Raw genomic sequence first — 65,690 nt, 5'->3', positions numbered from 1 at the left:
AGGGTCCAGTGCCTGGCATGTAATTATTCAGTGAGTGAAATAAATGAATGAACAAGCCTTAAAGAACAAACTAATAGTGAAGTAATCCCATGTTATGAGACACTATATAGGCAATGGAAAAAAAAAAAGAATAAAATAGTTCCATAGGCTCTTAGGCTCTTAGAAAACTCTGTGTTAAGTGAAAAATATGAGCTGATGAGAAATACATTCACACCTACACAATTTTTATGAATCAAACATAACTTCCGGGTACTTCCCTGGTGGCGCAGTGGTTAAGAATCCTCCTGCCAATGCAGGGGACACAGGTTCGATCCCTGAACCAGGAAGATCCCACATGCCACAGAGCAACTAAGACTGTGCGCCACAACTACTGAGCCCACGTGCCACAACTATTGAAGCCTGCGCACCTAGAGCCTGAGCTTCGCAACAAGAGAAACCACCGCAATGAGAAGCCCACGCACCACACGAATAGTAGCCCCCACTCGCCGCAACTAGAGAAAGCCCACGCACAGCAGCGAAGACCCAATGCAGCCAAAAATAAAAAACAAAAAAACAAAAAAAACCCCATAACTTCCCAGGGCTTCCCTTGTGGTGCGGTGGTTAAGAATCCGCCTGCCAGTGGAGGGGACACGGGTTCAAGCCCTGCCAGGAAGATCCCACATGCTGTGGAGCAGCTAAGCCCATGCGCCACAACTACTGAGCCTGTGCTCTAGAGCCCGTGAGCCACAACAACTGAAGCCTGCACGCCTAAAGCCCATGCTCCGCAACAAGAAAAGCCACCGCAATGAGAAGCCCGCACACTGCAACGAAGAGCAGCCCCCTCTGGCCGCAACTAGAAGAAAGCCCACACACAGCAACTAAGACCCAACGCAGCCAAAACATTTTTTAAAAAAGGAGGAAGACAGGTTTAAAAAAAAAAAAACAACTTCCCCCCAAAAAATCCAGAATCAAACTATGTATTACCTCTTGTAATGAGATACAGTCAGCCCTCTGTATCTGCAGGTTCTGTAGCCTCCGATTCAACCATGATCGAAAATATTCAGAAAAAAATTCCAGGAAATTCCAAAAAGCACAACTTTAATTTGCAGTGCCAGCAATTATTTAGATAGCATTTACATTGTATTAGATATTATAAGTAATCTAAAGATGATTTAAAGTATATAGGAAGGTGTGCATAGGTTATATGTAAAATCATTGCCATTTAATATAAGGGATTTGAGCATCCATGGATTTTGGTATCCACCGGGGTCCTGGAACCAATACCCTGCAGATACTGAGGGCAACTGTATAGAAGGTACGAATGTGAGGGGGAAACTAGTATTTCTGGACTATTTTTCAATGAGACATATTACTTTTGAAATCAAAAACAACGACACAAGCAATATTACAAGTGAGAAGGCGATAATACGAGTCCATGACATAAGGAAGCTTACTGTCTAGTTGGAGAGACAATAACACCCAGAACAATAGAGATTAAGGCTGATCACCCTCTGAATTTGGGGTTTCAGATATTTATTCTGTGCCAGGCCCATCCAAAGAGCAAACACCTACCATTTATTGAGTACTTATTGAATGCCGGGGACTGTGCAAATTTCTTTACCTATATTATCTCATTTAACAATTTCAGCAACAATCTGAGATAGGTACTCATAATGCCCTTCTCTACATATAACGTATCCAAAGAAAAGAGAGATTGTCATTTTCTGGAGATCACATTCAAGTAAGTAGCATCATGGGAATTCCCTGGCAGTCCAGTGGTTAGGACTCTGCACTCTCACTGCTGAGGGCCCAGGTTCAATCCCTGGTCAGGGAACTAAAACCATGCGACAAAAAAAAAAAAAAAAAAAAAAAGTAAGTGGCGTCATTGGGGCATAAAACCAGGGTCTTCTGGCCCTAAAGTTCATGCTTTTGGCCACTATTCCTTAAATTGCATCCACACTGATATAACTCTTTTGATGTAACAATACTCTTACTTTGGTTTTTAAAACATGTTTATTTTAAACTTATTTTAAAAATAAGGTAATAGTACCATATTATGCTACTATTGGAAAATGAAGAAAAAATGTAAACACTGTTGACATTTTGGTGTCCAGTCTCCTTCCCTTAGATTTCCATTGTTTAAGATAATTTCAACAATAGCATACAAATTATTCTTATTCTGATTTTTAAAAAAATTTAGCACTATATCATATGCTCTTTCCTCAAGATTATTATTTTAGTGGCTGGAAGGTGTGCCAAAATATATATACATATGCTTGTACATGTATGTGTGTGTATTGAACTTGGTCTCTCTGAAATCTGGTAGTCTAGTTCTTGATTGGGGAGCAATTTAGTTTAATGTTTTTATATTTTTCTACTAATGAAGATCCTTGGGCTATCTTTTTTAGAGTTAGTACTACTACACTATCTATACAAATGTTCTATATTAAATGAAAGCGTTTGGGGTATTCAGAAAAGTAAATGAAATGTACTATTTGCCACATTTTATTAACATTACTGTCCATGCTGTTTCTGGACTGGAGGAAAATGGGGAGGGTGTAGGGAAAGCAATAAGCAGTGTTGCCGCAGTCCGGGTGTGAAATGGCCGTGGTCTGCGTTAGGAGAGTAGCAATGGGAATGTAGAAGGTAGAGCAGATTTGAAGCATAATGGACAGAACTTGCAGATCAATTGGGTATGGGGATGGAGCCAAAGATGACTCCTACTTTTTTTGTTTACTTGAGCACTTGGGTAGATGGATGGTAGTGCCCTTTACCAGGACAAGGAATGCCAAGATAAGAACAGGTTTATGAAGGAAGATGATGAATTTTATTTAAACATGATGACTTGGAGATCTGAGATGTATAATTGGAGATGTCAAGTGGGGAGCTGATGATAGTAGTCTGGAACTCAGAAAAGAGCCAAGAACTGCAGACATAAATTTGAGAAGAGTCAGCATGTAGATAAGAAAGCCATAGGAGACCTTGGCAAAGATGGCGGAGTAGGAAGACCCTGAGCTTACCTCCTCTCACGGGCATACCAAAATTACAGATATTTAGAGAGCAACGTTTGATGAGAAAATCCAGAATCTACCAGAAAAGATCTTGTACAACTAAAGATATAAAGAAAGAAACAGCAATGAGATGGGTAGGAGGAGTGGAGTCACACACAGTACAGTCAAGACTCATACACCCAAGTGGGCAATCCACCAGTCCCGGGATCTCTGGGCCACGACCCCATCCAGAAGCAGGCACACACTGGCCCGAGGACCAATGCAGCCCTGCAGCTTGACTTGTCAGGACCCAGCCAACACACCAACCCTAGAAACCCCCAGGCCCCGGCCATGCCCACCAGCTCTGGGACACGTTGTGCCTTTTAGCCAGCAGCCCCAGGATCCAGCCCCACCCAGCAGCTGACTGAAACCAGCTTTGGAACACCCAGGGCCCTGCAGCTAGAGACCCGGGGACCCAACTCCACACACCAGTGAGCCAGCACTAGTCCTGGGAGCCCCCTGGGCCCTGGGGCCACCCACCAGCAGGCCAACACCAGGTCTGAGATACTCGGACTCCTCAGTCAGACACCCGAGGCTCCAGCCCCACTCACCAGTGGGCCAGCACCAGCTTTGGGAAACCCCAGAACCTGCAGCCAGCTGTGTCAGGAACTGGTCCTACCCACCGCCAACACTATATTTGGGAAGTCCAGCTCCACAACCACCCACTACAGAACCTAGCTCTGCCCACTGTGAGCTAGCCCCCGAGGTTCCATAGCTAGCCGACTCGTGACCTGGCCCCACCAAACAGCAGCTGGCAGCCTCTGCACAAGGCAGGGCCTGGCAGCCAACTGGACAGGGGGACCAGCCACGCCTACCAAACTGCCCACAGTAGTCAGCCCGCTACAAGAGAAGGACCTATGGAGCCCAACATAGGGAGCACCCCTAGAGCACATAGCTCTGGTAACCAGAGGGGAGCGCGCCGCTGGGATGCATAGGACTCCTCCTCCAAACGGCCACTTCTCCAAGGTCTGGAAATGTAACCAACCTACCCGATGCATAGAAGTAAAAATAGCAACTTGGAAAATGAGGTGACAATGTTCCAAATGAAGCAACAAGATAAAGCCCCAAAAGAAGAACTAAGTGAAATGGAGATAGGCAATCTACCTGATAAAGAGTTCAAGGTAATGATTGTAAAGATGATCAAAGAACTCAGGAGAAAAATGGATGGAACAGAGTGAGAAATTAGGAGTTTTTAACAAAGAGTTAGAAAATATAAAGAAGAATGAGAGATAAAGAATACAATAACTAAAATGAAAAATAAACCAGAAGGAATCAAGAGTAGATTAAATGATACAGAGGAATGTATCAGCGAGCTGGAAGATAGAGCTGTGGAAATCACTGAGGTTGAACAGAAAAAAGAATAAAAGGAAAGGAGGACAGTTTAAGAGACTTCTGGCACAACATCAAGCATACCAACATTTACATTATAGGAGTCCCAGAAAGAGGAGAGAGAGAGAAAGGGGCTGAGAACATATTTGAAGACATAATAGCTGAATTTTTAACCTGGGAAAGGAAGCAGACATCCAGGTCCAGGAAGCACAGAGAGTGCAAAACAGGATCAACCCAAGAGGAACATACCAAGACACATTGTATTTAAGATGACAAAAATTAAAGATAAAGAGAGAATATTAAAAGCAGCAAGGGAAAAGCAATAAATTACATACAAGGGAACTCCCATCAGGCTATCAGCTGACTTTTCAGCAGAAACTCTGCTGGCCAGAAGGGAATGGCATGACATATCTAAAGTGATAAAAGGGAAAAACATACAAGCAAGAATAATCCACCAAGCAAGGCTTTCTTTCTGATTGGATGGAGAGATCAAAAGTTTTACAGATAAGCGGGTGGGGGCGGTGATGAATTGGGAGATTGGGATTGACATATATAAACTAATATGTATTGAATGGATAACTAATAAGAACCTGCTGTATAAAAAAATAAATAAAATTCTAAAATTCAAAAAAAAGTTTTACAGATAAGCAAAAGATAAGAGTTCAGCACCATCAAACCAGCTTTACAAGAAATGTTAAAGGGATTTCTCTAAGTGAAAAAGAAAAGGCTACAACCAGAAACATGAAAATTACAAAAAAGAAAAACCTCATTGGTAAAGGCAAATATACAGAAAAGGTAGTAAATCAACCATGTGCAAAATTAGCAGGAAGGTTAAAAGACAAAAGTAGTAAAACCATTTATATCTGTGATAAGCAGTTAAGGGATACACAAAACAAAAAGATGTAAAATATGATGTCAAAAACAGTAATCATGGGGGGAGGAGAGTAAAAATGGAGGGTTGTTAAAATGCATTTGAAATTAAGACATCAGCAACTTAAAATAATCATGTATATATAAAGATTTCTATATATAAACCTCATGGTAACCATGAACCAAAAACCTAATATAGAGACATAAAAAATAAAGAGAAAGGAATTCAAACATAACACTAAAGAAAATCATCAAATCATGAAGAGAGCAAGAGAAAAAGAAACAGCGAAGAACTACAAAAACAACCAGAAAACAATTAACTAAATGATATTAAATACAACCTACCCATAATTACTTTAAATGTAAATGACTAAATGTCCCAATCAAAAAACTTAGGGTGACTGACTTTCAGTCTAAGTGACAGTAAGTCACCCCAACTATGGAAACGCTGGGCTGTGAAATCATGCCTGTTAGCTCAGACTGGAGTGTGTCCTATGAGCATCCCTCCTACTCCTTACAGAAGGCCAAGATGGTGCCCCAGAGCTGCTCCTCAAAGTGCACCCACCAGCTGAGTCTGGGTTTTGTCTCTCTAAATGTTAAAAAAAATAACATAAGGAGAAAAGGACATTCCCCACTAAATTTGAATACTTTGCATAAGCTTGATAGGGCAAGAGTGCAATCAACAACTATTTTAACATGAATCTTCTTTTCATCCACCTCTCATTTTTTCCTTAAATGAGGAAATACATTGGTCTAGCAAGGATAGTATTTGTGCCTTGAGGATAGCAATTATAGAATAAATCCATCTAAAATATCATATTCTGCATTTTGTTGCTTTGTTTGTTTAGAGAGGGTAATACCAAACAGTCTTCAAAGAAAATGAGGTGAAGACCAAGTGCTTCAATAATCAAGAACATCTATGTTTTGAGATGGGTGTGTGGTTAAGCATGCTTTTAGGTTTTCTGTATTTAGGAGATTCTGAGTTCTTGACTATTGGCCAACTTTCAAGCAAGTAAAAATCAGTGCGGTCTGTAAATTTTTCTAAGTTTACCCAGAAAAATGCTCTGTTCCTTCTGTGGCACATGCTTATGCTGCTGAAAGCTAAATCCTCAAAATAAAACCTAAGGAGGGGACTAATAATTCATTAAAGTAAATCAATGGTGTCACTACTAATTCCTATCCTGTAGAAGAATTTTTGGTAGTGGATAAATAACATACCCTGGGCAGATGAACTCAACCTGGTAGATAAAAGTTTGCTTTGGTCACAGTTGCCTATGAATATGGGTTTCAAAATAAACATAAAGCCTTAACTTAGAATTTCATTATGTTTTAGAATCATCACTGCCTTAATGTTCAAACATCTAATTAAGTTCTCCTAGTAAGGAGAAATGCACGTTTGTTTATGGCTTTTTGTGAATATATATGCAGTGATCTATGGCTTTAAAAAAATTCTGTGTTTCTGTGACAGTGTTTGTTAATCCAGCCAATGGAGTTATTTACAGAAAAATGGAACATGTAGTAGTTTTTCATGTACAAGTAAGAACTGTTTCCCCCCAAAACCTTAGTTACCTGAATTGTTCTAAGATTATTTGTAAAATCTGAAACACAGTGATTAAAGAGAAGTGAGAATTCTAAAAAAAAAAAAAAAAAAAAAAAAAAACTTAGGATGACTGAATGGATAAAAAAAGCAAGACCTATCTATATGCTACCTACAGGAGACTCACTTCAGATCTAAAGACACACAGAGACTGAAAGGGAAGGGATGGAAAAAGATGCAATATGCAAATGGAAATCAAAAGAAAGTCAGGGTAGCAATATTTATATCAAGACAAAATAGACTTTTAAACAAAGACTGTAACAAGAGACAAAGAAAGACATCACATAATGATCAAGGGATCAATCCAAGAAGAATATATAACAATTGTAAATGTGTATGCACCCAAGTTAGGAGCACATAAATACATAAGGCAAATATTAACAGACATAAAGGGAGAAATCAATGGCAAAACAATAATAGGAGGGGAATTTAACACCCCACTTACATCAATGGGCAGATCATCCAGACAGAAAATCAATAAGGAAACACAACATAACACATTAAAACAAATAGACATACATATATATATATATATACACACACACACATATATATATATATAAACCATTCCATCCCAAAGCAGCATAATACACATTCTTTTCAAGTGCACATGGAACATTCTCCAGGGCAGATCACATACTAGACCACAAAACAAAACAAGCCTTGGTAAATTTAAGAAAACTTAAATTATACCAAACATTTTTTCCAACCACAATGTGATGAGACTAGAAATCAACTAAAAAAAAACAAAAAAACGTAGATAACAAAAACACATGGAGGCTAAACAATATGCTACTAAACAACCAATGAATCACTGAAGGAATCAAACAAGAAATAAAAAAATACCTAGAGACAAATGAAAATGAAAACACAATAATCCTAAATCTATGGAATGCAGCAAAAGCAATTCTAATAGGGATGTTTATAGTGATACAAGCCTACCTCAGGAAACAAGAAAAATCTCAAATAAACAACCTAACCCTACACCTAAATTAATTAGAAAAAGAACAAACACAAAACAAAGATAGTGGAAGGAAAGAAATCATAGAGATCAGAGCAGAAATTAATGAAATAGAGACAAAGAAAAAAAAGAAAGAAAGAAAGAAAAGAAAAGATCAGTAAAACTAAGAGCTGGTTCTTTGAAAAGATAAATTGATAAACCTTTAGCTGGACTCATCAAGAAAAAAAGAGAGCCCAAATCAATAAAATCAGAAATGAAAAAGGAGAAATTACAATGGACACCACAGAAACACAAAGCATCATAAGAGATTACTATGAACAACTATATGCCAATAAAATGGACCACCTAGAAGAAATGGACAAATTCCTAGAAATGTACAATCTCCCAAGACTGAATCAGGAAGAAATAGACAATATGAACAGACCAATTACCAGTAATGAAATTGAATCAGTAATTTAAAAACTCCCAACAAAACAGTATGGAGGTTCCTTAATAAACTAAAAATAGAACTACACTATGACCCAGCAGGCCCACTACTGGGCATATACCCAGAGAAAACCATAATTCAAAAAGACACATGCACTCCAATGTTCATAGCAGCCCTACTTATAAAAGCCAGGACATGGAAGCAACCTAAATGTCCATCAACAGAGGAATGGATAAAGAAGATGTGGTACATACATACAATGGATTATTACTCAGCCATAAAAAGGAATGAAATTGGGTCATTTGTAGAGACGTGGATGGACCTAGAGAGTGTCATACAGAGTGAAGTAAGTCAGAAAGAGAAAAACAAATATTATATATTAACGCATATATGTGGAATCTAGAAAAATGGCATAGATGACCTTATTTGCCAAGCAGAAATAGAGACATAGAGAACAAATGTATGGATACCAAGGGGAAAAGGGGTGGGGTGGGAGGAATTGGGAGATTGGGATTGACACATATATGCTATTGATGCTATGTATTAAATAGACAACTGATGGGAACATACTGTATAGCACAGGGAACTCTACTTAATGCACTGTGGTGTCCCAAATGGGAGGGTAATCCAAAAGGGAAGGGATATATGTATATGTATGGCTGATTCATTTTGCAGTGCAGTAGAAGCTAACACAACATTGTAAAGCAACTATACTCCAATTAAACAACAAAAACAACAACAAAAAAAACTCCCAAACAAAAGTCCAAGGCTAGATGGCTTCACAGGTGAATTCTCCCAAGCATTTACAGAAGAGTTAACCCTATTTTTCTCAAACTATTCCAAACAATTGTAGAACAATTGTAGAGGAAGGAATGCATCCAAACTCATTCTACGAGACCAGCATCACCCTGATAACCAAAATCAAACAAAGATATCAAAAAAAAAGAAAGAAAGTTACAGGCCAATATCACTGATGAACATAGATGCAAAAATTCTCAACAAAATATTAGCAAACCAAGTCCAACAATACATTAAAAGGATAATACATCATGATCAAGTGGGATTTATCTCAGGGATGCAAAAATGGTTCAGTATCTGCAAATAAATCAATGTGATACACCACATTAATAAAGTTAAGAATAAAAATCATATGATCATCTCAGTAGATGCAGAAAAAACTTTTGAAAAAATTCTACATCGATTTATGATAAAAACTACATATACACACACACACATACTCTACACAAAGTGGTATATAGAGAACATAACTCAACATAATAAAGGCCATGTATGATAAGCTGAAGTTAACATGATACTTAACAGTGAAAAGCTGAAAGCTTTTCCTCTAAGAACAAGAACAAGACAAGGATGCCCACTTTCACTATTTTTATTCAACATAGTATTGGAAGTCCTAGCCACAGCAACCAGACAAAAAAAAGAAATAGAAGGAATCCAAATTGAAAATATACACACTACTATATATAAAATAGATAACCAACAAGGATCTACTGTATACACAGGGAACTATACTCATTATCTTGTAATAACTTATAATGAAAGAAAATCTAAAAAAGAGTATATATATATATATATTTTTTTTTATATATACACACACACACATATATGAATCACTTTGCTGTACACCTGAAACTAACACAACATTGTAAAATTGTAAATCAACTATGCTTCAATAAAAACTAAAAAAAAAAAATAAAGGCATTATATTAAACCATTTGAATTAAGGACATTTTTTATGCAGCAATAGCTAAGTGATACAATAATCAAAGCAAACAGCAATAAAGGAAATTGTAAATTTTTTTTTGGCTCCGTTGGGTCTTTGTTGCTGCGCATGGGCTTTCTCTAGTTGTGGCGAATGGGGGCTACTCTTCATTGCAGTACATGGACTTCTCATTGCGGTGGCTTCTCTTGTTGCAGAGCATGGGCTCTAGGCATGCGGGCTTCAGTAGCTGCAGCACACAAGCTCAGTAGTTGTGGCTCATGGGCTCAGTAGTTGTGGCACACGGGCTTAGTTGCTCCACTGCATGTGGGATCTTCCCAGACCAGGGGCTGAACCTGTGCCCCCTGCATTGGCAGGCAGATTCTCAACCACCGCACCACCAGGGAAGCCCAGGGTAACTAATTTTTTTTTTAAAAAAAGGAATCAACATTAGGAAGGAAGAAGTAAAACAATCACTGCAGATGACATGATACTATACACAGAAAATCGTCAAGATGCCACCAAAAAAACACTAGAGCTCATCAATGAATTCAGTAAAATTGTAGGATACAAAATTAATATGCAGAAATCAGTTGCATTTCTAAAACTAACAACTACAAGAAAGAGAAATTAAGGAAACAATCCCATTTACAATCTCATCAAAAAGAATAAAATACCTAGGAATAAATCTAACTGTACTTAGAAAACTTAAGATGGGACTTCCCTGGTGGTCCAGTGGTTAAGACTCCATGCTCCCAATGCAGGGGGCATGGGTTTGATCCCTAGCCAGGGAACTAAGATCCTGCATGCCATGCAGTGTGGCAAAAAAAAAAAAAAAAAACTGTAAGATACTGATGAAAGAAATTGAAGACAACACAAACAGATGGAAACATACACTGTGTTCATGGATTGGAAAAATTAATAATTGTTAAAATGACCATAGTAGCTACCCAAGGCAATCTACAGATTCATTGCAACCCCTTTCAAAATACCAATGGCATTTTTCAGAGATCTAGAAAAAATAATTTTAAAATGTGTATGGAAGCACAAAAGATCCTGAATAGCCAAAACAATCTTGAGAAAGAAGAACAGAGCTGGAGGTATCATGCTCCCTGACTTCAGACTACACTACAAAGCTACATCAATCAAAACAGTATGGTACTGGGGCTTCCCTGGTGGTGCAGTGGTTAAGAATCTGCCTGGCAGTGCAGGGGACACGGGTTCAAACCCTGGTCCGGGAAGATCCCACATGTCACAGAGCAACTAAGCCCGTGTGCCACAGCTACTGAGCCTGCACTCCAGAGCCTGTGAGCCACAACTACTGAAGCCTGTGCTATTAGAGCCCATGCTCTGCAACAAGAGAAGCCACTGCAATGAGAAGCCCGTGCACCATAACAAAGAGTAGCTCCCGCTTGCTGCAACTGAAGAAAGTCCGTGTGCAGCAGCGAAGATCTAATGCAGCCAAAAATTAAAAATAAATAAATAAAAACAAATATCGTATATTAATGCATGTATGTGGAACCTAGAAAAATGGTATAGATGAGCCGGTTTGCAGGGCAGAAGTTGAGACACAGATGTAGAGAATGGACATATGGACACCAAGAGGGGAAAACTGCAGTGGGGTGGGGATGGTGGTGTGCTGAATTGGGCGATTGGGTTTGACATGTATACACTGATGTGTATAAAATTGATGCCTAATAAGAACCTGCAGTATAAAAAAACAAACAAACAAAACAACTAATACTAAACTTTCATTGGGTTATTTGTATGGAAATATGTTAATATAAATGTTTCAATAAATAAATAAATAAATAAATAAATAAATAAATAAATTTATTAAAAACAAAAAAACAGTATGGTACTGGCACAACAGACATATAGATCAATGGAACAGAATAGAGACCCCAGAAATAAACCTACAACTTATGGTCAATTTATCTATGACAAAGGAGGCAAGAATATACAACGGAGGAAAGTCAGTCTCTTCAATAAGTGGCACTGGGAAAACTGGACAGCTACATGTAAAAGAATGAAATTAGAACATTTTCTCATACCATATACAAAAATAAACTCAAAATGGATTAAAGACCTAAATGTTAGACTGGAAAGCATAAAACTCCTAGAAACAAACACAGGCAGAACACTCTTTGTCATAAATTGTAGCAATATTTTTTTGGATCTGTCACCTAAGGCACATGAAACAAAAGAAAAAGTAAACAAATGGGACCTAATTAAACTTAAAAGCTTTTGCACAGCAAAGGAAACAATTGACAACAGACAACATACTGAAGGGTAGAAAATATTTGTAAGTGATCTGAACAATAAGGGGTTGATGTTGAAAATATCTAAGCAGCTCATAGTACTGCATATCAAAAATAGAAAAAACTCGGGCTTCCCTGGTGGCGCAGTGGTTGAGAATCTGCCTGCCAATGCAGGGGACACGGGTTCGAGCCCTGGTCTGGGAAGATCCCACATGCCGCGGAGTAACTAGGCCCGTGAGCCACAATTGCTGAGCCTGCGCGTCTGGAGCCTGTGCTCCGCAATAAGAGAGGCCGCAATGATGAAAGACCCGCGCACCGTGATGAAGAGTGGCCCCCACTTGCCACAACTGGAGAAAGCCCTTGCACAGAAACGAAGACCCAACACAGCCATAAATAAATAAATAAAAACTGTATAACTTTAAAAAAAAAAATAGAAAAAACTGGGCAGAAGGTTTGAACATACATTTTTCCAAAGAAGACATACCAATGCCCAACAGGCACATGAAACAATTCTCAAAATCACTAATCATCAGAGAAATGCAAATTGAAACCACAACGAGCTATCACCTCACACCTGTCAGAAGGGCTGTCATCAAAAAGACCACAAATAAAAAATGTTGGTGAGGATGTGGAGGAAAGGGACCCCTTGGACACAGTTGGTGGGAATGTGAGTTGGTGCAGCCACTGTGGAAAACAATATGGAGGCTCCTCAAAAAACTAAAAATGGAACTACCATATGATCTAGCAATTCCACTCCTGGGCATATATCTGAAGAAAATGAAAACATTAATTTGAAAAGATACATGCACCCCAATGTTCATAACAGCATTATTTACAATTGCCAAGATATGGAAGCAACCTAAGTGTCCATCAACAGATGAATGGATAAAGAAGATGTGGTATACATATAAAATGGAATACTACTCAGCTATTAAAAGGAATGAACTTTTGCCATTTGCAACAACAGGGATGGACCTGGAGGGTATTGTGCTTAGTAAAATAAGTAAGATACAGAAAGACAAATACTGCATGTCATCATTTATATGTGGAATCTAAAAATTAAAACAAAAGAATGAATACAACAAGACAGAAACAGTCTATATAGAGAACAAACTGTGTTTACCAGTGGGGAGAGGGAAAGGATAGGGGCAAGATAGGAGTAAGGGATTAAGAGATACAAATTACTATGTACAAAATAAATAAGCAACAAGGATATATTGTACAGCACAGGGAATACAGCCAATATTTTATAATAACTATAAGTGGAGTATAAGCTATAAAAATAGTGAATCACTGTGCTGTACACCTGAAACTAATATGATATTGTAAATCAATTATACCTCGATTAAAAAAAATAAAAGCAAGCCATAGGAAAAAATGAGATGGCCTGGAAAGAGAATACAGAGTGTCTAAGAGAGAGCCCAATATTTCAGGTTTGGTAAAGAAGAACACTGCAGATGATGCTGTAAATTCATAACTAGAGCAATAAGAAGAAGCCCAGAAGAGGGCAGTATCCAGGAAAACAAGGAAAAGACTTTTTGAGAAAGGTGGAATGGCCATCTATAATATATTGAATGCTCCTGAGAGCACAGGTAAAATAAAGATGTAAAAGTCCATTGGATTTGGTAACATAGAGGTCTTTGTTAGCCTTAGCCAGAGGGAGTTTGGTTATGCTATGTTGAGTGGAATCCTGGTTGAGTGGGAGTGAAAAAGAGCTGGGTTCAGCAGCAGGCCGGTGAGTTGTCTTCCTGGAGGGCTGATCTATAAGGGGTGCTAAAGCATTATCAGAATAAATTTGTAAAATAAACTTGGGTTGGTGGGAAATGAGGGCTAATAGTATAGGCTTTCTTTCTGAGGTGAGGAAAACTTTCTACAATTGACTGCTGATGGGAAGGAATCAGTAAAGGGGATGAGGAAGGAGACAATGGGGAGTATAATCAATAGTCAAAGTTCAGAAGTCAGGAGGAGACGCTATTCAGAACAGATGGAAGGAATGGCCTGGGAGATGAGAAAGAACAGCTAGTCCAATGCAACAGGAGGGAAAAAGGAAGAAAGAGAAGCATGGGAGTGACACAGTTATGTTTGTAGACTGCATGTAGAAAGTTGAACTCACCCCTTTGGATGCTTCCATTTTTCTGTGAGTTAGGAGGTGTGTATTAGTTTTCTATTGTTGCTGTAACAAATGATCGCAAACTTACTAGCTTGAAATAACACAAATGTATTAGCTCACAGTTCTGCTGGTCTGTGGGTTTCTCTGCTCCAAGTTTCAGCAGGTTCTGGCAGGCTTCCAAACTCCTCAGGTCATTAGCAGAATCTAGTTCTTTCCGCTTGCAGAACAAAGGTTTCTATTTCCCTGCTGGCTGTCAGCTGGGGGGTGGGGGGGTCACCTTTGGCAGCAGAGGCATCTGTCCCAGAGCTAGCCACAGCATGTTGAATCCTTCTCAACAACTGGAATCTTTCTTACTTCTCTGCCACATCTCTTTGCCTCCACTGGAGAAAGTTCTCTGTTTTTAAGGACGCATGTGATTAAATTGGGCCGACCTGGATAACTCAGGATACTTTTTCTGTTGTAGGGCCCATACTCTTAATTACATCTGCAAAGTCCCTTTTGCCATGTAATGTAACATATTCACAGGTTCTACGGATTAGGGCATGGACATCTTTGGGAGGCCCATTCTGCTGAGTGCAAAGTGACATCATCAACTGAGAATAGGAAGTGGAAGAGGTGGGAGGTTTTAGAGAGAATGAGAAAAGTTTGAAGTAACCACACTGGAGAGTAAGAACATGAACTGACTAGAGAAACTCTGTAAATGTGACAGATGGCACGGTTGGGGCCATGGTGATACCAAGAGTGGCTTTCTCTGGCAGCACTCAGCCACTTGGGCATGGCGCAGAGAATGGGAGTAGTGATGGAATAGACAGGCAAAGGGTCTCTGTTCTGTTCCATTGATCTATGTGTCTGTTGTGCCAGTGCCGTACTGTTTTTTTGTTTTTAATAAATTTATTTATTTTTAATTTTTGGCTGCGTTGGACCTTCGCTGCTGCACACGGGCTTTCTTCAGTTGCAGCAAGCGGGAGCTACTCTTTGTTGCGGTGCGCGGGCTTCTCATTGCAGTGGCTTCTCTTGTTGCAGAGCATGGGTTCTAATAGCGCAGGCTTCAGTAGTTGTGGCTCACGGGCTCTAGAGCGCAGGCTCAGTAGTTGTGGCACATGGGCTTAGTTGCTCCGCGGCATGTGGGATCTTCCCAGACCAGGGCTCCAACTCATGTCCCCTGCATTGGCAGGCGGATTCTTAACCACTGAGCCACCAGTGAAGTCCCTCCTTCCATTTTAATATTGAGATCTGTCATATCGACAGCTCCAGGTGGTCTTTATGTGGTCAGCATCCAAGGGATCGAGAGAATAGTACCAAAGGTCCATCAGTCGGGGGAATCTGGCTGGTTGAAATATAGTGCTTGAACCAGAAGTAAGGGCTGGTCTAACCTCTGGGGTCTGTGTATATGCTTGACTGGCTAACTTTGAGTTTGCTTTGTTTTTACTCTTTGACCCTCACTTCCACCATAAAGGGGTAAGTGTTGGGACCACATGAGAAATGGCAGATATATTTCTGAGAGTCTCCTGGAGGGTAGTGGGAACAGGTGCCTTGGAAAATTCAGCAAGAGCAAAAAGGAGGCCTGCATGCTAACGATTTGATTCCCAAAGAGGTTAGCCTAGAGCAGCATTGCCCAAACTAGCCAGTGTTCTAAATACCATCATTATGTGGGGCCCACCCATGACTTGATGAATCTTCAGGGGAGGGATTCCTGACACCATGTTAAGTAAGTGCCTGAGGTGATTCTTTTTTTTTTTTTTGCCACGCCACGTGGGCTTAGCTCCCTGACCAGGGATTGAACACAGGCCCTCCGCGGTGAAAGGGCCGAGTCCTAACCACTGGACTGCCAGGGAACTCCCCTGAGGTGATTCTTACGCTGAGAAAAACTTGGAACATTTTAGCTTAAGGCAATGATTCTCTACCTTTTTCCCTATATAGTTGAGCAAATTTCCCTATATAGTTGTGTAATTTGCTCAATAATAATTATTATTATTTCTAATAATAAGATATATTAGCCATAATTTTCAATCAGGGACCATGCCCTCCTGGACGGGGCTATCAGAATTACAAGACTGTCCGGGATTGGGTAAGAAGGAGGAAGGAAGGGAGGATAGTGTGGATTTAAGTCGCTTTAAACAGATTCCCCAGAGAAACGGAGGCTCCTTCTCACTAGGGAGGGCCATCCTCCACCACCCTACTTCCAACCTCCTTCTCTGTTTGACAGTCACGGGTCTGGACTCTAGGCAAGAGGAAGAGAATTCACTAATGAGCTTAATAGTTATATTCTGATGTTTAGAGCGTTCTATGACATAATTCTGGTCAGGCTGTCTCTAGAAAGCCAGTCACCTTGCTATTCTAGCAAAGTTGAATTTGAAGCCTACCAAACTAAAGGCTGGACTTCACAGACTGGTGCCCAGAATGACCCCCTGTAGAACACATCTGGACAGCTTGCTAGCCTCCCAGGCCTCACTCTCTTTCTTCATTGGCTGGATCTCCAGCTGTAGCCCTGGTTATATTCCAATTAGGATGTGCGTACACACACACATCTTCCTCCATACGGTTTATTAGGGCACTGTATGTGATTTTCTTTTTACTGTGATTTTTAAAAATTATTCACACTTTAATATTAATATTGTTAATAGTGATAACAATAAGGCCATTATCTATGTAACTCTTTTACAGTTTACAAACTAAGTTTACATAAGGGCACTGTATATGATGATATCACCTTACTCCAATTTGACCTTAAAAAGGATGGGACTTGAATTGCAAATTAAAACAGACTTTTTACCCCCCTAGCTTAAAATGTGAAGGAGGATGATATTGCTGAAGGACATGGTAACTTTATGCAGCCCTGACTTTTCAGCTGTTAGCTCAAACCAAAATGTCGAACGAGAAAGGTGCAAATTCTGCCTGTTTATTCAAGCCTTTTCTGTAATGAAGGGGGGGGGGGGTAATAATTGCACCGTGTTGTGCTTTCTATATGAAAGTATTCAGTCAATGACCTCAGACATGTAATAAATACTATATCAATCATCTTTACAACTTTCTAGTAGTTAAATATTGTCAGGGATAGAGAGACATAGAAGATGAGAAATAATAGATGAAAATCTTTGACTTCCCAGTTTCTTCAACCCTTCTAATCTTAGGTGTGTTTTCAGATAGTGGCCATTAGAGTATACATCATATATGCAATCTATAAATTTAACATGAAATAACATCTTGCTTTTATACTAATGTTGTTATTGAAAAGAATCCAGAGTACTCTCATGTCATTAACTCATTTATTGCATCTTTACAACATTCTCTTAAATTTTGGTGACTCCTTAGTCTGCATTCAGTATTTAATATCAAATGCTCTAAGATTCAGAAGAAAGTAATTGCCTATAATAGTTTTAAGAAACCACTTTCTGTTCTTTTGTGCTTTTAAAACCCATTGTTGGGCTTCCCTGGTGGCGCAGTGGTTGAGAATCTGCCTGCCAATGCAGGGCACACGGGTTCGAGCCCTGGTCTGGGAAGATCCCACATGCCGCGGAGCAACTGGGCCCGTCAGCCACGATTGCTGAGCCTGCGCATCTGGAGCCTGTGCTCCACAACAAGAGAGGCCGTGACGGTGAGAGGCCCGCACACCGCGATGAAGAGTGGCCCCCGCTTGCCACAACTAGAGAAAGCCCTCGCACAGAAACGAAGACCCAACACAGCCAAAAATAAATAAATTAATTAATTAAAAAAAAAAAAAACCCATTGTTTTCCATTTAATTTCTTGACATTACATCACCCCTACCCACCCAACCTGGCATTCTTCATTCTCTGTTGCCCTTGCCCTTTTGTAGCTAGGTCTCATAAATTAATTGTGTCCTTCTTTTAACCCTCTCTTCCTCTGGTCTGGTTTCCTTCATTATACAGTTGACACTTGAACAACTCCAGGGTTAGGGGTGCCCACCCACCACACAGTTGAAAATCTGAGTACAATTGATAGTTGGCCCTTCATTTTCTTGGTTCCTCTGTGCTTGCAGATTAAACCAGCTGTAGATCATGTAGTACTGTAGTATTTACTATGGAAAATACTGAGTTTTATAAGGGAGAAAAAAGTATAGCCTATATTCCTGGTTTCAAAATGTTCTCAATACACTTGGGAAAATAAGATAAACACATCAGAATTACATTGATGAAAATGTGATCATATTTTACCTGGAAGTAACTTAAAACTTAATGTACTTGTTTCACATTTGTTTTCAAAGTTTTTCAGCCCAACTCATGGATGACATGCCATGCTGTTTAGAACCCACTTTAATTGTGTCTACTAGTGCCAACAGCTTCTGGCTTCTCCCTGTCCCTCCATCACTAGGATAATACCCTTTGAAACATGTTAGGGAATTAAAGTAGTAGATAAGTAAATAAATGAAAAAGTTAAGAGGAAAACATAGAATAACAATAGTAATTATATTCACTGAAATGCTGAACCATAGGCATACAGCTATACATGTCCTCATACAGTTAGGGTCTTGTCAGGAAAAAGATGATATACCCAAAAGGTTGAACTACAAAGAGTTTAATGAAGGGACTAGTTATAAAGGGTGTAGTCAGAGAGGCCAGTACAAAGATAGAATAAGAAATGATGAAATGCCCAGGGACATTGGGAAGTCATTACTAACTCTAGGCCTGAAGGGGAAAGAAAGGGAAAGATGTTTCCAGCAGCAGATAAGAGCCAGCTCTGTGTAAAGGGGCAGGCTTAGGGGAGCTACGGCCTTAGGGGGAGGCGTGTAACCACTCAGAACTGTTATAAGAGGGGAAAGAGTGAGAACAATGATCCTGACTTCCCTCTCCTCCTGCCCTCAGATTTCCTGCTGGGGACTGACCCTAACCCAAAGCTGAAGGGTGAGAAAACCCAGACGATACCGTTGGTACAGGTTTAGTGTCCAGGGGCACAGAACAGAGCTGAGATGGGTGAGAATGGATCTGGAAGGGCAAATAGAGAATAACCAGCACAAATCCCTACAGAGTTTTAGGAGTCTCTGCAGGTAGGTTTATGGTAAGGGATTTCTAAGGCGGTGAACTCCAGCATCCTCAGCCTGGCTGGCAATAGGCATAATAGGGCAAATTGAAGAGACCAGTGACCTTAGAATTTAACCTAACCAGTCAGTCTCCCAAACCCCCTCCCACCACACACCAACTATGTACTATATAGTTTAAATATAGCCAAGTTGTTAACATTCTACCCCTATTATTTTGGTTGGAAAATGCTCTTTTGTCAGGCCAAACTTTACCATTAGAGTAAGGGCCAACTGGGAGAAAATGAAGCCAGCATGAAAGTGAGGTAAGCAGTTACGCATGGATGCTGTGGACAATCCCAAGTTAAACCACACACACAACGTAAACCATCCTGAGGTCTGTAACGCAAAGACTCCCTAAATGGCCTCTCCTCAGCAATACGCAGATAGCCCATGGTCAGGATCTTAATGAATTCGAATTAATTTGTGAAAGCATTCTAGGGGTACAGTAATACACAAAATGTTCTTGCGTGTCACAGTTTACCAATTGCTTAGTCAGTTGAGACTCTGGGGCCCCTGGGACTTCCCTGGCGGTCCAGTGGTTAAGACTCCATGCTTCCACTGCAGGGGGCACGGGTTCCATCCCTGGTTGGGGAACTAAGATCCCTCAAACCGCAGGAGGCAGCCAAAAAAAAAAAAAAAAAAAAAAGACTCTGCTGCCCTTTGCCTGGGGCGAATGATCTTCTCTGGCCACGTAATCTGACCATGGATTCCCAGGCATGGCCTGTTGATTCTCCTATACAACGGGGCTTTGATTAAGGAGACAGTGAAAGGAAAGTAGCCTGCTCTTCTCATCTCCACCTACTTCCTGGCCTCCAACTCCACATTATCTTGACCAAATCGTGGTATTTAAAATAGAATCTCCATGTTCAATTAGCTGTGCTATGGAACAGATGAGGACAGAGAAGCGGACATTGCATTTGTCAGTTAGGTCACTGGTGTCCTTTGCCAGACCAGTTTCAGTGGAAGAGAGCCTTCCCCCTGGTATGCCAAGGTAGGCTGGTGAGGCATGAATGATTGCAAGGGGGCTGAAAACTTAGCCCCTTACGTTCCTGACATGGCCGGGAGGAGCTAGAGTGACTTTGATGTTGTCCTCAGGATACCAAATAAATATAGTAATTTTCTCTGGCTGCCGTGACATGGAAAAGTTTGGAAAGCACAGCTGCATAGCGATAGCAGTGGAAGTCAAATTGCAATTCAGGAGGACTAAGTGGAGAAATGGAGGTGGAAGCTGTGAGTGTAGAGAAGTCTTTCCAGATATATATGTCAGTGAAAGGAGAGAGAGCAAATAGACTGATTCTAAGCAGGTTTTTAAAAAATTATTTATTTTGCTTATTTATTTTGGCCTGCGCCGGGTCTTAGTTGCGGCATGTGAGATCTTTGTTGCGGCATGCATGTGGGATCTAGTTCCCTGACAAGGGATCAAACCTGGGCATTGGGAGCACGGAGTCTTACCTACTGGACCATCAGGAAAGTCCCTCTAAGTAGGTTTAATAGGCAGATGCTTGAGGACATTTGTAACAAGTAGAGAAGGGTCTGGCTGTAGAGAGAAATTACAGATACAAGGGGGAGAAAAGGAAGGCACTGTTAAGGTGGGAAGGAAGAATGCTGAAGGATTTCACCACTCTGGCTACTATTTTCTTTGTTAAAAAGAGGCTGAGTTATCTGCTGAGAGTGAGAGAGACAGGATCTTGATATGTGGTTTTAAGAGAGAAATAAAAGATTTGCAATGTTTGCTATCAAAAATAAGAAAGGAAGCTGCCAAAAGATAAGTAAAAATTTGCCAATGTTGAGAGCCAGACTGAGAATGGAGCTCATAAATTTGTAATGAAGCTAATCAGCAGAGTTATATGTTTCACACAGCTGGGACAGGACACCTGGGGGCTTGAGAAAAGACAGTGTTAGACGGTTTTATCTAGGACCATGACCTGGAAGAGCAAGAATAGTAGAAAAGATAAGCTAGCAAGAGAATTGAGGCAGCTGCTAATCAGAGGAGGGACAGAATTTGAACTTGTTAAAATAAGAGTTCTGCCTTGTTTGTCTTGTTCATTGTTGTATCTCCAGTACCTGGAGCAATGGCTCTTAACTGTGGATTATAATCACCTGGAGAGCTTTAGAAAGTCCTTATGCCTAAACTGCACCTAGAACCAATTAAATTGGAATTTCTGGGTGAGTTCCAGGCATGGTATTTTTTTAAAGGTCTCTGAATGATTCCAGTCTACAGCCAAGGCTGACAACAACTGGTCTAGAACAATGTCTGGCATAAAGTAGAAACCTAATAAATTCAGTTCAGTGAATGGAATTCAGGTTAGATTACAGAGGCTCTAAAACTAGGAAAGGGGACTTCCCTGGTGGCGCAGTGGTTAAGAATCCGCCTGCCAATGCAGGGGACACAGGTTCGAGCCCTGGTCTGGGAAGATCACACATGCCACGGAGCAACTAAGCCCGTGCGCCACAACTACTGAGCCTGCGCTCTAGAGCCCACGAGCCACAACTACTGAAGCCTGTGCACCTAGAGCCCGTGCTCCACAACAAGAGAAGCCCATGCACCGCAATGAAGAGTAGCCCCCACTCACCGCAACTAGAGAAAGCCTGCACGCAGCAACAAAGACCCAACGCAGCCAAAAATAAATAAATAAATAAGTACATAAAAAATAAAAATAAAAAAATAAAACTAGGAAGGGCTGAGGTTCGGAAAAGGGATAAAGACTGAAGTCTCCATGAACTTGAAGTGTAGGTTTGAGGCCATTGTTTTCAGAGAGGGATTTATAAGTTTATTATTTTGGAGTAGGCACAGTTCCAAGTGATATGGTTTCACCTATTTCTGGCTAAGGGATTTTGCATAAGTACCATGGGGTGAAGCTTGCTACATCATGGCAGTTAAAGATCTGAAGTTACGGTGTTGGATGTTTTGTGAAGTTAAAAGTTAAAGTTGCACGGGGCATGACCAGAGGGGAGCAGGGGAGGAAGACTTGAGGTTCATGGCTCTCAGACTGGATGTTGATTTCGGTTGAACTGGTTCTGACTTGCACTTCCTCCTATTATCTTCATGATCCTAAATTCATGTTTTTCAGCAAATTTTCCAGGCCCTCTGAGTCTGAGATCACCTTTGCTTCCCTGGGACTGGGTCCACCTTACACTAAGACACACACACTAGCCTTATTGTAAATTAGTTCATACCTTTTCCTGCTTTCAAGAGAGTATCAGGTGAAGGCATTGAAGTTTAGGAAAGCAAAGAGTGATGAAACGTGGAACATGCTGTCTCAATTCACCACCCTTACAATTTTGCTTGAGGCTATTCCAGTCAGCACTGCTATTGAGCAAAGATGACAACAGAAACAAAAACAAACCATAAAACTAACCTCCTACCCAAATCCCATAATGGTTTTGCAGAAGCACAGTGAGGCCAATGACCTCTAAAATGGCATTTCTTCTTTAACTGATTAGATATTTACTGCTCACTTATCACAACCCACAACCTCTATATGGGATTACATTGAACTCTGACCGTGGATAAGGTGAATTAGGTGATTAGGGTGGGTTGGGCTCCCTTAACAGAGCTAATTTACCCTCCCCACTGCCCAACACCCAAGTCATTTCCAAGGAATTATTTATAAGTAGTTGGATACAGTATGGTCAGGTGGTGAAGAAGTTTGTAAATCATTATTTTATTATATGAAGAAGTAGTTGCACTTCTCCTCCTGGTGAGGTAAATATTAACTTTCTAGCTGGAAAACTGCAGTCCTAATCATCTTGGCGGCACTGTGGTCATATGACATACCTGGGGGCAGCTCCAGATGGCAGCATGTAAAACAAATGATAGGGGGCCTCAAGCAATATTTGATTAAGAATTGTTCTCTTTGTGGGAGAAAATCAACACTCAAACCAGCTAAGCTGGTGAGCTCTCCTCCAGTGCCTGCCGCTGGGGCAGGATGTTTGGGGAGGTTTCAGGAGGACAATAATACCCCTCACTGCAGTAGGTGAGAGGAGGTGAGAAACAGTCACAGTGGGATCTACATAGGAAAGAAGACTTCAGACTGAAGACATGAAGTGCTCACCAAAGCAGCAGGACTGAGGAAGGACACCAGGTCTCTCCATCCCATTGTCACTCCCCTGTCCCAGTTCACCACCTTCCAGCCCTCACTTAGAACCTAGAAACTGCAGCAGCTTCCCAACGGGCGTCCTGCCTCCTGACCGCCTCCATTCCATTCCCCAGTCTGCAGCCATCAGGCTCTTTCTAAAATGCCATTCTGGTTTTATCACCCCCTATTTGAGCCCATTACCTGGCTTCTCATTTCTCCCATTTCTCAGGATAAGGTCAACTTTGAGTATAGCTGAAAAGCTCTATTAATGACTTGATCTCTGCCTGCCACTCCCGTCTTCCATTCTTTCCTACATTAAACTTCTAGTTTGTTTAAAGCCGTGAAGCTCTCTGGCTTCCTCTTCTGGGAACTCTTTTCCTCTTTTTATTCTGGCGAACTCCTACTTATTTCTTAGGACTCACTTTCGATATCCTAGTGGGCACTCCTATAGCATTCTAAACTTCTATTATAAGTTATTGCATCTCTTAGGCTGTTTAATGATCTGCCTGTCTTGCTGTACAGCATTAGCTCACGTTGAGTGTTGAATATTCACCACACCCTATTAAGCATTTTCCTTGGCATATCTCATGTGATTCCCATAAGAATCCTGTGAGGGAAACACTTGATTACAAATAATTAAACCGAGGCTCATGTTAAGTCATTTGCTTAAGTCCTACAGCTAGAAAGCTCCATAGGGCAACATGGTGTTGCTCTTGCCTATCATTTGGTCCCTGGCAACAAATGTATACCTAGCCCTTAGTTGTAGCTAGCACTTACATTGCACTTAGAATGTGCTGGGCATATCTCAATCTTATGTCAATAGGGTGGGGAAACTGAGATAGAGGTTAAGTGACCTGCCCATGGTCACACAGAGAAGAAGTAGCCAGGCTGGGATTTAAACCTAAGCATCTGGCTTCAGAACTTCTGCACTCTTAACCGTTAGACTGTTCTTCCTTTGCATGAGCAGAAATGCTTCAAGTTGCAGAAATGTTAAGGAAAGAGATGAAACAGTCAATAAAGCAAAGCAAATCGAGACTACCTTTTTTTTTTTTTTTTTGGCCGCACCACGTGGCTCACGGGATTATAGTTCCCTAACCAGGGATCGAACCTGGGTTCCCCTGCAGTAGAAGCGCAGAGTCCTAACCACTGGACCACCAGGGAATTCCCCAAGACCATCTTTAATTAGGCAATTTGTTAGTCCTTCAGACAGCTTCCCATGAAGTCTTCACATTACCCACGACAGAAAGATAGATGCATAGTTCTCACCAAATGAAAACATGTCTGGAAGAAAAAATCATTTTCTATATTGGAGTGTCTATATTGGAGTAGTAATCAGTGATTTAAAAAACATTCAACTAAAATTTCCTTTTTAACACTGCAATATATACTCAAATGACATTCTCTAGAGAAAATGGGGAGGGAAATCCAGTGGGATTATGGTGAAAAATTGAAATCAGTTTGCTGTCTTAGAAGAGGACTGCTGTGGTCTGAGAAAAAGAGAAGAATGAAAAAATTCTTGCAAGGATTTTGCAATCCTTGCAATCCTTGCAATCCTTCCTAACAAGTCAAAAAAAAGTTTAATTTTGCCTTGTCAAGTACAAATAGGACTTGGGTGGCAGAGAGAAAAAAGCAAAGGAATGCTTTTGTAGTTGTGTTTTTCTCCCTTCCCCAAATGGAAAATTTTATTGTTGTTTCTTCTGATTTCTGAATTGTTTTGATGGTTTCTACCACACTGACTTGTTTTAAAAAATCATCTCAGCAGGTTTTTCCTTTAATAAAACAGAAAAAATTTGAATAATTAATGGAAAACATTTTACTTTTTGGAGAATGGAGGGAGAATGATGACTTGGGGGATATGAAGGCAAGAGGATCTCTGAGTGAGTGAGGGATCCCCCTCATCATCAGAAGATGCAGCTGGCAGTAATTGTCAGGAAGTTGAGGCTAGAACCTTATTTGACTTGGCTGCTGTCTTTTGTTAAGAGACAAGAGACAATGGTTGTTGATCAGGGATAATGGCTTGGTGATGGAGAGGAGTTCACGGATAAGGGATAGGATTTGTTAATGGATTTAAGGAGAAGAAGGCGATAGAAAAGGAAGAAACAAGCATGACCCCTAGATGTGTGGCTTTAGCTTCTGGGTGGAGCCTGTTATTGACATAGGGAAGAAGAGATTTAGGGGAAAAATTTTTTTAATTCAATGTTGTACATGTTAAGTTTGAAATTTCTGCATGAGGGTCCTACCTGATCTCCCTTGTTCTACTCATACTCCATTACAGTATCTTTTCACGGTGCAGCAGCAACAGGATCCTTTTAAATTGTACTCAAAGCCATCCAATGATGCCACATCCAGCTCCGAGTAAAAGCCAAAGTCATGACCTCTTCTTCCACACACGTCCTTGCTCATTCCCTTCCAGCTGCACTGTTCTCCTTGCTGTCCCATGAACACACCAGGTACACTCCCACCTCAAGATCTTTGTAGTGTCTCTTTTTTTTTTCTGGAATGCTCTTCCTACAGATACCTTAGCTATCTTACTGACCTCACCTCTAAGCCTTTGCCCAGATTTCAGCATCTTGGTTAAGGTCTACGCTTATCACCCTATTTAAAACCACGACTGCTCTTCCATCCCCAGCACTCTACTTTCTCTTTTTACATAGCACTTCTGTTTCATCACCTTCTATTATACTATGACCATTTTTTTTTTTTGGCCACGCTGCATGGTTTGTGGGATCTTAATTCACCAACCAGGGATTGAACCTGGGCCCTTGGCAGTGAGAGCACAGAGTCCTAACCATGGGACTGCCAGGGAATTCCCTATACTATGATTCTTTTATAAGGTCAATTGTTAATCTTCATTTCCTCTCGTTGGAGCGTAAGCATCACGAAGGAGAGAAATATGATACTAATATATCCCAAGAACCTAGAATATTCCATGGTACATAGTAAGTACCTAATAAATATTGGTTACTATGAGTATGATTAAATATGAGTAAAAATAATTATTCGATGTCTAAGAAATGTCAAATAGATGGTTGGATAGATGAGTCTAGACCTCAGAGGAGAGGTGAGGTCTGGAAGTATTCATCTGTGATAAATTAGTTAAAAATATGAGAATGAATAAAGTTACCCAATGTAAAAACATGACTAGGAAAGAGACGTTCCAATATTAAGACCCAGGAAGTGCCAACATTTTGACATCAGGTAGAGATGGAGAAACCAATAAAAGAAGGCAGATATTTAGAACCAGTAATGTAGGAGAAAAACCAGGAGATGCCTGGGTGGGACGGGGTGGGGGGAGTACTGTGTAAAGGAAAAAGGAGTCAACAATGTCATCTCCTCCTGTGTAGCTGAGTGAGATAAGCCTAGAAAATCCTCCACTATATTGGCAACAAAGGAGATCTTTGCCCACCTAGGTAGGAATGGTTTCTGGGAAGATGGAAGCTGAGGTGGGGTTTGCCAAAATGGCTTGAGGGGGACTTCACTGGTGGTGCAGTGGTTAAGAATCCGCCTGCCAATGCAGGGGACACGGGTTCGAGCCCTGGTCCAGGAAGATCTCACATGCCGAGGAGCAACTAAGCCCATGGGCCACAACTACTGAGCCCGTGTGCCACAACTACTGAAGCCCGTGCGCCTAGAGCTCGTGCTCCGCAGCAAGAGAAGCCACCGCAATGAGAAGCCCGTGCACTGCAACAAAGAGTAACCCCTGCTCGCCACAACTACAGAAAGCCCGTGTGCAGCAACGAAGACCCAACGCAACCAAAAAATAAATATAATAAATAAAATTGATTCTTTAAAAAAAAAATGGCTTGAGGATATACTGGAGGACTGTACTTTAATATAACTCCACCAAATAAGAACAAAGGATAACAAGGGATAATAACTCACAGGGTCAGAACTAATAGGAAAGGAGACAGCAACAGATCAGCAATGTCAGTACATTCTTGGAAGATGTGAAGAAGTAGAAGCTGACTTAACTTAGCAGAGCAGGGGGATATATGCCTATGTGCCTGGGGACAGTGGCAGAATTGAGGAGTTTTAATGATGAACAAGTCAGTTTGCCGTGTAGAACTCTTTAGATATTCTGCACTTGGATCCAGCAGGTACTACAGAAGGTAAAGGTAATATGCCTGGATAGAAAGAGGGATGGTGGTTGAAAATTTTTATAGAATAGTTGAGCTCACTGATTCCCTTCCTTACATGACCTACCCAGAGGACTACAACTCCATGTACCTCCAGCCTGCCCAAAGAGTTTCATGCTCTGGAGAAACTGGATCAGAGAGAGACACTCGACTTTGGGACACCAGGTCTAAGACAAGGATAGAACAAGGTGTGGAGTTATTATTATTTTTTTCCCATGGGTTTTGAATGCAAGTTTTATTTTTGAATTCCCATTGAAATAAGTATGTTAATCTTTGAAAAATATTTGGTTACATGCCACTAAAATTATCCCTAGAGCCCCCAGTGATAGTCATGCCCCATTCTGGAAAACACTACCATAGGGAATTACTGGAGGTACCCTGGGGAGGTAGGATGAGTCCACTGCTTGTTGAGCAAGGGTCATCTGTGTCCCAAGTAAGCTGCTTGCTGCTGTTCATAATTCTCTGAGCCCCAGACCTACCAGCATATTGGATCTCATCTTTCCTGGCTGGCAACACTTTGGTGGCTCCCTATTCTCTTCTAGACAGAAGAGTAAATGAGGCATGGAGTTATAAATGTGGGGATTAAGTGAAAATTTTCATGCTGAATTATAATTCTTAGACCCCCTTCTCCTGCTGTACTCCCAGAATTCTGTCAACAGATTGGAGAGTACATTGGAGAATCTAAATTACACACAAAAAAAGACTGACAGATACTGGTACTTTCAGAATCATACAATAAAAAGGTGCTGTCTTAGTCTGCTCAGACTACTATAACAAAATATCATAGACTGGGTGGCTTAAACAACAGACACATTTCTCACAGTTCTGAAGGCTGGGAAGTCCAAGATCACTGGAAGGTACAGTGTCTGATGAGCGCCCTCTTTCAGACTTGCAGACAGCTGCTCTCTTCCTCTTCTTATAAGGCCACCAATCCTATTGGATTTATTACCTCATTTAATCTTTTTTTTAAAAACTAATTAATTTATTTATTTTTGTCTGGGTTGGGTCTTTGTTGCTGCGCACAGACTTTCTCTAGCTGCGGTGAGCGGGGGCTACTCTTTGTTGCAGTGTGCGGGCTTCTTATTGCGGTGGCTTCTCTTGTTGCAGAGCACGGGCTCTAGGCGCATGGGCTCAGTAGTTGTGAATCGCGGGCTCTAGAGCGCAGGCTTAGTAGTTGTGGCACATGGGCTTAGTTGCTTTGCGGCATGTGGAATCTTCCTGGACCAGGGCTCGAACCCGTGTCCCCTGCATTGGCAGGCGGATTCTTAACCACTGTGCCACCAGGGAAGTCCCACTTTATTTAATCTTAATTACCTCCTAAAAACCCTATCTCCAAATACAGTCACATTGGGGTTAGAGCTCCAACATATTAATTTAGTGGGGGACACAATTCAGTCCATATCAGTGAATAAGAAATAAACACTGATAGTGTGCCTTTTTATACATTTGGGATCTGGTTTGAATGGCAGTTATCCCACCTTGATTAATACAAGCAACTCCAACAGAGGAGAATAGTGAAAAGAGAGCCACGCACCAGACTTTTCTAGAGGGCAACTAACCTCTCCTGCCTAGAACCGAAGATAGAGGGCTTTTGGAGGAAGGGCACCAAACGAAAAATGGAACTGATTTGTTCAAACATTTGAGAAAAATTACTGGTAAAGGTTCAGCAAGTCTATTGAAACATTTAGAAAAAAAATGAATGATAAGCATGTGGGAAGCTAAGCAAGGCAATTTCAACTCCAGGAAAAACAAAATGTTGCATGAAAAGGAAATATTCATAATATGCATCTTGGGTTAAACAGGGAATCGTTACTGGGCGTAGTAATGTAAATGATGGCTGACTTAGCCAAAAATTATAAGGTTACATGAAGCGGATGAAGAAGGAAAGGGAAGTTGTGTGTGTGTGTGAGTGTGTGTGTGTGAGATATAACATACTTTAACTTCTGAAACAGGAGGTGTTTAGAAAATGTTTAAAATAGCTCAAGAAATAGCAGTATAATCCTATAAAAATGTGTCAATAATTACTAGTAGAAAGAGAATAAAAGTTGAAAGTGGTTTCCACTGGGAGTGGGGTGGGAAGCAGGACTGTAGACTGGGCAAGGGAGTGTGGTTTTCACTAGAGCCTTTTAGTACTAGCTGAATATTTAAAACTTATTTGCATATATTGGATAAAAATCAGATACACAAAACTTTTCAAAATATATTGTACGTATACTTCAATAAAAAAACTAAAAAATGTATATTGTATGGGACAAATGCTGTATGATCTCACTTACATGTGGAATCTAAAAAATACAACAAACTAGTGAATATAACAAAAAAGAGACAGACTCACAGATATATAGAATAAACTAGCGGTTACCAGTGGGGGCGGGGGGAGGGGGAGAGGGACAAGATAAGGGTAGGGGATTACAAGATACAAACTACTGTGTATAAAATAAACAAAGTACAAGGATGTATTATACAGCAGAATATAGCCAATATTTTATAATAACTGTAAATGGAGTATAACCTTTAAAAATTGTGAAACTATGTGTTGCATACCTGAAACTTATATAATGTTGTGAAGCAACTATACCTCAGTTAAAAATTAAATACATAAAATACATCATACAGGAGGTTTAAAAGAAGAGATAGGAAGTGCGGACAGCTCTTTCAAGAAGCTTTGCTGGCAGAGGGGAGCAAAGGGATGGGGTAGCAGCTCAAACATTCAAGGGTGGATCTAAATTTTTTTTTTTTTTTGCTCGCGACACGCAGGATCTTAATTCCCCGACTAGGGATTGAACCCACGCCCCTTGCAGTGGAAGCTCAGGAGTCCTAACCACTGGACTGCCAGGGAATTCCCTGGGTCTAAATATGTTTAAATTAAAGTGAGAATACTTAGTTACCAAATCAAATAGTGCAGGGTTTATAATGGAAAGCAAAGTTTCCTGCCCCACACACCCTTTCCAACACATTGCTTTCCATTCGCTTGTAAACATTTAAACTATGGCTTCTCTCAGCCCAGTAGCATTAGTGCAATTTAGTGCCCTGGGAGAGGAGGGCAGAGACAGGATTTCTGCCACTGGAGAGCAGTGCCTCACCAGTCCGTGAGCAAGCCGACTGGCACACTGCTCGGCCCAGGTCTTACCACCACCCAGCCCGTATGGAAAGAGGAAAGCCCAGAGGGGAAGCTGAGAAGCATGCAGTTAGGGCATTTCTGTGGCGCTACTCTGCAGAATCCTGTGATCTCTCAGAATCACAGAGTCCTCATTAGGACCTGTGCAAAGAGGAAAAAAAATCCAGTTCTGTTTGCGGCATAGCTTAAAGCTGTGAGGTCTAAATTCGATTTGGGGGAAGTCAGGAGAGTGATTTCTTCTCTCTGCCCCCATTGGGAAGAAAAGGTGAAAAGAGGCTCACAAAAGTTTCTGTTGTATCTTTATCCAGACCCTGTATACCATAATTATAAAGAGGCATAGGATGGTTTTTGTGGTCACACCTCTACTGAGGGTGCTGTAGATAGGGATAAATTTTATTGCACTCAAGTGCCTATAACCATAACAATATATTGTAAACCTACAGTGTTTACTTTCTGAACATTAATGAAACAACCATACTAGTACAGAAGAACAACCAGAACTATGAGAGATTTTAAGATAAACATAAAAAGTCCCTAAGGAAAATGACCTGTAGATCATTATCTAATGATTTTTAAAGATTATATTTTACATTATTTGGCATCCTATGCTTCTTCTTTTACAGCATGTTTAAGAGGATGTCAGGTCTGCCGGGTTTAATGTAATGTAATTCATTATGAAAATTACTGAACTCGAATGCTGGAGGCAGGACTAGTGTGCAGACACATGCCACTGCCCTGGAGAGGGGATTCCTTCTGGAGGGAAGTTGTGGTAGCTGCCTTGGGAAGAATCAGCCAACCACTCCCAGATGGATATTTCTTAAGTATTCCCCATCAGGGACCTAGCTCCCTGACATCTTCCATGATACTGTCCGTCTACTGAAATGCTGATAGAGGAGTAAAGGCTCCACACCCTTTAGCTGTGGCGTGTGGCTACACTAGCCTGGAGGACAACACTCAGATGCCTTCAGGGACCAGACAAGTGAGTAAAATGGGAGTGAGAGTGAGACCCAAGAGTACACGGATTAAATCAAACCCACACTTACACATACATATATACACACCAGCCGCACTGTGCTGGCCAAACAAGAGTTTGCTGCTCACGGCTTTCCCAGGGGCTACCCATCTGTGATCTCTGCTTAGCTGTGGGAATAATGCTCCCGGTACAAACTCAGACCTTAACTTCCCTCGAGAGTCACCAGGGTTTCTGACTCCATCCTGGAGCAGAACCAATTGAGGCCTCAAGTAGTTAATCCAAAGTGACTGTCTGAAGTCCCGCCTAGCCTTTAAGGCCTGCCCAAAGCCCCACTCCTCCATGAAATCATCCCTTCCTCCCTCAGAGATGGAGCCTTACCTTCTGCTAGCTCTGCTTTGTACCTCTGTTACAGGAGTTCCACTGTCTTACATTACAACGACTTGGATTTGTGTCAGCTTCAGCCCCCAGATCTCAAGGCCCAGCCTTACTATGTAAACCTATATAACTCTCCGTAAAATTTAAATGAAGGGATTTCTGAGTATTTTAATTGGCATATAGAAATTATTTTAAAATCCTAGAAATGTATTCAAACAAAAGAGTACCTCCCACCTAAAGTGTTCTCTCAGTGTTTCCCAAACTGGTGTTCCTCAGAACATTAGTCCCAAAAGATGCTCCCTGAAAAGTGCTCTGTGGTCAAATGCTGCAGTCTATATCCTGATAGAGTCACAAGGCACATTGGCATTGTAAAGGCTCTGAGGCGATCAGGAGAAATTAAAGAAAAGTTTACTTTTTTCACCCAGGATTCTCTTCATGTATTTGGCCATGGGATCCTTTTAATGGGATCATTTAAGGACTTGCTCCTTGGAAGGTAGCACTTGCAGAGGCAGCAAGGACAGACTCTGGCTCCAAGCTGCCTACAACCCAATCCTCAGCATTCATTGTCCTTGGGTAAGTTACTTGACCTAAGCAAGTTACTTGCCTAAGCTGTCTCATCTGTAAAATGAGCCTAATAGTAAGACATACTCTTATAGGGCTCTTATAGGGCTATTGTGAAGGTAAAATGAGTTAATACATATAAACTATGTATCTCAGCCTAAATTTGGAGTTTTGGTCAGAAAATCAGGCCTCTCTCCCTAATTCATATTCAGAAAAAATCAGAAATAAGATATCATCAAACTATTGGCTTTGCTACCAATAAAAGCTGTTTGGAGGAAGCTTGCTATTACGTTTGTTAATATGACTCACCACCTCACCCACTTCACCCCCATTTGATTCCAGCCTCTCAGTCACAGGCAGAGATGGATATGCAGGCTTTCTTGGTAGGGTCAGGTAATTACAGCAGAGTGAACAAAGTAAGTGTTTGTCTTGTGTATTAGTTTGTTAGGGCTGCTATAACAAAGTACCACAAAGTAGGTGGCTTAGAACGACAGAACTTTACTGTCTCACAGTTCTGTAGGCTAGAAGTCTGAAATCAAGGTATCAGCAGGGCCATGCTCCCTCTGAAACCTGTAGGGGAAGGATCCTTCCTTGCTTCTTCCAGTTTTTCTAGCCCCAGATGTTCCTTGGCTTGTGGCAGCATAATTCTCATCTCTGCCTTCATCATCACATGGCATTCTCCCCGTCTGTTCTCACACAGCCTTCCCTCCATGTGTGTCTGTCTCTATGTCTAAATTTTCCCTTTTTTATAAAGACATCAGTCATATTGGTTTAGGGACCACACAAATGACCTCATTTTTTTATTCTTCTTTTTTTTTTTGGCTGTGCTGTGCGGCTTGCGGGATCTTTGTTCCCCGACCAGGGATCAAACCGGTGCCCCCTGCAGTGGAAGCATGGATTCTTAACCACTGTACTGCCAGGTTAGTCCCATGACCTCATTTTAACTTGATAACCTCTGTAAAAACTCTATTTCCAAATAAGGTCCCATTCTGAGGTACTGGAGTTCAGGACTTCAGCATATCCTTTTTAGGAGGACACAGTGCAACCCATAACATCCTGAGACCAGGCCATCCAAAATAGAGGAAAAGGGACTGAAGATAATTTCTGATCCTTCTTCCCCATGTCACCAGTCAGAGACATCATGTCTCCTCGCTTGGGGAGGAGTGAAAGGGAGTCAAGGAAGTCCAGAAGTGCTCCCAAGTCCTTTCTCTCCTCCTACGGCTGGAATTGAGAAATCTACCCCCACTCTACAGAAATGAGGAAGTAGGGAAACATCCCCATTCCCACCCCCATTGCCAAAATGCAGTCCAAGGATGACTTTGGGTTTAAATAGGTCTTCAGAACTGCTTGTGCTCCTGCCTTAAAATTTGTCAGTTGGGCTCCCTCCATCTCTCCTGGGGCTCAAGGGTATACCTGCATGTACCGAAAAAACTGGTTACCTAGATGCTGGGGAACTTGAGGACTCCCTGGTGTTGCACTTGGGGCCACTTTCAGTTGGCTGTGCCCTTGGGAACAAGGTTCTTTCAAGCCCGACCTCTTCTGGGGGATGGGGGAGAAAATATCCTCATTAGTCTTAGAAACAACTATTAGCAGCTAATACACAACAGCAATATATATTTAGATTTTTAATAAAGATTTGGATGAGGGGAATGAATATTCAGTGATGAGGGGAAAAGATGGAGGTACACACCAAGCAAAGGCAGTGTTCCAAATAGCAATGGGTAGAACAAGTCAGGCATCTTCGTTGGGGGAGAGGAGTTGCAATTGTTGAGAGTTTACCCTGTGCCTCACACGTACTAGCCTGTTTAATCCTCACACCCTGTGAGTCCTGCTGGTGCGGTGGGGCAGGGCCATCTGTCTCCAGGGCTTGTCCTCTTAAACACTGAGCTACACAGCCTCCTTTGTCTGAAACACAGGAGGCTGCTCTTACCTCTGTGTCCCGAAAACAGTTTATGTAATTTCTTCCACAGCACTGAATGCATCTGGAGCTCTTCCCTTTCTTGATTGTGAGCCCCTTCAGGACAGGAACTGGTCCACACTCACCCTCATCACCTCATTTGCTCTCTGTCACCTTGTAGGTAAGTTTTTAGTTAAATCACTGAATAACTTTTTACTAAAGAGCCCTTGAAGATTTTTCTGATTCACACAGTTATTATAGTCTTCAAAGTAGTATGATTCATGAATTGTGATTGCTTCACACGCAGAAACAAAGACACCCAGGCTAATGACCTGTATTAGAGCAGTGACAATATGCTGACCAGTCTCTTTCATTACTTAGAACTTTCCCCACAGTTTAAACGGAGAAAGCCCGATTTCTTCCTGGGTGTCTTCGTGGAAGTGTCCAGGGCATGGTGCTCAATGCCAGGTGCCTTGGTGTCTTCAGGGAACCTGCTGAGTGGTCACTGACTCAGGCTCTTCCTAAAATAGGTGGGACAAGGGTGACTCTGGGCCATTGTCAGTAGAGAACCGCAGATCAATCTGTTGCCCCATTCAAATCTGGAGTTCATTTAAATAGTGAATTTTGTAACACAAGGAATTGGCTGACCTTTGTGTTACATTCTGCTTCCCACGAGGTGCCCGATTTCTGGAACCCCTGGGGCATAGGCTTGGTCTAATAAATTCACAGAGGGACATGCGCCTATTAGAAGAATCTCAAATCAAAATCTAATGGGAGCTGACCATGTGACCTGCTTTGGGAAATGGAAGGAGAGAAAGCCCCCAGCTATTAGCTGCTTATTTAAACTAAACACCCTGGTCCTTGTGCTACTCTAGATGATTTTCTCATATAGAACAAATGGAAGAGCAAGGGGAAATAATATGTTCATGAGAAAATGGCAGGTACTGGAGGCTGAGTGGAAGCCAAACGGTAGGAATGGTGGCAAAGACTATATCTCTTCTGTTTTCTAAACTCAGAGAGAAAAATGAATATTACTTCTTGGTCTGGTGGTCTCTGGGCAGCTTGGATCTTTAAATATTTGTTCAGTAGTTTCTATTTCTTCATTCATTCATTTATTAGTTTATCAATTTATTAGTTTATCCATTTATTAATTTACTCAATAAGCATTTATTGTGTACCTACTTTGTGCTTGGCACTAGGTAGGACACTGAGGATATAGAGATGTGTGAGACCTATTGCCTATCCTCCAGGGTTTAGGGAAGAATTTAAATATGGAAATGGAGTAGACTGAAGACACTTTGAAGGCAGGGATGGAGACTTATTCATCATAGTAACACCAATCCCTGGCATGGTGACTGGCATGTAGGAAGCATTTAATAAATGTTTATTGAATGACTTAATGAAGGTATTGGTCATACATTAATAAAACAATGATAACATTGTAAGTTAAACTACTAAATAAATGTAATATAGTTGAAGACTTCAAAAAATACCAAAAAGTGACTTGCATGGTAGTAACTTAAATGAGATTTGCTAGTTGGAAAAATATCCCGACATAATCTATACAGTAAACATTCTTTAATATATTGAAACCTCAACTGTGCTACAGTGCTGCTGAGTTCTACCTATGTTTTAAATGATTCATCCTGAGTTAGAAGCCCCAAGGTAGAGTGTTCTTCCTTAATACTAGCTAATGTTTCGTTCAGCTGTGGCTCAACCTGAGTGAAATAACTGATGTAAGAAGGGCATCAATTGTTCTAGTCACCTCTGTGAAAAGAATAGCATGGCACGGGATGACATTTGCTGTGAGGATATTTTAAACAGCGGGTGTGTTTGTATTCTTATTGATTTCTGATAGCACTTTTAAAATAGAAGCCATAAATTATGGATAGCCAAGACCTATTAAGAACTGCAAGGGAACTACACTTAAAATAAATGGCCCAAGAACTGTAAAGTCAGCTGACTTAGAGCAAGAATTTCTAACAGTAAGTTATTTCTAACTGCTGCTAGCCATGCTCATGGTCTTGGAGGGTGCTAAGGGGTATCTCCGGTGTGGCTACAGCCATGGGTCAGATGCCGGCTATGGATGGGGCACACACGACCCAGTGCCTGCCTAGGACTAGGGGTTATTACTGCGAGTGGCTCCAGGACCATGCTCATCTCCACAGATGACTGCCCACAGAAGGCCACCGAGTTCCTCTCATGAGACCTCCCTTGATAAGCGAGCGGCATTCTCCTCATGTCATGATGTGGGCAGAAATTTCAGAGGAGCATGAGGTAGGACTGCCTGTGGTCAATGTCAGGGCCAGTGGCACTGCTAGTTTGAACATGCTTTGGCCATCGCTTGACCCATGGCTGCATAAGGAGATCTTGAAGCGACAGCTATCCTGCAACAAAGCAGTAGCACGCACATTAAGCTTTCTTAGTTAGAGAACTCTGTAGATAAGGGATTGGACTTGGCACTTATATGACGTGGTCTCCTTGAAGTTCAGGCTTAACAACATTTGATTTGAGGCATTTCGAAAGATAACGTTCCTTAACTCCACCTAACAACAGTTGAAGACATAAAAACAGTTATCAGGATTGCGTTAATGACTTCTAACTGTGCAAGCAGAGGAAGATGTCCAGAAGAAGGTGGAGAAAGTGTACAATCTGTACAGAGAACAAAGCGAAGGGTACAAATAGTGTCTGCCTACTTGTGTCCACCTGCACTTAGCCTTCTCTTGCTAGAACTAGGCAGAGAATGAGCTAGTTGTTTTTCTGAAGAATGGCTGAGTGACCAAGGTTGCACAGCAGTCTCTGGGCATGAACGGCTCAGTGACAATTAAAAGACACATTCTGGCCCTTTTAAAAAACTCATCATAGGGCAGGGATCTAGAATCTGGAAAACGGTTGGCCAAATGTCTGAGACCTTTCCTCCTGGCATGTTAATTTAGAAGTAAAGTTATTTCTTTCAATGAATATTTATTTATTGTTTGCTCATGCTAGTTACCAGGACTACAGTGGTAATTGAGACTTACCAGATTACCTTGATGGAATTTGCTATTAGTCTAGCAAGGGGAAAACTTTCAAAGCAAGCCACAAAAGTAAATATATATTTTCAAACAGTGATATGTGTTACAAAAGAAGTATAGGATACTTTGTGAGGCATTGTTACAGGAGAATCTAATTTAGATTTGGGGTGTGGGGAAGGCCCTATTTTGAGTAAATGACATTCAGCTAAGAGCTGAAGCCTGGACTTGGAGTTAGCAGAGTGTGTGTGTGCGTGTGTACATGTGCCTGTGTGTGTGAGGAGTGCAAGATGAGTGCTGAGGACATGGGAAGTGTCCTGGGCTGAAGGAACAGTGAAGATCCCGTGGGGGAAGCTTGGCTCTTTTGGGAAACTGAAAGCAAGCTGGCGTGGTTGTCATGTGGTATGTGTGAAGCAGAGATGGGCATGAGTTGAAGCTGGAGGCAGGCAGGGGCCACGCCATTCAGGGCTTTGTGGGCCGTGTGTAACACTTGTGATTTATCCTAAGGATGGAGCGTGTTTGTTGGTGACCTGCTGTGGGAAGATGGGTTGGGGTGTATACCAGCTGTTAACCTGAATGGTGGTGCTTCTCTTCTTGTAAGTGACCCGGGATTGGAGTGTGACCTTGGGTGCAATGCCAGTGAAACAGGGTCACATTTCATAACACATTTTGTAGGTTATCAATGATGGTGATAGTGCTTTATCAAGGTAGTGAAAAAGGAATGCAATCATGCAAGAAAATACTTCACGTTTGTTTGATCGCCCCCAAACCTCGAATACCATGAGCACGTGTGCAGACATTCAGGAAGGCAGAGTCAGTGAACACCACGGTCCCTGCTGAAAGCAGAGTCTGCAAACAATTGTTCACCCCACATCCTGCCCTACTAGAACTTCTCCCTGTAAGCTGCTCCCTCCTGCCCCTCAGTTCTGGAAACAGGAGGGAAGTTTAAACAACTCACTCACTGGACCCTTCTCTTAAGCTTGAAAAAAATTTTTTTCTTGTATGTTTCTTAGGAAAGGGTAACCAAAAAATACCAAGCTGCAAAATATTTGACATTCCAAAGAATTGCCTATGGTGCTGCCCATATTTGCAAAGCCTGGGCTGGGATTTTTTTTTTTAATCAATTTGTTTTTATTGAAGTATAGTTGATTTATAATGTTTTGTTAATTTCTGCTGTACAGCAAAGTGATTCAGTTATAAATATATATATATATATATATATATACACATTCTTTTTAAAATATTCTTTTCCATTATGGTTTATTATAGGATATATGTATATATATATATTTTTGGCCGCTTTGGGTCTTCATTGCTGTGCGTGGGCTTTCTCTAGTTGCAGCGAGTGAGGGGCTACCCTCTGTTGCAGTGCGCGGGCTTCTCATTGCAGTGGCTTCTCTTGTTGTGGAGCACGGGCTCTAGGCACGCGGGCCTCAGTAGTTGCAGCACGTGGGCTTAGCAGTTGCAGCACGTGGGTGCTAGAGCGCTTGGGCTTCAGCAGTTGCAGTGCGTGGGCTCTAGGGCGTGCGGGCTTCAGTAGTTGTGGTGCGTGGGCTCAGTATTTGTGGCTCCCAGGCTCCAGAGCACAGGCTCAGTAGTTGTGGCACACGGGTCTAGTTGCTCTGCGGCATGTGGGATCTTCCCAGACCAGAGATCGAACCCGTGTCCCCTGAATTGGCAGGCGGATTCTTAACCACTGCGCCACTAGGGAAGTCCTATCATAGGATATCAAATACAGTTCTCTGTGCTATACAGTAGGACCTTGCTGTTTATCCATTGGGATTTTGTTTTTGATTAAGATTCTAACAATAATCCCGAGGAGCAGGTACCTTATAAGATGTTTACTGTAAGTATGTAATTCAACATGTTTTGCATTTCACTTGGGAAGTGATTTCTTTTTCTTTTTAAATTTGATGAATGGGAAGAATATAAACAGTTACGTGTTAAAGCCTACAACCCCAATGAACCAGGGAAAAACTTATGGATTAGTAGAGGAAAGGGCTATCATTTCAAGTTATGTTTCTATGAGTTCAGCCATCAAATATTTAAAAAAAGTTGCTGCTTAAAAACATTATTCATAGACTACCAGATGGATTATATATAATCTATTGTCTACGGATGTATTAGGTTAGAAGAGTAATAAATTCTCGGCTTTAAGTAAATACAGATCACAACCATGACTGCTACAGAATGAATCTGAATGAGTTGGAGAGGCAATGGACTAATTGTTTCAAAAGACAGAATGAGAACAAAAATATGGTAGGAATGCACAGTATATGTGAATTCTGCTCAGTAGATGAACGACAGCCTCCATTCCTAAAGCAGTAAATCTGAATTAATACTTATCCCATTATGTGCCTTAGTTCATAGAAAAATAACTTTGCTTTCCTCTGTTTCATTTGCCTAATCTTAAGAAAAATGGAAGATAATAATAATCTCGACAGCTAGAAGTATGACCATGAAAAAATGATTCTAAAGCCATTGGCAGATTTAATGGATCCACAGAACTGAACAGTATGCAGTTTGAACAAATATTTCTCAAGTCCTACTGCCATGGGACTGTGAAGCTGGCCTTCTAGAGAGCACAGCCTGGCTATTCTTATCCCCTAGCTAGTCTTGGACCATGAGACGGGATATAGCCAGCTGAACTAAACAGTCTAACCATAAAATGTGATATAAATAAGATGAGAAGAGACTCAGTGTTCCATAAATGCTTCATCATTACTGTTACTGATTCTCCATTGCCCACTGATTCCCATTTTAAAAATCCAGATGATTCCATGCTAGAGTACAAGGAAAATGAGCACTTCTCAGCTGTGAAAATGGCATGAAGGTGAGAGGGTAAAATTCTGATTGTCATTCAGAGCCCAGATGATTCCAAATGCTTTGTACCATATTTTAATTGTTTCAAAATTAATTTTTCTTTGCAGTTACTTAGTTTTCAAGAAACTTAAGGACCCATTTAGGTAACATGCTAATATTTAAAGAATGATCCCTAAAAGTGTTGTTCCTAAGATTTATTAATTAATATTTGAGAAGGCTAATAAAGAAGGAAAGGGTTTGACCGTGTTAATCACTGTTTTATTTAGAATTGTATACAGAGTTCTTCTGATTTTATAGCTTGTGTTGATGCTTTTTTTGGTGTAATAATTAAAGTACATTAGAGTATTATTAAAATAGAAAATGTTGGGAATTCCCTGGTGGTCCAGTGGTTAGGACTCAGTGCTTTCACTGCAAGAACCTGGATTCGATCCCTGGTCGGGGAGCTAAGATTCTGCAAGCCATGCAGCATGGCAAAAAAGAAAGAAAGAAAGAAAAGAAAGAAAGAAAGAAAAGAAAAGAAAGAAAGAAAATGTTATGTAATTTTTCTATTCTAATACCTCACACTTTATATAAAGATTCTTTATAATCTCCCAACAACAAGTTGTGAAGTCTTTAAAAATAAAAAAAAAAAAATGCTGAGAACACAAAGTACATAACTTCTTCAATAAACTGGAAGTTTCTGATATAGCTATAATCAAGAAAAGAACTGTCAGTGTTGCAGATGACATGATACTATACATAGAAAATCCTAAAGATGCCACCAGAAAGCTACTAGAGCTCATCAATGAATTCGGTAAAGTTGCAGGATACAAAATTAATACACAGAAATCTGTTGCATTTCTATACACTAACAACAAACGATCAGAAAGAGAAATTAAGGAAACAGTCCCATTTACCAACACATCTAAAAGAATAAAATACCTAGGAATAAACCTACCTAAAGAGGCAAAAGACCTGTACTCCAAAAACTATAAGATGCTAATGAAAGAAATTGAAGACCACATAAATAGATGGACAGATATACCATGTTCTTGAATTGGAAGAATCAGTATTGTCAAAATGACCGTATACCCAACACAGTCTATAGATTCAATGCAATTTCTTTCAAAATACCAATGGTATTTTTCACAAAACTATAGCAAATAATTTTAAAATCTGTATGGAAACACAAAAGACCCCAAATAGCCAAAACAATCTTAAGAGGAACAGAGCTGGAGGAATCAGACTCCCTGTATTCAAACTATACTACAAAGTGACAGTAATCAAAACAGTATGGGGACTTCCCTGGTGGTCCAGTGGAATCCACCTTACAATGCAGGGGACACAGGTTCGATCCCTGGTTAAGGAACTAAGATCCGACATGCTGCAGGGCAACTAAGCCTGCACGTCACAACTACTACTACTGAGCTCATGCGCCTCAACTAGAGAGCCTGCGTGCTGCAAATTACAGAGCCCACACACCCTGGAACCCATGCGCCACAGTTAGAGAAGAGAAAACCCTCACTCCACAACTAGAGAGAAACCTGCACACCACAATGAAGAGCCTGTGCGCCACAGTGAAAGATCCCACATGCTTCAACAAAGATCCCACGTGCCTCAACTAAGACCCAAGGCAGCCAAAAAAATATAAAAATTAAAAAAACAAATACAAAATAAATAAATCTTAAAAAAAAAACAGTAGGGTACTGGCACAAAAACAGACATATAGATCAATGAAACAGAATTGAGAGCCCAGAAATAAACCCATGCACTTATGGCTAATTAATCTACAACAAAGTGTGTGAGAATATACAATACAATGGAGAAAAGACCGTCTCTTCAATAAAGTGGCACTGAGAAAAGTGACAGCTACATGTAAAAGAATGAAATTAGAATATTCTCTAATACTGTATACACAGATAAACTCAAAATGGATTAAATACCTAAATGTAAGACCAGAAAACATAAAACTCCTCGAAGAAAACATAGGCAGGACACTCTTTGACATAAGTCATTTGACATAAATCTGTCTCCCCAGACAAAGGAAACAAAAGCAAAAATAAACAAATGGGACCTAATTAAACTTAAAAACTTCTGTACAGCAAAATGAAAAGACAACCTACTGAATGGGAGATAATATTTGCAAATGATATGACCAATAAGGGTTTAATATACAAAATATATAAACAGCTCATATAACTCAATAACAAAAAAAGAAACAATCCAATTAAAAAGTGGGCAGAAGACCTGAATACACATTTTTCCAAGGAAGAAACACAGATGGCTAATTACATTGCTAATCATTAGGGAAATGTAAATCAAAACCACAATAAGATGTCACCTCACACCTCTCAGAATAGCTATCATCAAAAAGACCACAACTGGGCTTCCCTGGTGGCGCAGTGGTTAAGAATCTGCCTGCCAATGCAGGGGACATAGGTTCGAGCCCTGGTCCAGGAAGATCCCACATGCCACGGAGCAACTAAGCCCATGCGCCACAACTGCTGAGCCTGCGCTCTAGAGCCCGCAAGCCACAACTACTGAGCCCACATGCCACAACTACTGAGCCTGTGAGCCACAACTACCGAGCCCCCGTGCCACAACTACTGAAGCCTGCTCTCCTAGAGCCTGTGCTCTGGAACAAGAGAAGCCACTGCAACGAGAAGCCTGCGCACCACAACAAAGAGTAGCCCCTGTTCGCCACAACTAGAGAAAGCCCACGCGTAGCAACGAAGACCCAATGCAGCCAAAAATAAATAAATAAAATAAATAAATGTATTAAAAAAATAAAAAATACAACAAACTAGTGAACAGAACAAAAAAGAAGCAGACTCACGGGAAAAGAGAACAAACAAGTGGTTACCAGTGGGGAGAGGGAAGAGGAGGCAAAGTAAGAATAGGGGAGTAAGAGATTAAAAACTATTAGGTATAAAATAAGCTACAAGGTGGTGGGAGTTGCAAAATGATACAATCTCTTTGGAAAACCATTTGTTAGTTTCTACTAGAGTCATGCTTCATGATACAGCAGTTCCACTTTTTATCCCCCAAAGAGATAAATGCATATACCCTCTCATTTGTACATTATATTCATAGCAGCTTTATTCATAATATCCAGAAGATGAAACAATGCAAGTGTTCAGCACACAAACAGATAAATAAACTGTGATAATTTACATAATGGAATACTACCCATCACTTAAAAACAAGATGGCTCCAACACAAGATGGAGAAATCTCACAGATACTCTATTGCTTGAAAGAAGCCAGACACAAAAGAGTTCTAGTATGTGATTCTATTTATATACAGTTTAAGAACAAGCAAAACTAAAAGATGTTTTTAGAAGTCAGAATAGTGATCAACCCTTCAGGGAAAAGAGTGAAAAGTGCATGAAAGAATCTTATAGAGGGCAGGAAATATTCTATGGTTTTATCTTAATGGTGGTTATTCAGACGTATACATATGTAAGAATTCAAACTATAATGCTTAAGATTAGTGCACTTTATGCACTTTGCTATATGTATGTTATTTACTAAGTAAAATAAAGTTGGTCAGATCTGCAATCAATCAAGCAATCAAGCAATCTGTCAATAAAATAAGCTACAAGGGTATATTGTACAACACAGGGAATGTAGCCAATTTTTTTTTTTTTAATTTAATTTATTTATTTATTTATTTATGGCTGTGTTGGATCTTCGTTTCTGTGCAAGGGCTTTCTCCAGTTGAGGCAAGCGGGGGCCACTCTTCATCGCGGTGCGCGGGCCTCTCACTATTGCAGCCTCTCCTGTTGCGGAGCACAGGCTCCAGACGCGCAGGCTCAGTAATTGTGGCTCATGGGCCCATTTGCTCCGCGGCATGTGGGATCTTCCCGGACCAGGGCTCGAACCCGTGTCCCCTGCACTGGCAGGCAGATTCCCAACCACTGCACCACCAGGGAAGCCCTGTAGCCAATATTTTATAATAACTATAAATGAAGTATAACCTTTAAAATTGTGAATCACTGTATTGTATACCTATAACTTATATAATATTGTACTTCAATAAAATAAATAAAATAAAATAAAAACAAGTAAATGCTGAGAGCACAAGGTGAATAACTTCAATAAACTGAGAGTTTTCTGATATAGCTATAATCAAGAAAAGAAACTCCTGAAATAGTAACTAAAAATTAACTCTGCATATCCTATATGTTTCACATACGTCAATAAATTATAAGTCAGATGAAATCCAAAATTCTGTTAGTTATTTTAAAAGGAGGAGAGAACATCTAGATCCTGAGCTATTTTAGAGTTACAGCAATTGAGATACTAGTTTTACGTGTACAATTGAAAGGCCTCATCTCCCTGCCTTGCTCCCACCAGCTGCCTTTATCTGAACACTCTTCATGGGATGGTGGGAAAAATGGAGAAAAGGATGGTCATTTGAAACTGTTTCTTTAGATTCCTTGGCAGAGGAACAAACTCACTGCCTAAAAGACCAGAAATTTTCAATGAGGCAATAATAAATCTTTTTGATATGAGCCACAGTTATTTTCAGGTACTAAATACATTTTATTTGCTGAAAGAATAGGCCTTATTAACAAATGGTTTTTGGTGTTATGTTTATATCCTGATGCATAAAAACATAAACTCTATCTGCTAACTATGGGAATTAACTTCAATTAATTTGCAAGATTTGAAAGGATTTAAGATTTAAAAAAAAATTTTGGGTAAAGCACAACAATGTAATTTTTAGCCTACTGATTAATTCCAACACCTGAGATTATGTTTCCTACAAAGATTTATGCTTGGACTTTGGATTGTAGATTTTCCACACCCAGAGCTTCTACATCATCCAATTCTCTGACGGTCATTTCATAGGTTGCTAGAATCTCTTAGAAGGAGGAAAGTTAGTCCATTGTTTTATTTCAGGAGTTCTAGTAACTGAGGTGATAAGAACAGAAAACTCAATAACAAGTTTCTTTCATTATACTATTTCAGGTGTTTTCACCCACACTTCTTTTTACCCTTAGTTCTCAATATTATTTCTGCACAACTTTTGTAAGTTGCACTAAGCAATAAAATAAGAAAAGTCTCAAGATATGGTCCACTTGTTCCAGGCAGTTTACATATAAGGCAGTTAGTAAGACCACCTGAGACTTGGCTGAGCCTTTCCAGTGGGATTTGCCTCAGCTATGCTTTAATGAACAAACTTGTGATCAATGGCTTATAAAGTACTCTTGATTTGCACACCATTGAACAGCTTGGTCTACCTTCAGTCTATAATTTACTTCTGGAACTCCAAAGCGGTTTGACTGTATTGTCATTCTGGATAAAATGAGCTGTGTAGATAGCAGGTAAGGTGGAGACTGCCAGCTGCCTACTAGATTCTATTCCACCTTTTTAAATTATAGAGTTGCAGGTGAGCCATGGCTTACAGCCTAGGAGTGCTATTTTCAACCCCCCTGACAGCTAGTTATGGCCATGAATCTAAGGTCTCCCTAATAGAATATAAATGGAAGTGATGTGTGCCATTTCCTGGTTCAGACTGTGAAACACTATATGTAAACTCCTCTGTGCTCTTTCCCATCTCCAGGAGTCAAACATGAACCATCCTGGGACCAGGTCTCAATCATGTAGGTAAGTAAAACACCCTAGACTATGGAGGAGAAACAAGAGTCATTCATTCTTGCAGCTAATATTTACTGAAAGTCTACTCTAGGCAGACAGCATTCTAAATTCTGGGGATACATCAGTGAACAAAAGAGATCAAAGTCCCTGCTCCCTTTGAGCTCAAACGGACAATAAAAAAATAAGTAAATATGAATTGTTTGTTAGAAATAAATGTTAAGGAGAAAAATAAAGCAGGGAAGGGAGATTTGAAATCTTGACTGGATATTAGGCAATTATAGGAAATTAAATGTGACCAAATAGTGGTGTAGACAAGGCAGTGGGAGGAGAAGCTGTTGCATTCTGAATGTATGTTGAAGGTAGATCCAAGGAGATTTGCTGAGGGGCTGGAAATGGAGTGTGGGAGAGATAAAAGAAAAAGGAGATAAGGTTAATGCCAAGACTTTTGGCTTGAGGAACTTGAAAAATAGTGTTGCTGTTAATTTAGATTGGGAAGACCATAGGAGGGTATGGAGGGAAATATCCATAACTCAGTTTTGGATATCAAGGTTGTGATGTCTATTAGACTCCAATAGAGGTGATCAGTGACCAGCAAAATATGGGTTTGCAGTTCAGAAGAGAGATCCAGTCTACAAGTATTCATTTGGAAGTCACCAATATTGTTGTTATTTAATGCCATGAGACTGGATGAGATTACCTAGAGAGTGAGTGCTACAGAAAAGTTGAATGGTCCAAGGACTGAAGCCTATACCTTTAGAGGTATGGCTGATGATGGACAACTAGTCCCACCCCCAAAAACTGAGAAAGAGCAGCAAGAAAGATAGGAAGTACACCAGGTAAGTGTGATGTCCTGATAGGCAAGTAAAAAAAGTTAGAGGGATGAAGGGAACTTGGATCTCTAAATGACCATGTGGAGCAGAGCAGCCCACTTGTTCACCCCGTGGGACTCTTAAATGAGAGAAAAATAGACTTAATTATTTTTAGTCCACTGAAGTGTTGAGTCTCTTTGCTACAAAATTTTAAACTTTTCCTCTAATACTAGATATATAGCAAATAGTATCACCAGATAAATCTTTAACAACAACAAAATTAATATTTATAAAAATTTTTCAAACATTAACTTTGAAATGTGTGTGTGTGTGTTTGAAAGGGTTGAACATTTTAATGATTTTTAAAAATCATTTGGAGTTAACTTTACCACCAATTTTCTGGTCTTAGACTTAGAGAAGGACTTGTTGCTGGGCAAATAGAATCTATCTATCTATCTATCTATCTATCATCTATCTATCTATCTATCTATCTATCGATCTATCATATTTTTAGTTTATTTCTTGAGAACTATCCAGAGGGGAAATTGAGATGGTGAGAAATGACTGATTTGAAGAGCTCTTTTTGTGAACTTTGACCTTAGTTATCCTATGGTTCTGTTGTATTAATTCTCTTGACTTTCAAAGGTCAACAGGTCTACCTCCTCAACCAAGTTCTACTAATAGTTCTGCCTGGAGGACTGAATGGAGACAAATAAACTCATTTTGACACCCATGAATTTGTTATGTAGTAGCTTTCAAGTTTTGTTTCTGTGCCTAGATATTTTACAGTGGGCACATATACACGACCTAATGACTAAATATTATATGAGGAAACTAAGATTTTTACACAAAGTCTATTTGCTGTTATCCCTTTCCTCCTACATCCTATTATTGTCTCTTAACCTGAAGACTATGAGGATCTTTGCCACTGTTTTATAGCAGTGCTGATTTTTTACCCCCATAGTCTTCCCTTTTGCCAAATAATTTCTGGTATGGTCCCAGTGTTTTTCAGGATCTAAATGCTATAAAGCAGCTCCATTAAAGGATGACAGAGAACCCAGCAACAAGAACAAAACAGAGCAACGTTGCAAATGCAAAGCTGATTTTATAGAACGTATACTAGGCAGACCTTGAAAAGTAACCATACCTTTCTATCTGGCCAAAATGGAAAGATCCTACCTCAGAGAAATAAAGAGAATAAAATGTTCTGAGTAGTAGATTGCCAAATTTCTTTACCTTCTATCCAAGAACTGCAGATTTCTAGAGTTTAAATGACATCATATATCATAAGCTGACACCTGGGTTTAGTGTCAACTTAAACACACACCAGCTGTGGACCTCAGGCTTCGAGGAAACACCAAAATTAAGGGCGTGAGCAAAACTGAAGGCTAAGGGGGAAGCCCATTCAGCGTGCTAGAAAATGATATCTTTTCAGGTTGCCGAGATTGAAGGGGTCAGAGCATTTCTCAAGCTCAGTTTCTGGAATCAGAAACATGAAAGTCAGGAGAAGAGACCAAGGGTCGCCAATTGAGTACTAGCAAGGAGGGTACACTACAGAGAGATTGTCTAGAATAGGTGTTTGCCAGTAACCATCATGGTCCAGATGTGAGATGATCCTTGAGTGGGTGCACTCTGCATATGAGACAATAAAACTTATCCCAGAATTATTTGATTCTTCCTTCATGTGTAAACTTATTCTTTCACTCATTCAACAAGCGCTTTGACATGAAAGACACAGAACTTGGCAGTGGACATAAAATGTTAAGCAGAGTAGACATGATTCCATCTTATCCTCATGGAATTTATAATTTAGTAGAGACCACAGATTTTAATCAAATTTATTTAATTTACAAACACATAGTGGTTACTATTTGCCAGTTACATTGTTTTAAGCACTTTATAAATATTAACTTATTTAATACTCATAACAGCCTGTGAAGTAGGTATCAATATATTAACTTAATTTTATAGATGTATAGTGAAAACTTGCCCAAGGTCACACAGCTAGTGCATGTTAGAGCAGGATTTGAATCTAGGCTGTCTGGAAGTGAGGTCCATGCTCTGAAACATACATTTACAAACTCTCATCAGTGTTCTGTAGGAAAACTGCAATAGGGTGCAATAACAGCTTCTAACTAGGGGATCTTGATCTAATTTGGGGGGAAGACATGAAATTAGACCAGAAGTTCAAAAAAAGATGTGGTCATTGGTGTCAACTGCTCCAGGTACTTCAAGCAATATGCAATTAAAAACAGGGCACTGATTCTTGCAAGAAGGAGGTCAGTGACAAACATGGTAAGGGCAGTTTCAGAAGATACATTGCTGGCAGCTCAGAGTTAATTGTTAGAGCTGCCCAAGAAGGAATGGGTTGCTCGGGGAGGTGGCGAGTTCCTCCTTTTGGAGATTTTCTGCAGAATAGGCTAGAAATCACCTACTACAGGCTTGGCACATACTATGTGCCTAACAAATGTATACTTACTAACTGGTAGGGAGTATTGATTTGATGATTCAACCAGATAACCTATAAGATCTCTTCCAACCTGATTTCACTATTCTGAATTTGTGATAGCATAGTGGATTTGGCTATGCTGAAGCTTCCCTTTGCCCAATCAAAACCCTGGGAATCCAATTTGCATATAGTTAATGTCCTAATCTAAAGGAAGGATACTCTGTATCTTTTGTTAAAAATTTTGGCATGATTCTTATGGTAGTTACATATATGTTACTGTATGAAACCAATAAAATTGTATTTATTTAAAGTAAATATATAACCTTGACATTGATTTTGACCTGATTTTCCCCATCTTTTCTTTTTTAAAAGAAAAATTTATTTATTTATTTGGCTGTGTTAGGTCTTAGCTATGGCACGCGGGATCTCCGTTTTGGCATGTTGGATCTTTTAGTTGCGACATGCAGGATCTTTTAGTTGTGGCATGCAGGCTCTTAGTTGCGGCATGCATGCGGGACTTATTTCCCTGACCAGGGATCGAACCTGGGCCCGCTGCATTGGGAGCATGGAGTCTTAACCACTGGACCACCAGGGAAGTCCCATCCCCATCTTTTCCTAATAAGTTGCATTAGCAAAAAAGGGTAAATAGATTCTAGAAAACACATACAATGGTTGGCTGCAAATCCCATTCAAAGATTTACAATATTTGTTGCTCAATTCTGTTCCAAAATATATATTTTGCTCACATTTTTGAAATGTTTGACTTCAGGCTATCACACACGTTATAATCCTTGTCCCTGAACCTCTGCTTGGGGAAAGTGGCTATGAAGGAATTTCACTCTTATTCTCCTGTTTCCAGAATTTCTGTATTTCATGGAAATTCTGGAAGGATCCCAGTGGTGACTCTGGTGTTTTAAAAACTGATTTGGATACCCAGCTGCCATTGTCACTGCAAGAAAATCTGGAAGGCAAACAGGGAATGTGAATTCCTTGACACTTTGGGGAGAGAAAAGCATACATTAAGAGTTCCAGTAGAAAAAATATTTAAAGGTGGATTAGTTTAAACAAAATAAATAATGACACAGCTTAGCTGGTCCTCTATTTAGTGGTTCCTGCTGTGCCAGTATAAGAAAAGCTAATTTTATGATTTCTCAGTGATACCATCTGAGGTAGCACTGGAAAGGTTCCAGAATGCAAATTCACAGAGTGTGCTTCAAACTAAGACAGATACTTCAGGATAAATCAGATATCTGCTGGAATGAAACTCCAGGAGGGTGGGTACCACTTCTGTGTCCCCAGCACCTACCATAGTCCCTCATTGATGGGTATGTAAGTGCTTTCTGATTTTTCTCAACTACAAACAATGCTCTACTAATATCCTTGCACATGTTTTTTGTGCACTTATTTGAGTAGGTCTGAAGAATAAATTTCTAGAAATTAAACTGCTGCTGATTAAAGAGTAAGTATATTTTACATTCCTATAGTTATTTCCAAAATTCCCTTCAAAGAAGTGGCAGGAAACTACACTTTCTGAAATTTGTGTTTCAGAAATATTGACTCAAGAATACAGTCACTAGGAAAAAGAGCAATGCTGGAGGTATCATGCTCCCTGACCTCAGACTATACTGCAAAGCTACAGTCATCAAAATAGCACAGTACTGGCACAAAAACAGACACATAGATCAATGGAACAGAATAGAAAGCCCAGAAATAAACCCATGCACGTATGGTCAATTAATCTACAACAAAGGAGGCAGAATATAAAATGGAGAAAAGACAGTTTCTTCAATAAATGGCACTGGGAAAACTGGACAACTACATGTGAAAGAATGAAATTAGAACATTTGCTCACATCATATAGAAAAATAAACTCAAAATGGATTAAAGACCTAAACATAAGACCAGAAACCATAAAACTCCTAGAAGAAAACATAGGCAGAACACCCTTTGACATAAATTGTAGCAATAATTTTTTCGGCTCTCTCTCCTCAGGCAAATGAAACAAAAGCAAAAATAAACAAATGGGACATAGTTAGACTTAGAAGTTTTTGCACAGCAAAGGAAACCATCAACAAAGCAAAAAGACAGCCTACTGAATGGGAGATAATATTTGCAAATCATATGACCAACAAGGGGTTAATATCCAAAATATAAAAACAGCTCATACAACTCAATATCACAAAAAGAAACAACCCGATTAAAAACTGGTCAGAAGAACTGAATAGACATTTTTCCAAGGAAGACATAGAGGTGCCCAACAGGCACATGAAAAGACGCTCAACATTGTATTCGGGAAATGTAAATAAAAACCACAATGAGATATCACCTCACACTTGTCAGAATGACTGTCATCAAAAAGACCACAAATAACAAATGTTGGTGAGGATGTGGAGGAAAGGGACCCCTTGGACACAGTCGGTGGGAATGTGAATTGGTGCAGCCACTGTGGAAAACAGTATAGAAGTTCCTCAAAAAACTAAAACTAGAGCTACCATATGACCCACAATTCCACTCCTGGGTATATATGCGAAAAACCAAAAACACTAATTCGAAAGGATAAATGCATCCCAATGTTCATAGCAGCATTATTTAAAATAGCCAAGCTATGGAAGCAACTAAGTGTCTATCCACAGATGAATGGATAAAGAAACTGTAGTATATATATACAATGGAATAATACTCAGCTATAAAAAAGAATAAAATTTTGCCCTTTGCAACAACATGGATGGATCTGGAGGGTAATATGCTTAGTGAGATAAGTCAGACAGAGAAAGACAAATACTGTATGTTTTCACTTAGATGTAAAACCTAAAAACCAAAACAAAGATGAATATAACAAAGTAGAAAGACTCATTGATATAGGGAACAAACTAGTGGTTACCAGTGGGGAGAGGGATGGGAGGAGGGACAAGATAGGAGTAAGGGATTACAAGGTACAATCTACTATGTATAAAATAAATAAGATGGAAGGACATATTAGATAGCATAGAGAATATAGCCAGTATTTTATAATAACTTTAAGTAGAGTGTAATCTATAAGAACAGTGAATCACTATGTTGTAAACCCGAAACTAATATAACGTCGTAAATTAATTATAGTTTTAAAAAAAAGCATACAGTCACTAGGGAGACAGTTATAAGGGGTGTGTGTGTGTGTGTGTATTAGGGATTAAAGCATACTTCATTAGACTCCTTTTGAAACTTTTTCCTTAGAAACTTTTTTTAAAAGTTAATTTTTATTGGAGTATAGTTGCTTTACAATGTTGTGTTAGTTTCTATTGTACAGCAAAGTGAATCAGCTATATGTATTCATATATCCTATCTTTTTTGGATTTCCTTCCCACTTAGGTCACCACAGAGCAGTGAGTAGAGTTCCCTGAACTATACTGTAGGTTCTCATTAGTTATCTATTTTATATATAGTATCGATAGTGTATATATGCCAATCCCAATCCCCCAATTCATCACCCCCCCCTTCCCCCTTGGTATCCATACATTTGTTCTCTACATCTGTGTCTCTATTTCTGCTTTGCAAATAAGATCATCTATACCATTTTTCTAGATTCCACATGTATGTGTTAATATACAACATTTGTTTTTCTCTTTCTGACTTACTTCACTCTGTATGACAGTCTCTAGGTCCATCCACATCTCTACAAATAACCCAATTTTGTTCCTTTTTATGGCTGAGTAATATTCCATTGTATATATGTACCACAGCTTTTTTATACATTCCCCTGTTGATGGACATTTAAAGAGTCCATATTGCATGCTGTTCATTCCCCAGAGACCCGGGTTGATGACATCTATCTCTACACTCTGAGACCTGAGACATCATTTCCAGTGATTCATTATATTACTTTGGTGTGTTTTGAAGAAATTCTTTGTCTGGTCATCTAGGTTTTGCTTTTTTCTTTTGCTAGTTTTTTGATAAGGGATATAGACAGGGCAGAGGGAATGACACAATGCAAGAGTTAGGGAGGAAAAAGGAAGTGTAACTCCTTGTGTGTTTGTGTGTATTTCTTATCTTTTCTTTTTTCTTTTTTTCTTTTTTTGGCTGCACTGAACGACTTGTGGGATCTTAAGTCCCCAACCAGGGATCGAACCCTGGCCCCCTGCAGTGGAAGCACAGAGTCCTAATCACTGGACCACCAGGGAATTCTCTTTGTGTGTACTTCTAACCAGAGTGTAGGTATGAGGGACAGAAGATGACCAGGGAATCTCTAAAAGGGCAGATTTTGAATACACACAGAAGGAAGCATAGAGGGGTTAGCTGAGCTTGGTACTAAAGATAACAGGCACTTGTTTACAAGGTACAGAAAAAGATGGAAAGGAAATACAATGAAAATTCTGCAACAGTTATCTTTCAGGACTAAACCCTTTTATTCTTTTCAACTTTTCTATATTTTAGAATTTTTGTGCAGAGAACATGTATTATTAGAATGTATTAGATTTCCAAACTGGAAAAAAACAACTAAAGAACTTTGGTTTAATTACTGCCACTTCCTAATTCTGTGACCTTGGGCAAATTTTTAGACCTTGTTTAGCCTCAGTCCTCTCATTCTTAAAAATAGGAATAAATGAATTAATTGTGTGGATTAAATGAGATAATATATACGAATGCTTAGTATACATTAAGGACCTGGTATATAATAGGGCCCAATGAATTGTCTCATCGTCATAATCATTTTTATTATGAAGCGGGATGATGGTAGTAACAACTTATATATAGAAATAGTGGACTATTCCATAGACATTAAATGATAAGAACTTTTTCAGATAGCACATAATTGAAAAAACGTTGCAGTTCTCAGGAAACCAAGTACAAGGAGACTAAAAACAAATGCTACACACTTCTCAAAAAGAGTGCTTTTTCATAGGTGGCCTTTGAATAGAGATCCATTTTAAATCTAAGGAAAACTTTAAATATTTTAATCAATATCTTATAATAGGTGATAGGTACTCTCCAGATTTTCCTTGTGAAACATAATTATTAGCTCTAATTTTGGAATCAGACCAATATATGTTACTGCTGGTCATAATGCCAGCACCAATAGTTATTATTTGGGTGTTCAAATAGTGTCCAAGGTATTTTTTATGCTCTTTTAAGGTCAAGCTCTCAGTTTTTGTGAAAGTGCCTCTTTATGGATCAAAACCCCAGAGCCATCCAATTGAGAACTCTAATTCTTAAGGTTTTTAATTTGTTTATTAATAACCTATAGATAATTTCACTTAACTTTGGCGTACATTTTTGTTTTCACAGTTGAGTATGGACTGTTATGATTCCTTAGAATTTACATATCAAGAGAAATAAAGCCATATTAAATTTCTGGCTGAGGACGCTGTGGGTGTTTCAACTTCCTTAACTGTAGTCATTCATCAAATCATCTTACCACCTCAGCTTCTCTGCTGGCTGTAAGCCTCCTCTCTCTGACTATAACAAAGTACTAGCCTGAAATGTTTTTTTTTTTCCTTGCAGTTCAGAGTTTGTGATTTCTATCTCCTTCATGTTGTGAAAAGTCTCTTGGCTTACTCATGGTTAAGTGATGGACATTGTTACTCTCAGAATTTTCATTAAAACCGACTGTGTATAAATATGAAAAAGAGTCTTTTGGCCATCTACTTTGAAATTCTGATTCTGGTGTTGACCAGAATCCTAGAGCCACGAATCCTCATTTCTTATTAGTAAATATTTTGTTTTTGCCATTTATGTTCTTATTTTTCAAATTATAGTTCATTTTCTTTTTTTCTTTTTTGTTTTTTGTTTTTTGGATTTTTTACATCTCTATAGGAGTATAATTGCTTTACAGTGGTGTGTTAGTTTCTGCTTTATAACAAAGTGAATCAGTTATACATATACATATAACCCCATATCTCTTCCCTCTTGCGTCTCCCTCCCTCCCTCATTTTCAAATCAAGCCTAAAGAGTGGACTTCATCAGAAATATGTGTTGGTGTATATTCCTTTTACAGGAAAAAATGATGGAAGATGTTTTAAAATAATACTTTTTAAAGAATTTGAACTGCAGATATGTCATGAAGTCTTTAATGTTCAAATACTCTTGTATCCTCAGAGCCTAACACGGTGCCTGGCCCTTGCAGGCCCTTGGGGAGGGTTTATTCATGCTAAAGCAACAAGTTCTTTTGGTTAAAACTCTACCCAAGTGGGACTTCCCTGGTGGTCCAGTGGTTAAGACTCCATGCTTCCACTGCAGGGGGCACAGGTTTGGCCCTGGTGGGGGAACTAACACCAAAAAAAAAAAAAAAAAAAAAAAAATCTGCCATTTTATTTGGTAATATGTGTATCTGTGTTATCAGTCCTCCTGCATATTAAACAGTCTTTGTGATTTAAAATATGCCAATGCTCAGGCCTCACAGCAGGGCAATTCAGTACCTCATTTTGTATTATTTGAAAGCTTTCCAGGTGATTTTAATGTGTGCTGGGGTTGAGAACCACTTATGCAGGTCAAAGTTTTTGGAAATTTATTTTAACATTTACCTGATTACAGGTTTTCATTTCTCAATCATTTATCTTTAATAACTTAGGCTTCCTGTGAGATTTAATGTAGGCATTTGAGCAATCTTTTTTAAGCCAAGAGAAAATAGTTTCTCTACCTTCTCCTCCTTCTCACTTTTATTCAGTACATTTAAAAATTCAGTGTGAGAAAGATAGAGATTTTGTAGGTTACAGAGTTTTGCTCTCTTATCTGTTGTTTTCACCCCTGGGTTTATTTAGTCACTGGTATGGAAATCAGCTCTAGAAATGATAGTTGACAAGTACACATGCATAGTTAGTTAGTGAGGGCCTCTCTTACAAATGTTATTTGTCATCCAACAAATAGTGGCTTTGGGACTTGAAACACTCAATGAGAGAGTAGAGTTAAAATTTAAAAGCTATTTAAAGTTCAAGGAGTTTTTCCTTTCAAAGGCAAGGCACTGTTAAATTAAGGGGTTTAAAATCATAGTTCTGAGTGTGATGTTTTTAAAAAGACTTATTTTTGTAGCTAGTTTAGGGTATAGTTTTGCCTACCATTATAAACACTGCCTTCTAATCTCTTTTCTTCCATAATCCTAGCCTGTTTTTATGATTGAAGGATAAAAAGTACCAGAATTAAAGGGCTTTTTGATGTACTTTTGTAGTAAAACAATGTATTCTTTCCATAGTAAATGAAACAGCCACAAAAATTATGTTCCCACTTGTAAGATAAGTAGATGGATAATTACAGTGGTTTTAAAAAGAGCTATGCCACACAAGAATATACACAAGAAAATGCTTATTTAGTGGATAAAAATATGCTACCAGTAGAGCACAAACTTTTGAGAAAATATTTGTTCTACAGAAATTAGCACTACTGGAAAATCATGAAAAACAGGTCACTTCAAATTATAAACGAATACCCTTGTACTAAGTTTCTCAGGTACAAACTGAAGAGAAAAATCAGCTATTTTATTTAGGAAAAATCTAGTCAGCCAAACTAGATCACTTAGACTACCCAAATTCATTCCCTATTTGCCCACAGCCTACTAAAAAAATTGGAAGGAACTGTAAATAACTAATGATAGAGAAACAAATAACTATGGTACTACAACAGATGAATTATTATATAGATATTTATAGATGGATTATTGTATAACTATTAAAATAAGTATGAAGGAAGTCTTACAACATGAAAATGTTTATAATACAATACTAAGGCAAAAAGTAGAATACTTTATATGTAAAATTATGTGTTTATGGGGATGAGAAATGAAAGAGTTACATGAAAAAAGTAAAAACAGTTTCTTTGGGTGGTAGAAGAAGAGATAGTTTTTTTCCTTTTTTTGTTTTCTGTTATTATTATTATACTGTTTCTACAATAAATACAATAAAAATGATAACCTTTAAATAATTAATAGGAAAGATCAATATAAAAATAAATTCTTATCAGATTTATTGGTATCTCAGTCTAGCCTTGATTTGCTATTTGTCTCTTCAAATAGACATTGAAAAATTATATGTGTGTTCCTGTTGTTGGGACTACGTGCTTTAAAGAGATGGTCCTTTAATAGGGAATGCTACAATGCTGAAAAAAATCACTGGCACGTCACATTGTGGAAATTACTGGTGTGGTGCCAACCCAATAGATTCAGCACATTTGTCTTGAATTTAGACAAATGTTCATTTGTTTAAATTTCCCTTTTATCTAAGAAGGTCATAAAGAAAATTCTCAAATTTTTTTCTTCAATAAGTAGTATTTTCAAGTTGTAATGATAAAAACCAAAGTTCCAAGGATGATAAAATAGTAGAATTATGATGAGACATATCTTTGCTAATCCTGAAGCAGGTTTTGAAGCATAAGAAGACCTTGGCCAGGTACAGAGGAAATGGGCCCAGGTATTCAAGTAATAGCTTGACCCAAAAGATGAAAACAGGCATGGCCCAGAGTATACAGGGTTCTGAGAGATCCATATAACTTGAACAGAAGGTGCCTGTTGTGATGTAATGGAAAATAAGTTTAGATAGGTAGAAGGCTGGGGGAGAGAAGGACAGGCTTTGAAAGCCAGGCAGAAAAGAGTTTGGATTGAATGCATTCAGTTGGATTGATTGAAATAAGGTGACACTTTAAGATCCTCAGCCAGGAAATGAGAAAAAGTGTTGTTTTTTTTTACCAGGATGGGGAGGCATGTTCTTATCCAATTCTGTGGCAGGGGCAAGAAGGAGCATGTTCAGTTTGAAAACAAAACAGCATTTTGTCTCATTGCTTTAAATTGTTTTTAGTTACAAAGTTTGCTTCATTTCAATCTCCAAATAAAATTAAAACAATACATGGCTTTTGTTTGTTTATCAAATGCAATCATGGTTTAAAAATTATTGAAAAACACAGAATATAAGCTCATGTATAAGCTACTTTTCACTAGTATAAGTAAAAAATGAGATATAATAGACACTTATAATTTTAAAAAATGACCCAACTCTCCCTCTGGCCAGTCTCACTCCCTATTTCTAGTCCTTTCCCTGTGTCTTGTGGTATTTATCTTTATACATGAGAATTACATATTTATGCTGCTATGTCTTATTCTATTTTATACATGATCTGTTGACTTTTCACATTGATAAATGAGGATTTATCTCTCATACAATCACACTGCTTCCTTTCCCTCCGACCTCCCAATATAATTAAATCACAGATTTGGCTAAATTTTATTATGTATTTACATTATTTTGACTGTCTACACATACTTCACTGCTAAATCTAGTAGTGTACCATGATTATGCTTCTTTTCTTTTCCGCTGGAGTCAATAGTTGTATCAATTATTCATTTGGAAGTCTTCTAAATATATTTTCTAAATATGGACCAATACTTGTCAGATAATCTGAGTTCCATTTTTAATTTATTTCCAGAAACCTTTGCTCTCCTGCTCCAATCTTGAATGATTGCTTTCTAGCCACATTTTATGATTTGTATGTTTGTTTGAGACTTGCATGCCTGACAATGGCTTTGAATTTGCGGAGTATTCTCAGGGATCACTCAGTTTCTGCACAGAAAGACCCTCAAGTCTTGTGCCTGGCTACAGGTATTCGAGGACCTGGATGGGGAAAGAGGGCTGGTGAAGGGTGTAGGTATGTTTCTCCCATAAATGTATATACTTCCACTTAATCCACCTATTTTCAGCCCCTCAGCTCCCCTTGAGCTTTTCTGAAACTTTTCTCTCCTTAAGCTCAGAACCTTTTTTATTCATGTTCTACAAGGAATCAATCTCATGTCTGAGGATTTGGAAGAGGAAGTCATCAGGCTTTTTGAGGTCTAACTGCCTCTTGTGCAGACTTTCAAATGATTCTCTGAATTCCAGATCTGTGCCTCATACTTCCTTTCTGTAAAACCAAGTTCTTGATCCTTTGCAGCTTGGTTCTTTCTCCTTGTTCTGAAGAAATTATGTTCAGTTTCCTCTATTCTCCCAATTCATCAGCTTTCCATCCTCCAATACCTGTTGCTATCTCCTATCCCCTGGTGTCTTCTCCCCGGTTTTTTTAGTCTTTTAGGCCTATATATTTTAAATCTTATGATTGTCATTTTAATAGGCATTCAGGAGAGAATGGGAGTGATACAACCATTCAATTTACCATATGGAATCAGAAATCCCTATTTCTATTTTAAATCCTGTGGTGGTAGTATAGTATTTTATTTCATTCATTGTGAAATTTATTTTTCAAACATAGTTTTGGCAGAAATATGTCATGAACTGAGTCATCCTACTCTTTTTTTTTTAAACACGGGAATTAAAATAAGTGTAACATTATCATTCTTTGGGCTGCCTTTGAAAATTTGATTTTTAGTTGGTCACAAGTAATTTTTATCTTTCTCTTCAAAATCTTTTCATTTCATTGGTGCCTCCTCCTGATTAGTTTGTTATATTGACTCAAATACAACATTCCTAAGTCTCTGCAAGTATCATTCCTCCACATATTCTTCAATTCCTCTAAAATTGCATTTCTCAGGAAATTTACATTAGTTATTATAACTTCTCTATATAATTATATTTCTGGAGAATACAGTGGCTGATGCAAAACTGTCAAAGTCAGAACAAGACAATGATTAGGTTACCAATACTTATACACGTAACTCCAAAATTTTATAATGAATTTCTTTTAAAATTCCTAATTTAATACCACATATACCTGCCTTCATCTCTGGAATTGTCTGTGCATTTAGTACAGGAAGCAAGGAAAGAATAAATAATGGATAATAATGTGTTAATGAATATATACCATATTTATATGAAATAAGGTGATAATAGTTGATATATAGTATAGATAATTAATATTTAAGAAATAACCACTGAAGTAAGAAACCAAAAGCATTTCCCATACACCAACAGCTAATATAGTGGTTCTTTGGAAGTATTTCTAGTACTTTAGGGTGACAGATTGTTTCTGTATCCTATCTGTATTGAAAAACATTTGGGGTTTGAGATGCCAGAAAACTGATATTATTTATTTTCTTCACTGAATTAAGTGTTAGTAATGTATAAGCATCATCAAATTTGCTCTACTGTTCATACTTTCTGAGTTTAATTTCATGCACGATAGGCTGAAATTAGCTGTGTGTATATACTCAGAAAGCAATTAATACTGAAAAATTAAAATTTTCATCAATCACAGACTGGCTAATACTAGATCCTCAATCATAACCCTTACAGCAGAGCTATCTTTGAATGAAGTGGCAGCTCAATACATATTTGCTTGCTTTTTTGTTTTGTTTTTTTTGTTGCAATTTGTTAAGGACTTTCCTATATAAAATGTTGGTAAACTATGAGGGAATTTGTGCAACCTAGGTGTACATATATCATGATAGAATTATTTTTTATTTGATACATAAAAGGTAGGAATGGACGTCCTTATTCTGGGCTGGAAAATCATTATTCTGCTAGGTGTGCTTCATACAGTCTCCAGTTAATCTAGTAAATTATCAGCTCACTCTTTATCTTCCACTTCTTCTAAATTGTGTCTCCTTTTCCAAAATTTTAGATGAGAGAAAGCTCATTGCCTAGGTAAGATGCTCTGACCTGTCATATCTGCCTCACTCTCAGCAGCCTTTCTGCTTTGTTGACCTTCCTTTAGACCTTCCAGCCTAAATACCTGTTTTTTCCAAGTCTTACTTCCTGACCATGGAGTGCAGCTTGGGAAAAACACACAAAGCTCATTGGCTCTACAACTACTTAATGATTTCCAACATTAGCTCAGTTTTATTCCCTAGATAACCTGCTTACCAACTGACCCCAAAGACTATTCCAAACTTCTACCACTTTTATCAAGCCCACCGCTGTAGGTATACTCCCTTTATCTCTGCTCTGTCAGAGAAAATAGCTGCCACTTAGTGAGCACTTATTGCCAAGTGCCTTACAACAAAACTACACAGTAGATCTTTTATTCTTTTTTTGTAGGTGAGGACAACCTCAGAGAGGAAAAGAAACGTACTTAAGGGCACAGAGCTCATACGCACACACAGCTCACCAGATAGCCTCTGACTCATGCCTTGTTAGCTTTTTCTTTGTTTTTCCCTTTATTACCTTTTAAAGTATAATATTTTACATGTACAAAAATACATAATGTATATATAATTGTTAAAGTTAAATAATAAAATAAATGTCCATAATCTCATCATCTAGTTTAGGAACTAGAACACAATCAATACTGTTGCATCTACCTATGTGTTCCTCCCTCTCCCACCCTCAGGCCTCTCACATCACTCCCAGAGGTTACCACTGTTTTCAGTTTTGTATTCATTATTCCCTGGCTATTTTTAAACTTTCTATTTCAAAATAATTTAAAACACAGAAAAGTTTAAAGACTATTACAAAAAATTTCTGTATACCCTTCACTAAATTCAACAATTGTTATCATTTTGCCACATTTGTTTTCTTGTTTTGTGTCTCTATGCATATGGTTGTTGTTGTTGTTTCTGAACCACTTGAGAATAAGTTGTAGATATTATACCTCTTTACCTCTAAATACCTGGGTGTAAGTTTTCTAAAAACAAGGACATTCAATTATCAAAATCAGAAGATTAACACTAATGCATTACTATATTTAACCTATAGCCCATTTTCAAATTTCACCAGTTATCCTAATAAATATATTTTGTAGCCATTCTATTCCACCCCACAAGCCCATCTCCCCGTTATAGGATCTAGTCCAGGATCACATATTACATTTAGTTGAATTGTCTCTTCAGTCTCACTTAGTCTGGAACAGTTCTTCAGTCAATCTTTGTATTTCTTGACCTTGACATATTTGAACAGTTCAGGTCAATTATTTTGTAGAATGTCTGTCAATGTGGGTTTTCTTCATGATTTTCTTCATGGAATGTTTTTTCACAGTTAGACTTAGGTGATGACCTTTTTGGCAGTAATACTGTATGAGGTTGTGCCCTTTTCAACACTCAGAAAGCATATGGTGTCAGTATTCTCCATTTTTGGTAATGTCGACTTTGTCTACTTGGCTACGGTGATCTCTTCCAGGTTTATCCTCTCTAAAAGCACTATCTTCCCCTTTGTAATTAATAAGTAATTTATGGAGAGATACTTTGAGACTATGTAGCTATCTTCATCAAATTTCAACCCAATAGTTCTGGCATCCATTGACAATTTTGTCTGAATCAATTACTGCTATAATAGTGCTAAATGGTGATTTTCTACCTTATTCCTTCTACATGAGATTCTCCTATAACGGAGAATTTTTCCTTCTTCCCTATTTATTTGTTTATTATCAGAAGAAACTCATCTATTTATTTAATCTCAGTATAAACATTCCTCACTAATCAGCATTGTCCCCTCTGTCATATGTCAAGTTTTCATATATGTTCTCGGGTCTTTCTTGGCTTTCTCTTTTGTTCAATGATCATTTGGACTTCTCTGTGCCAAAACAACGTTATCTCAATTATTACGGCTTCATCATTAGTTTCAATGTCTGGTTGACCAAGTTTTCTCCTTCAATAAAAATTGAAAAGTGCCTTGGATAGTCTTCCTTTTCCATATAAATATCAGAATCAACTGTCATGTTTCACAAAACCTCTGTTGATATTTTAATTAGGATTACATTAACTCTGCAAGTCAATTTGGGGAGAACAACTTTCTTTGAAAAAAAATTGAGCCTTCCTTTCCATGAACATAGCATATTTCTCCATTTACTTAGGTCTTCTGAGTGTCTTTTGATAACATTTTATATTTTTTTCTGTATAGGCTTTATATATCTTTTATTAGATTTCATTTTAGATATCTATTTTTAAGCTATTTAAATGTAATCTCTTTCTAAATTATGTTTTCTATGTGCATGTTGTTACAGAATTGTTTTCTGAATACTTGTTAAATTTTATAGAAATGCAACTGAATTTTGCATATTGATCTTATGGTAAATTCTTATTACTTCTAATAAGCAATCTTTTAGATTTTTTTACATAGGCTATCATATCCTTTTTTGAAAAAATGCAGTCCTTTGTCTTCCTTTCCAAACTTTTTGTCTTTGATTTTTTTTTGTCTTTCAGCGTGAGATTAATAAAATGGGCAGGGGACCGTGCACAATGCTGGGTTGTTGCTTCATTACCCAGAATCCATCGGGGTCCCCACTACAGTTTGGAACCATCTAGTGGTGATCGTCCACTCCTGTTTACATATTGATGAGAAGGATTCAGGGTCTGCAGCTGACTGGACTTCAAGAAAGCACCAGTGGTGCCAGGAAATGCTGGCTAGTTGGCAATAGTGTTGTTGGCCCAGTTTGGGAATACTGAGTTGGTAGATCACTGCGCTAGCAGGATTCAAACTTCACCTCCCCTCTGGCTTTTGTGCTATTTTCCTGCCAGGCTCCTCCCTTCACCGCCTGTCATATTCCATTCCCCAACCTCAGAATAAGAACTTTACTCTCCTTCCTTCCTACCACCTGTAGCATTTGGTGGTGGGTAGGAGCAAATCCTTCATTCTATAATCTCAGAATTCATGATATCCTGGGTGTATTTTCACAGGATTTTACTGTATTTATTTGTGTGTTTCCCCCTCTCCTTCCATTATGGTAAACTTCAGAAGGTTGAGGATTTTTATGTTTCATTCATAGCCGTATGTATGCTAGGAGAGTTCCTAGCAGGCAGGAACCCAAGAACATTTATTAAATAAAATGAGCAAATGGACACTGAAATCTTCCATTACATGGTTAATTTCTTCCTGTAATTATATCAACTATTGCTTTAAATTTTTAAGGTTTTTTTTTTTATCAGATGCATACAAAATTAAAATTGTTGCAGCATCTTGATGAATTCAGTCTCTCTTAATAATGTTTTTAGTGTTTTGTTTTTTAAACTTTGGTCATGAAACCTATTTCAAGGCAGTGCGCTCAGAGGTCCCGCGGACCTGTCTCTTGCTTCAACAGTGTTTGGGCGGAACAGACCCAGGGGGGCCCCTTCCTCCAAGCCTCCGACCACCCTCCATCTTTTTTCCAGTGGCAGCTTTCAGAACCAGGCCCTCAGTTATCCTCGGCCTCTGGGACCAGCCAGCACTGTTTTTTGAACTTAACTCCTTATTACCCATCAACCAGATTCCTCAGAATTATTCCATCGAGGTGGAGGCCGCCTTCAACCACCTGGTCACCTTGCATGGGCCGGCCTCCTACACCCGCCTCTCTCTGGGCTTCTATTTCCACCACAGTGACATGGCTCTGGAGGGCTTGGGCCACTTTTTCCGCAAATTGACTGAGAAGAAGCAGGAGGGCGCCAAGCCTCTCTTGAAAATGAAAAGCCAGCGCAGCGGCTGTGCCCTCTTCCAGGACGGGCAGAAGCCATCTCAAGATGAGTGGAATAAGACCCAGGACACTATGGAAGCTGCCATTCTCACGGAGAAGAAGCTGAACCAGGCCCTTTTAGATCTGCTTGCTCTGGGTTCTGCCTGTGCAGACCCTCAGCTCTGTGACTTCCTGGAGAGCCACCTCCTAGGTGAGGAGATGAAACTCATCAAGAAGATGGGCAACCACCTGACTAACTTCCGATGGCTGTCTGGCCCCCAGGCTGGGCTGTGCAAGTGTCTCACCGTCCAAAGGCTCACCGTCAAGCATGACTAAGAAGGAACCTCTGGAGCCCAGCGGCCTTTGAGGAGCCCTCCGGTGCCAGGGCTTCTGCCTGGAGACTCTCTCTTCAGCCACTAGGCAGTTTTTTAACCACCCTGGAGCCCTCTCCCAAGCCTTGGACCAAATGGAAACAATAAAGCTTTTTGCAGCAACAAAACAAAACAAAAAACTCCCCCCCAAGACAAAACCCAAAACCCGCCCTATTTCAATACTAACATGACAACAAGCTTTCTTTTGGTTACTATCTGCCACATATGTCTTTTCACTTACTTTTACTTTCAACCTTTTTATGTCCCTATGTTTTTTTAAAAAATTTTATTTATTTTGTTTATTTTTTATTTTTGGCTGCATTGGGTCTTCGTTACTGTGTGCAGGCTTTCTCTAGTTGCGGCGAGCGCGGGCTACTCTTCACTGCGGTGCGCGGGCTTCTCATTGCCGTGGCTTCTCTTGTTGTGGAGCACAGGCTCTAGGTGCGTGGGCCTCAGTAGTTGTGGCGCGCAGGCTCAGTAGTTATGGCGCATGGGCTTAGTTGCTCCGCGGCATGTGGGAATCTTCCCGGACCGGGATTCAAACCCGTGTCCCCTGCACTGGCAGGTGGATTCCTAACCACTGCGCCACCAGGGAAGCCCTTGCTTTTTTTTTTTCTTTTTTTTAAATAAAGCGCATTTTATTTTATTATTATTATTTTTAAATTTTATTTATTTATTTATTTATTTATTTATTTATTTATTTATGGCTGTGTTGGATCTTCGTTTCTGTGCGAGGGCTTTCTCTAGTTGTGGCGAGCGGGGGCCACTCTTCATCGCGGTGCACGGGCCTCTCACTATCGTGGCCTCTCTTGTTGCGGAGCACAGGCTCCAGACGCGCAGGCTCAGTAATTGTGGCTCACGGGCCCATTTGCTCCGTGGCATGTGGGATCTTCCCAGACCAGGGCTCAAACCCGTGTCCCGTG

General features: G+C 39.5%; 1 protein-coding gene and 3 non-coding genes across 4 annotated transcripts; 2 read left to right on the top strand and 2 right to left on the bottom strand.

The window, feature by feature from the left end:
• Positions 1-1,740: 1,740 nt before the first annotated feature.
• TRNAE-CUC (transfer RNA glutamic acid (anticodon CUC)) lies at positions 1,741-1,813 on the top strand. Its single transcript has one exon. It is a non-coding gene; the product is annotated as a tRNA-Glu (tRNA).
• A 22,690-nt stretch (positions 1,814-24,503) lies between these two features.
• TRNAR-UCU (transfer RNA arginine (anticodon UCU)) lies at positions 24,504-24,577 on the bottom strand. The gene has a single exon. It is a non-coding gene; the product is annotated as a tRNA-Arg (tRNA).
• A 12,146-nt stretch (positions 24,578-36,723) lies between these two features.
• Positions 36,724-64,732, top strand: LOC132366266 (ferritin light chain-like). Its single transcript, XM_059923846.1, has 2 exons — positions 36,724-36,753; positions 64,214-64,732. The coding sequence occupies exons 1-2, from the start codon at positions 36,724-36,726 to the stop codon at positions 64,730-64,732; spliced, it is 549 nt and encodes a 182-aa protein (XP_059779829.1).
• Positions 49,676-49,748, bottom strand: TRNAW-CCA (transfer RNA tryptophan (anticodon CCA)). The gene has a single exon. It is a non-coding gene; the product is annotated as a tRNA-Trp (tRNA).
• Positions 64,733-65,690: the final 958 nt, after the last annotated feature.

This window comes from Balaenoptera ricei, chromosome 5 (genome assembly GCF_028023285.1).
Source record: "Balaenoptera ricei isolate mBalRic1 chromosome 5, mBalRic1.hap2, whole genome shotgun sequence".
Taxonomy (NCBI): domain Eukaryota; kingdom Metazoa; phylum Chordata; class Mammalia; order Artiodactyla; family Balaenopteridae; genus Balaenoptera; species Balaenoptera ricei.
Note: the sequence above shows the minus strand (reverse complement) of the source record. Positions and strands in the feature narration are given on the sequence as shown.

Excerpts from the sequence above, each read along its gene's own strand:
- LOC132366266 (XM_059923846.1), top strand. The coding sequence starts at position 36,724 with ATGTGGGCAGAAATTTCAGAGGAGCATGAG. Across the intron at positions 36,754-64,213 it reads AAATTTCAGAGGAGCATGAG|ATTCCTCAGAATTATTCCAT; the intron begins GTAGGACTGCCT and ends CCCATCAACCAG.